Source organism: Elaeis guineensis, chromosome 1, assembly GCF_000442705.2.
Source record: "Elaeis guineensis isolate ETL-2024a chromosome 1, EG11, whole genome shotgun sequence".
Taxonomy (NCBI): domain Eukaryota; kingdom Viridiplantae; phylum Streptophyta; class Magnoliopsida; order Arecales; family Arecaceae; genus Elaeis; species Elaeis guineensis.
The window spans coordinates 180,471,773-180,543,132 of record NC_025993.2 but is presented as its reverse complement, the minus strand read 5'-3'; the positions used below and the strand labels follow the sequence as shown (position 1 = coordinate 180,543,132).

Sequence of the window (71,360 nt, the reverse complement as noted above, 5' to 3'; positions counted from 1 at the left end):
TCATCTGGCTTTGGTTCAAGGGTTGAAATGCCTGCTGCAACTAAGCCTGAAATCTTATCAAATATCTGTGAGCTGCTTTGCTTTTGTGTAATTCATCATTCCTACAGGATAAAGTGAGTTCAATGCTGATCCTCAATTGATATGTTGGTTAATTATTATTATTATTATTATTTTATAGTGTAAACATGCTTGCTTTTCTACCTTTGAAGGTGCAGCTTTCTTATGACTAATGCAATAGAGAAGGTCTTGTTTCTGACACGCAGAAGAGAAAAGTATCTGGTGGTGGCAGCTGTTCGCTTTATGCGCACTATAATCTCCCGTAATGTGAGTGGTTTAATTTGCCAACCAATAGGGGAACTGCAACATGCAAAATGATAAACATAGATAATATGTTTCTCCCATCAACACATTTTATGGATGCTGCATGAGAAAAACATTCCTAATTTTCTGTTATACTACTAGTTCACAAATGTTAAATTGCACCATCCAAGATGTTGATCTCTGGATCTAAAGTTATAAGAAATTTTAGATCATGTACTGAAAGTCTTAATGTGAGATATGTTACTTTTGTTTAGCATTGGATAACTTGTATGTGAACAAACTGAAGAAATGTTGGAGGTGGTATTTTAATATTGAAAAAAGCGATTTAAATAAAATGGAGTCATGCTAGAGGAATGATAAATGTATAGCGCGAGAAAAAGATGGAAAGATGTGGGTGAGGTATTACAGAGGGAAAAAATTATGAAAGATTTAATTGTAGTCTATACTGATCTCAACAGCTTGAGGTCAATAGAAAGATCAAAAAGGAAAAGAGGTATGGCCTAAAATAATATAGGAATGCCTGGATATCACTCATGATGAGGTATATTGGAGCTTTATTTGCAAATATTTGGATGGTTTTTCTACCCTGTATTTTCTGTGGCTCCAGAATTTTTACTTGGGAAATTCTCAGTTCTTGTGTGAATAGAAAAATTGCGTCTCTCTCTTGTAATAGAGTTTAATGAGGAGACCTCAGATTGAATTACTTTGCCTTTTAGTGCATTATATCATCAACAGAATATTGGTTAACTTATTCAAGTTTTTTTTGTTTTTGGTGCCAATTGTTCCTTCAGAAGTTTGAGCCACCTTAGACATGTTGATTATTATTTTGCAAGCCTATGTTCCTAAGCATCTTATTAATATGAAAGTTGTCCATTATGTAGTTGAACTCCTGTCTACAACAAGTATATAAAAGTCCATCGAAATTGGGGCTTTCATAAAGTTGTAGCAAGTAAAAGAAAGCATGGTTCTTGATTGTTAAACAAAAATGGTTGTCATTGTTTGCCTAGTTTTCCAGAGTCTTAAGTACTGGTTCATAATTTATTGTGGGACTTGACATGTCTTTTTATACTTCTGGGTTGTTAGGTTGCTATCCAAAGTTGTGGTTCCTGGCTTGCTAATTTATTATCACCATCTTCAAGACTCTTAGGAGGCGGTGGACATATTTGACTCCAAAAGAGATCTTTTTCATGCACTTGGCTGATCTGGTTTGTAGACCAAGTGATATTGAGAAAATTGGGGTCGGAAAATTAGTCTATGTCAAACAAGTGGTTAAGGTTGTTGGGGAACCCAGCTATCAATGTTCGAAACAATCTGTTTACCATTCAAATGAGCTCTCATTGGCTCTTTTCTAAGCAGCAGGTTCAGTAAAATGGCTATATAAGTCTTGTACCTCAGAACTTAGGGGTGGAGACGAGTTGAGCTGCTCACGAGCTACTTGAACTCGACTCGAGTCCAAGCTCGACTCAACTTGGCTACTGTTAAGCTCGATTAGCTCGAATAGTTTTTTGAGTCGAGCTCAAAAGCTCGTGCGACTATCCAAATTTATTTATATTTTTAATAATATTATTTTTATTTATAATATATGTTTTATTAGTAGGCTAAAGCTTGAATTCAAGCTCAAACTTGAGCTTGAGTATGGCTCGATTGATATTCCAATTGAGTCGAGTCGATCTTGAATATTGCTCTTTTTTTGTTTTTTAATGGAGCCAATGTCGAACTTGGGATATGAAGGTTCGATCTCGAGTCGATTTTCAAGCCCGAGTATTTTTGAATCGGGTCGAACTCGAGCTTCTAGCTACACGACTTGGCTTTTGGCTTGATTGCATCCCCAAATTCAGAACTTAAGGATGATTGCATTTAAAGATATGTCTTTAGGTACCAGACCGCATATAGCTCAGAATAGAGTACTTGGTGCAATATTAGTGCACCAGGTTTACTCATAGACTTAGCCAAGATAGGGCAATTACCTTGACCTGCTAGGTTGGTTGAATTTATCAATTCATGGGATGGCCAAATGGCCTGTTGGATCTACTCATACTATCTACTTGACCTTTGCCGTCTATTTGGTACAAAGGATGGATTGGAGGAAGGATGGGTAAGGGAGGAAGGATGCATAAGGGAGAGGATGGATGGATCTTCGAACCATGGATGAGAATAATTCACTTCTCTATTTGGTATAAGAGGATAGATGATATTTATACAATATTTTTACTAGATTACTCTTTGATTAATAAAATTGTTATTATAGTAGCACTTATTTATACTAAAGAAGTAAGATAATTACAAACTTATAATTTTTATAATTTATAATTATATAAAAATAAAAATATTAATTTAATTTAATTTCAAGAAAAGAAGTAGAGCTTGACCAAGATCAAGAACAAGTATTAATGTTCGTAGGGGGTCTAATTGTAGTTATTTGTTGATGCCATGCCCAGTCACTGCATGGGATGGCTCGCTGCATCTTTCAATTCGCAATCAATTATTTATGAATTAATTATATATGAATTAATTTATTTTTATATATTAATTAGATAAATATAACTAACTAGTTAATTTATTATTTAATTTAATTAATTAATTGATTTTATATAAATAGTTAACTGAAAAATAATGAATATAAATAGAAAAATAGAAGAAGCATTAGGGTTTTATCATAAAAATAATTAGGGTAGCTTTGTCAATGTAGAAACTCACCCCTTGCATATTTCATCCATCTTTGCATTCTTCCAATTTCAGAAGATGCAAATTGATGGGCTAGGATGGATGGCAATCCCTTATTTTCATCCATGTTTCCTAAAATTTTTTGAACCAAACAGTGGATAGGCCCATCCATCCTCCCACTCATAACCCCAACCAAACATAGGGTTAGTGCTGATGTAGTGTTGGATGACCCTTCTTTAAAGCCTAATAGGGTTGGAATCATGTACAAGCCTTATTTACCAAAAAGCAAAATGAATAGGTAAGAAATCACATTAATTACTTACTGTAAAAGTTACCACTTATTTAGAGTCTATAATGCAGAATTAGATATGATGCCTTTTGAATCTAGATTGATTAATAAATGCCATTTCTAGGTTATTGCGTAGCCCAGAATACATTTAATAGGTTGATTAGTACTTTAGTATTTCTAAAAAGTGCTATGAAGCTGCATATGCTCATGTGATCACTTGATGGCACCTCATTCCCTATATATGCTTACTGCTTGCGAGGCGCATATGCTGCCTGTTTGGCAGTATGCTGTCACATATGTGAGCTGCTTGACATTATGCTATTTTGTTTGCAGCATGCTTAGCATTATGCTGCTGCATACTTTTTCCCCCTCTTATATGAGCTTATGCGAGTGGTGCGGGTTTATTCGGTTGGTTTGTGGATGCAGGTTGCAAATAAGGTTGATGCAGGTCTTATTATAATGTTGTCGCTCTTAGGTATAGAATGCTAAGTAGTAACTGTTAGTGTTATTTCTTATTAATTTTGCCACTGCATTGTTGTTGTTATTTGTATTTTTATGTATTTCAATTTTTAATATTGAAAATTATCAATAGCATATGCCTCACATTATGCATGTACCTACACAGTTCCTGGACCACCTGCAAACCATGGATGTCAACTGCCGTGTCCGTGACCCAGGAACATGCAGAAAAGATATGCATCCATAAGTTTAGCTCCAATTAACATCCCAAAACAGAAACTTAGCACATACATTACTATTGATGAGATGACATAGAATCAATTATCTTCCCAATATAAATTTGAAATGTGGTTTTTAAATGTTGATATTTTAACCTTGATAAAATTATGATTCTTTGTTTCCCCAAATTGAGTGTTGCGGCACAAGCTTTGATGTATCATTCCATGCTAAGCCAGCTTTCTTGAACTTAACATTATGAGTAGTTTTTCTGAGCATTATCTAGTTACCGCAGAAATATGCTTTTTCTAATTGATTTTGATTCTTTTTTATCGAATCACTTAAGCATAGAGAAGCTTTGCTATGAAAACAATTCATCAATAAGAAAAATCTAGACCAAGGCATAATTAACATACTGATCCCAGACATGGGTATAACTATTGTTGTAAATCTAAAGTTTCAACATGATATATTTCTCTAGTTATCTTCTCATTGGCATATCTTGTGTGTTTTTTGGGAAGTTTTGTTTTCACCTTAAAAGAAATTGCAGTTCTCTGTAGAAAACATTGCCTTCTTCCCATATCATTTAGAAGCTTTGCAAATCCATGGAAACTTTGAAGGGTTTCTATTTGGTCGCATGAACTTAAAGGGTACAAAAATTGGCTGACAAGTCTTCGAGATTTTGTGGTAAGCTCCTTGGCACAGTTGTATTGACCTAATATTTGACTTTAATTTGGACAGTTGACATGAGATCTAAATAAAGCTGCATGTAAAATTCAGACTCTGATGGATCATTCCTTGATCCAAAAAGGTGACCAATAAGGTTTAATAGTCAAATGGACAGATTTCTCAATTATGAACCTCGGTTGACAGAATAGGGATCTGGTGCAAGTGCGGGGAAGGAGATATTTCAGAAACAATTATAGTAAGGAAGCACTAGGAAGTGGGTGTGGATTCAACATTGTGGGAAGATTCTGAAGCGAGTGCATTACCTGGTATTAGAAGATTCTGGCTGCTATGCAATGAACAGCAAATCAGCTTTCAACAACTTCAAGTTTCGCTTTGTTACTTTTGTTACATATATAGTTAATAACATGATGAATCTCTTACAGTGGTCACTATCATTCATTGTTTCAAACTTAGGACTTGCGATCTGTTCTCTGATTTCATAGATTTGCTTTTAGCTTGTAATCTCTGCTTGTGTGTTAGTTATACTGATTATTTATTAAAAGCGATGTACAAGTACGTTATTCGATATGGTTCTTATTATGTTATTCTTATATGTAATCTATTTGTAAACTTAGTCCATTGGTGGTGGTGTTTACCTCTGTTTACTGCTGGAGAAAAATAACACGAACTGGTTCTGATTTCCAGGATGAGCATCTTCTTCGCCATGTTGTGAAAAACAATCTTTTGAAACCAGTCATTGATGCTTTTATTGAGAATGGTAATCGCTATAACATGCTGCATTCAAGTGTTTTAGAACTTCTGGAGTACATTCGTAAGGTATTCAATTTTCAATTCTCTTCTATTGGATATGAGGATTTTGTTTACATTTGATGTCTCAGCTGTCCTAAATTTGTGCAGGAGAATCTGAAAAGTCTAATCGTATATATAGTTGATTTTTTCTGGAACCAGCTACAGAAGTTTGAGCATTTAGGGTCTATTCAGGCTTTTAAACTAAAATATGAACAGGTAAAATATTTGTTTCTATATGATTTTATGCATTATTTTCTGTTGAGGATTTGATCTGACACTATCTTGCATATGTTATTTGTATAAGTCAAAAAAATGCCTCTTGATTTTTGAGCATATGTACCCCTGCAAATGTGCCCAATTTCATATCTATCCCTGAAAAGTTCAACTTAAATATTTACCCCCAGGTCAAGTTCTCTTTGCACATTTGCCCTTGCCGTTACTCTCTATTAGACAACATAGTTAAACTGCTGTTGAAGCATTATTAAATTTATGAAATGACATTTTTACGCTTGTAGAACCTGCTCTAAAAATTATAATTAGATTCTGTTTAAGAGCTGAATTGAACCACTAACTATCACATTAAAATGCTGTTTAAGAGCTGAATTGAACCGCTAACCATCAAGTAAAACAATTTGGTTATGATTTAACATGATGATTCATTTTACTTATGCTGATTAAATTTATTTCCACTTCCACTAGCTTGTAATATTTGAATAGTCAATTTTTCTTTCTTGACAGAAAATTGAGTAAATGGTATTAGTTCTATCAGTTCTACATATTTTCTATATCATATACTAAAATTTCTTCCTATATTAATATTTTCATTAAATTTTTACGAAAAATTACATGATTAGGATTATTTTATATTTATTCTACTATAAAAAGTAGTATAGAAAATAGATCCATCTAATCTAAAAAGGTAATAATTAAAGAAAAAAGTTATTAATAACTATTAGACCTTTTCATGGGCTGGGTGGCCCGCTCAAGCTTGAAGCCTATTGGACAGGTTTGGACCAAGATTTTAGGCCTGCTGAGCTGGCAAGCCTGAAAAATAACCCCATTTAATAAACGGACTGTGCTTAGGCTTGGAAATTAAAGCCCGGCCAAGACCGTCTTGTTTCGAACTTCTTTCATTTTCTTTTGTTGTTTGTTTTTGTCTGATGTGTTTATAAGCTTAATTGATAATTGTTGTTGATATGCAAACTTGATGGGATCATGGACTTATTGTAGGTTGCTGGCAATGCTTAATTATTCATGTTTAGCTTTTTTTTTTTAAAAGCATTTTAAAGATTTTTGGCATTTTAAAAAAATAAAAAGAAATGGTAGGAAGCCCGAGTAAAGGCCGGCCTTGGGCCCGAGAACTAGGCCTAAAAGCCAGGTTGGATTGGGCTCGGGCCAATGTAAATTACGTTGACCTTTTAGCAAAGCTTGGCCCATGAACAGGTCTAATGGGTGTGCATGTTCTTTTCTCTTTGACAGAAAAATAAAGGATAAATATATTCCATCTTGTTTTCTGGATACTTGCAAAATTTTAATACTTCGAAAAACTAAACATATCAATTTTATCTCGAAATAACTAAAACATATCAATTTAAATCGTACTAAATAGTGAAGTTTTGAAATATTCAAAAGAATAAAATGAAGTATATTTATGTTTTCGAGCAAAAAGAATAATACATAGCCATTGATAAATTTTCATGTTAATTATTGGTTTAATGGCAAGTGGATCTATATTCTACACCAATTGCTCATATAAAATAATGATAAATCATATATTTTAAAAAAATTGTGAAAAATATGTGTAGAACAAGTCGAACTAATTATTATATTTTACATATTTTTAAAAAAAATCCAAGTTTGAAAATATCCAAAAGAATAAATGAAGTGTGTTTGTCATTTTTGGTCCAAAAGAAAAAAAAAAAAAGCATTCTTATGTTAAAAGCTAGTAGAAATAATTCATTCAATCAATACAAGAAAAAGTCATCATTATGTTAATTTGTTGTCAAATGTTGTCTTGGTGGTTAAGAAATATGAGTTTTACTTATTAGTTAGTGGTTTGATTCAGCTTTTAAACAATATGTTAATTTTAATTTTTGGAGCCAATTTTCATTTCGTAAATTCAATAACACTTTATTGGCAGTTTAATGGTGCCATCTAATGAAGTGCGACGGGGATATAAATGAAAAAAATTGGTCTAGGAGTAATTATGCAAATTGCGACTTTGCAGGGGTAAATACACAATGGGGCATTTTCACCAGGGTCAGAAACCGCTTTTAAGCTACAGCTTACATTTGTGCTTGGGATATCTTGTAGATGTAATTTTGGATTATAGCACTTGTTGAAGTTTTGTCAATTGATTACTTGACAGTCCATGGAGAATTGTGACACAAAGAACACTGCTGCAATGGCAGAACCCAGAAAAAGGATCGATGAACGGGCTCTTGAAAAAGAAGAAGAAGAATACTTCAATGAGGACAGGTTTGTTACATAGCTTCAAGCGTGCTTGATTAATGATTATTTAGTAAATTTAAATTTAAAATATTCTTTTGCTTTGTGTGCAGTGATGAAGAAGACTCTGCCTCCCAGTTACCAAACATACGGAGACAAAATACACGAACTAGTCTGCCTAATGGGACCAATGTCAGCTACTCATCTATTAGGTATTTACCAACACTTCTTTTTTTCAAAATTTGAGCATATCTGCCATAAAAAATTGATTTGTTGAGCGTGTGTATGCAATGCAAGTTGCCACATGACCTATTTTGACAATGTAACTTATATTTTTGACGTTTTGTGATGGTTAATAAAAATACTCCCATAGTAATCAATTACCATTGAACATGTAACTATCCCAACAGGTCGTCAATACATCTATGCTATCAGTTTGAGTAGGTTGATTTCATGGAGAATTTGGACAGTTTCCTTTAGAACCTACTTTTTCCTGTAGATGAATGCATCTTCTATTGATGCATCATGCATAGCATTTTCTTCATTTTGTAGGCCTGTTTCTGGTGGACTTGTTGACTATGAAGATGACGATGATGATGATGACTATAATCCACCACCTAGGAAGCCTGCATCTTCGACAGAAAGTGATGAACCCTTTACTGAGACTAAACGCAAGTCACCTGCTACAGCCGATAGAAAAGAGGAGGTTCATGAGCTTACAAAGAAGCAAAAGCTGGATCAACATGTGAATGGTGGTAAGATTGACAGTGGTGTTGCTGCTTGTTCAACTGGCAGGGCCAGTGAAAGGGAACCCTCACCTCCTGCTGCTTCACACACTACAGATGCAAATGGTGATTTGGATGAACACCATACTGATATTGAAACTACTGGTCCCGAAAGTCATAATGGTCTGCAGGACGCTATGGATACCAGACAGGCAGGTGGAGATGATTGTCCATCATTACCCATCAGCAATTCATCGCCTGAGAGGGTTATGAATGGAAAGAATGTTACTGATTCAGAACCGTCTCCAGTGCGATAATGTCATAGTTTCACTTATTTATTGATCTTAGTTTATTCTGTGGGTGAGAAATGAAGAGAAGGTAAAACTCAATGGATTTCCTCTTGTTTTTGAGAGGAGGATGAGATATGATCATGAAAATGCTCAAACCATGATTGAGGGGGGGAATAGCACGGGAGCCTGTCAACTTCAAGCGTGATTCCATCCTGGGTTGTAATCGGGTAATATTATTGACAGCAAGGAGCCCTCGAATCAGAAAATGGCAAACAACCTGCTCTTGGCTGTGCTGCACAAATATGACTTTTGCTGTTTCGCTTGTAAAACGCTTATTAAGTCTATACATCTTTATTTGTGGGCTATGACAGGAGCACCAATATGTGCTTATTTTTCTCCAAAAATTTTGTGAGGATGTTTAAGTTGATGATATTATAGTAGAACTGTAGGTTGGTTACAATAGATGTGAGTATCTCAATTCAAAAGGTAATGTAATTCATTCTTCGATTAAGACTAGATATAATTTCTGCAGAGATGTTTTCTCATAACATGGTTCTGACTTGATATCAAGTCAATAAATTGAACTTGAGCGTATGTTCATTATCACTTTTGTAATTATGCATCATCATAAACAAGCTTTTGATACCGTCTAATGAGAAGTATTAGATTGTTTGAGAACATATCAGGATGCTGGGGTCCTTTCTTTTTTTTTTTTTTTTTTAGCTGAAAAAAAAAGTTCTCATTTTTTTTAGATCTTCCGCCAGTGCAGTGCTTATGAGCCTACAACTTTCTGTCACGCATGCTCTGTAATTTTGATTATATTGTGCCTGATGATTTGTCCTGGCAACGGAGAGGCCATGTATGCTTGCAGATATTAAGAGATGGACTGTTTCTTGTGTATCTGAAATCTGCAGCTTCCGTTGATCCATTTCTTTGTGGACAAGCGACAAAATTAGGTAGTGCACCGTAACTCTTGGTCAAGTCGTCTTTGCATGTGTACCATATTACGATGCATCCATCAAGGCAAGGAAGAAAATCTTCTTACTTCACAAGCTTGTTAGCATTCTCCTTTGACAAACTGAGATGTTAGGATTCCCTCTATGCTACTGATATAACCTGGCTGTTAATTTAGATGGGTAATGAAAAACATCAAGAATCTGCTGATGAGGTGCCCAATGATATCGTTGTGCGTTCCAAAGCTTTAACAGGAAGCAGTTCGAGCAGGTGGACAGAAAACATTGTTGGAGCTGTGTTTCCTTCCTATCAGCTCGTGACGCCGCATGTTAAGATTATTTCATCATATTCTCCTACCAACCTTAGATTTCCACCAAATCTAGGTTTACTGGTGATTGTAGGTGTGTTTCTGTACTGCTCTAGCCGGACTTTCTTCACTGTTAGGGGCAGGCTTTTTTTTTTTTTTTTTTTTGTCTTTTTTTTTTTGTAGCGAAAAAATCTCATCCTTCGAGTATGAATATATCCAATAAAATCATAAAACAAAATATTACGTAACCTAAAAGGAATAAAAAAGACTGGTCGGTCCACAAAACCTCGTCTAAATGCGCCGCCGCATAGGATCTAGTCCGCAGTAGTATTTGTGTCATACCCAAGATTTAAAAAAAAAGAGAGGAAAAAAAAAAAGAAAGAAAGAATGGACCAGCATGTGCTGGAAACTCACCATGGGAGGGAAAACGCGCGAAAGAACTGCCGAAGGAGTTCTTCCCTGATTCAAACTCCTAAAACCCTTAGGACTAGAGGTTAATTCGAACTCTAAATTCCTGTCATTAGAGGTCTATTTAAAGGCCTCAATCTCTTGGGATTTTCCACACAAAAATTGCCCTCAAAATTCTCTGATTTCTTCTCGGTTACCGCAGTTCATCCTTGCTTTGGCCATCAATAATCCGAATAATCTTCACCAAAAAGCAGGCAAATCCCTCCCATATCTCCTTCTTAATCTTTTGTAAGTCTTAAGCATGAGTTTTGCCAAATTTTTCTGCCGGAAATCCCTTGAAATTTCTGTTTTCTGAGCTCCCTGTTCTTTCCTTTTTGTCTTTGGTTTTTGTCGCCGGTCCCCGTCGCCGGTTGCCGAACATGGGTCGCCGGTCCCTGCTATGCCCTGCTCCTCTGGCTGCAAACCTTGCCGACGGGAAGGAAGCCACCTTGGCTTCGGGAACAAGGGGAGGAAGACCTCCCCTGTTCCGTGAAAGTAGAAGGGAAGAGGACCGCGCGGGTCCTCTGTTTTCCCGTGAAGGAAAAAAGAAAAAAAAAAAAAAAAGGCGAGAAAGGAAGAAGAAAATAAAAAAAAAAAAAGAGAGAGAATCTCTCTCCTGCTCTAGGTTTGGACCCTATTTTCTCTTTCTAGAATATTCAATTCTCTTTATTTTCTCTTTTTAAAATTTTCTCTCTTTTTTTTTTAGTTTGATGAAACTAGAAATCCCCTTCTATGATTAGTCCAAAAATCTAATCCATGAGACAGCCAATTTTCGGACCAATCTCAAGTGAAGTTTTAATTTGAAGTTTATTTTGATTTAGTTGTGAAATAAAAAATAATATAAAAAATATAATTTTAAATTATAGATTTTGAAGAATCTTCTCAGGATTAATCTATTCGTTCGTTCATATTATGCAGAGATAAATAATGAATCATCTTCTCGAGATATTTTATATTTATTTAAAAATAAATAATTATTTTTTAAATTATGTTTATAATTATGTTGATTTATAAAATTATGTTTTGGATGAAAAATGATTCTGAAATACTATAGTTTATTGATTATGCATATGTTCAGTGAAAATTATAATATGTTATGATACAAAAATATTTTGATATGGATTGAATTTATACTCTTAGCCTAATTATATTTCAGTGGGCCCCATCAATGAGGATTATATATTGATAATCATGGACTTTGTCAATGGATGTTGGTGCAAAAATCTGCTTGCGCCGGAGAAGCTGGAGTTGGAGAAGCCGCGGTCGCCGCCGGGACCTGCAAAGGAAGTCTAAACTGGAGGTGGGGTTGCTCCGGCAAGACCCTCCGACGCTCAAGTCAGTTCTCTGCCTCAACAAGAATGGAGTGCTCGAACGGAGAATTTAGCAGAGTTTTGAGATAAGAAATGAGCTTATAGAATAACGTATCTGGGTCTCCCTTTTTATAGGCGGGGGAGGTAATGGATCGATGGCGACGTTTGTAATCGTCAGGTAGTGGGCCGCCCACAGTCAAGAGGAATTTACTGCGAAGAGTAGTGGAGCGGAGTCGTGGCTATCGCCGTAGCTCGCCACGTGGAATCTGTTACAGGCAGTGGAGTCACGCGGCGCCCGCCGCAGGGAGTGGAGCAGAATCATGGCCGTTGATACAGCCTGTCAGAGAATAATGGAGTCGCGTAGGGTCTGCCGCAATGAGTGGAGCAGAATCATGGCCGTTGATACAGCCCGTCAGAGAATAATGGAGTCGCGTAGGGTCTGCCGCAATGAGTGGAGCAGAATCATGGCCGTTGATACAGCCTGGGAATGTAGATCCATCGGCCGAAGCTCGGCAGTGGCCGGGGCTGGTGACGGAGTTCGGCTCCCGTAGGAGTCCGGACGAAGTCTGTCTTGCAGCCGTAGGGGTCGAGGATGAAGCCCGGCTCTCGTAGGAGTCCGGGCGGAGTCTTCCTGCAATTTAAAGTTAAAGGCGGAGTCCGCTCCCGTAGGAGTCCGGACAAGGCTTACCAGCGGTTGATGTTGAGGACGGAGCCCGACTCCCGTAGGAGTTCGGGCGGAGTCTACCTGCTGTTGAAGTCGTTGGCGGAATCCGGCTCCCGTAGGAGTCCGGACAAAGTCTGTCTGCAGCCGTTGGAGTCGAGGATGAAACCTGGCTCCCGTAGGAGTCCGGGCGGAGTCTTCCTGCAATTTAAAGTTAAAGGCGGAGTCCGGCTCCCGTAGGAGTCCGGACAAGGCTTACTAGCGGTTGATGTTGAGGACGGAGCCCGACTCCCGTAGGAGTTCGGGCGGAGTCTACCTGTAGTCGATGTCGGCGGCGGAGCCCGGCTCCCGTAGGAGTCCGGGCGGAGTCCACTTGAGGTCGGAGTTGTCGGCGGAGCCCGGCTCCCGTAGGAGTCCGGGCGGAGTTGTCTTGAGGTCGGAGTTGTTGGCGGAGCCCGGCTCTCGTAGGAGTTCGGGTGGAGTTGTCTTGAGGTCGGAGTTGTCGGCGGAGCCCGGCTCCCGTAGGAGTCCGGGCGGAGTTGTCATGTAGTCGATTCCGCTGAGGACTTCGGCTGTGGGTATTTTATACCCAACACCAGTCCCCCTACTTTCGAGTTTGAATTTCAATCGAGGGAAGTATAGAGAGAGACGGGCACAGCCGAAGTCGTCCCTTCGAATCCTGCGCTCCGCCGCCCCCAGATATTTTGGCATTAAATGTGCGCACGTCAGAGCCCATTTTTCGGTGAAGGTGACCTGAAGAGTCTTTTCGGAACCTCCGTCGGAACGCGATCCCAAGCGTCGTGCTACGGAAATTTGTGAGCGGTCAACCCTCGATAGCGATGAGGGGGACATGCGGGACACGTGGCACGCACCAGTTGGCCCAGGAACACCCGCCGCCATAACTGCGCTAGGATCCGTCGGCTATTTAAACCCCTTAATCTCCCTTCGTGGCTTCATTCTGCCGATAGGATGGTGCCTTTCTTTTGCCTGAGAGCTTAGCTACTCAGCTACTCCCCTCGCACCAGTCCTTGCCTTCTTCAGCTCCCCAATTCTTCTCCAAGGGTTTCCATGCCATGTCCTCTACCTCGGAAGCCATTCTTGAAGGGATGTTTAGGGCTTGGAGGAAGGAGAGGAGGAGAACGGCGGCCGGTGCGAATCTCCGTCGCTTTAAACGGGGCTCAAGGAAGAATTCCTTCAACAACAGGGGTTTAATAACTGGGGCAGCCGGTGAAGTTATTCTGCCCGAGAATTTCGGAGCAGCAAGGCGGGGTGATACCGGTTAAGAGGGTAGAGCTGTCGTCACAAGCTATGGCGGGATCCTTGATACCGTCGGGGCCGAGGGACCAGAAGCGGTCGGCGTTGACGGTGGGGCAGTGGAACTTGTTGTGGGGACGGTGGAAGTAGCGCATGCCGACCTTGCCGGAGCATTTTGGGTGGCGGCTGTCGTGGAACATTCGGAGATGGAGTGTATCTCTGGCATCACCGCTGCATCCAAGGTGACTCCGGTTCTTCTTGAAACAGGTCTTCGTCACTGTCGCCGTTGCCCTTACCGCCCCCGGGGATCTATCCCACCCTTTTCCCCCTAGGGTCGGGATTTCGGAGATGGAGCGAAGCGAGGTGGGGCGAGAGCTGATAGGTCCGTTACACACACTGGAGAACGCGGTTGAGAAGGACAGAGACGGGAAGAGGAGTTTGCAGCTCGGAGCGGCCTTCGGTATACCCCTTCCAAGCCGTGCTCGCGAGGCTTGCGATGATGTATATCTTTTTCTTGACCCACCGGGTCCTGTAACGTATATCTTGTTAAATGAAAAGAAGATTTGGTTACCTTGTCTGCATCTTGCATTGAATAGTTGTCTGTCGAACTTCTTCATTTTTCTTTCCTCTTTCTTCCTTCTTTTCTTCTTTTCTTTTTCACGTCGTCCCAAGGTCATCGATGACCTCTTTTATTCGCGTAGGGTTGTTATTTGCCGAGCTCCTTTTTGACTTTTACGCTGTTCGAAGATACCCAGTTGTTATTCCGTTAACGGCTGCAGGTTCGCTCGGGCCATTTGGGCCCGGGGTCCTTCCTGGGGCTTGAATTCGGGGATCCGAGCTCCCGTTGCCCTCGTGCGCTGTTTGCTTTCCGATCATCGCTGTTGCGATCCATTGCCTTCCTTTTTTGCTTGGAGTTTTTCTCCGCTGAAGTCGAGGCTAAGTTCGGCTCCCGTGGGAGCCCGAACGGAGAATCCCTCTTGAAGTTGGAGTTGTGGGCGAAGTCCGGCTCTCGTAGGAGTCAGGGCGAAGTCTTCCTGCAATCAAGATTAAAGGCGAAGTCCGGATCCCGTAGGAGTCCGGACAAGGCCTATCGGCAGTTGCTGTTGTCAGCGGAGCCTGGCTCCCGTAGGAGTCCGGGCGGGGTTGTCCTGTAGCTGATGTCGGCGATGGAGCCCGGCTCCCGTAGGAGTCCGGGTGAAGTTTTTCTGGGCGTCGTGGACGGAACCCGGCTCCCGTAGGAGCCCGGGCGAAGTTTTTTTTTTTTTTTTGGCGTCGTTGACGGAACCCGGCTCCCGTAGGAGTCCGGGCCTTTCCCTTTATTTGAGCCAGGGCGAGGTTCTCCTTCTGTTCCTGGCTGGGCTGCGAGGGCGCGTTAGGGCGCTGTAAGGCCTCTTCCCCCATCCGGTCTAAAAGAACCGGGCTTTTGACTTTGCTCATGTCAGGACGAGGTTCTCCTCCTGTTCTTGACATGGCTGTGGGGGCGTATATGGACGTTGTAAGGCCTCTCCCCCCATCCGGTCTAAAAGAACCGGGCCTTCGACTTTGCTCAAGTTAGGGCGAGGTTCTCCTCCTGTCCCTAACAGGGCTGTGGGGGCACATATGGGCGTTGTAAGGCCTCTCCCCCCATCCGGTCTAAAAGAATCGGGCCTTCGACTTTGCTCATGTCAGGACGAGGTTCTCCTCCTGTTTCTGACATGGCTGTGGGGGCACATTAGGGCGTTGTAAGGCCTCTCCCCCCATCCGGTCTAAAAGAACCGGGCCTTTGACTTTGCTCATGTCAGGACAAGGTTCTCCTCCTGTTCCTGACATGGCTGTGGGGGCACATTAGGGCGTTGTAAGGCCTCTCCCCCATCCGGTCTAAAAGAACCGGGCCTTTGACTTTGCTCATGTCAGGACGAGGTTCTCCTCCTGTTCCTGACATGGCTTTGTTTTTGGAGGGATCATATCCAGTCATAATAAATCCACGCCAGGTGGGAAGGGCACGTTAGGTAGAAAGGAAAGTAGATTCAAGGTGAAATCGTAAGTGATACATTTACAGTTTTTTCGCTCCTCCTTGAGGCCCTCCGGTGATGGAGTCGATGGTCCCGATGGGAGGTCGGTCCCCGGGTTGCTCCTCCCTTCTCTGCGGTTCAGGCTGTGGGAGGGCTCTTGGCCGGTCTCCTCTACCCTCAGGCCTGCGGCGGATGAATTTATCGAGTCGACCTCGCCGAATGAGCTCCTCGATCTCGTCCTGGAGCTGGATGCATTCCTCTGTGTCATGGCCGTGGTCGCGGTGGTAGAGGCAGAACTTGTTGGGGTTGCGCTTCCCGGGGTGTGTGCGCATCCTCTCCGGCCTAGGGAGCTGCTCCCTGACCTCCATTAATACCTGGGCCTTCGAGGCGTTCAGGGGGGCGTAGTTGCAAAATCTCCCTGGTGGGGAGCCCCGTCGAACCCCGCGGTCCGGGCTTCTCTGCCTGCGTGCCCGGGGTGGAGTATGGGCGCGCTTATGTCCAGGAGGGGATCGGAAACGCGGCCGGGCTTCCTTTGGCTTTTTCTCAACTGCGGGCTTACTCGAATCTCCCGCTCGCCGCTCCCTTGCTGTCTCTTCGTCCTTCATTTTGAAGGCTTCTTCCGCTCGGGCGTATCCTTCAGCCCGAGCCAGTAAATCGGCAAAATCCCTGGGGTACTTCTTCTCCAGGGAGAACAAAAGATCATTCTTCTGAAGGCCACCTTTCAGGGCGGCCATGGCAACTGATTGGTCCAAGTTCCGGACCTCCAACGCCGCGATGTTAAAGCGGTTGACGTAGGCCCGTATGGACTCCCCTTCCCTCTGCTTGATGTTGATGAGGGACTTCGAACCCTTCCGGGGGCGCCGGCTGCTGACAAAATGGGCAACAAATTGGTGGCTCATTTGATCGAAGAAAAAGATGGTACCCGGCTTCAAAGCCGAGTACCAGTTCCTCGCTGCTCCCTTCAAAGTAGACGGGAAAGCCCGGCATAAGATGGCATCAGGAGCACCGTGAAGCAGCATCATCGTCCGGAAGGCCTCCAGATGATCAACCGGGTCCGAAGTCCCGTCGTAGCTTTCGAACTGGGGAAGCTTGAAGTTTGAGGGGATCGGTTCCTGCATGATCATTTGAGAGAAGGGAGGGTCAGTACAAATATCCTCACCATGAGCGGGGGGCGCGTGGCGGAGTTCTTCAATCCGCCGGTTCATCTCCTGGAGCCTCCGGTCCAGAAAATCCTCTCGACTTCGAGTCTCGAGGGTCCTCTGGCAGAGCGGGGGCAGGGATCTTCCAGGGGTGGAGTCGTGGTCCGATTGAGGGCTCTCTACTCTTGGATTTGTTTTTCCAGGAAGGACGGGGCGGCTGGCCCAGGTGGCCCGCCCCGCCGTCGGGTTCTGACATTCCGGAGATGCCCTTTCGGGTGCGCCGACGCCTGTGGTTGCTGCTGCTGCATTGCTTGCACAGCTTCGATGAGGCCTCTGACCTGCTGTGCCAGCAAGTCAAATTGCTCTGCGCCGACCGCCGCCACCGGAGGAGGAGGAGGAGGCTGGGAAGCAGGAGGGGAGGCCGGAGCCTGAGATCTGGTCGCGGAGGCCGTGGACCGTCGTGTGGATGCCTTGTGCGGAGGCATCGAGTGTGGATCTCGCGGGGAAAATTAGGAGTGGGTGTCGGAGAGACGATCGGAGGCGGCTCCGTTGAACACTCCTTTAAGAACAAGGGTACTGCGAGGGTTCAGCCCTTCCTCTAGCGCCAATCCTGTTGGTGCAAAAATCTGCTTGCACCGGAGAAGCTGGAGTTGGGGAAGCCGCGGTCGCCGTCGGGACCTGCAAAGAAAGTCTAAACCGGAGGTGGGGTTGCTCCGGCAAGACCCTCCGACGCTCAAGTCAGTTCTCTGCCTCAACAAGAATGGAGTGCTCGAACGGAGAATTTAGCAGAGTTTTGAGATAAGAAATGAGCTTATAGAATAACGTATCTGGGTCCCCCTTTTTATAGGCGGGGGAGGTAGTGGATCGATGGCGACGTTTGTAACCGCCAGGTAGTGGGCCGCCCACAGTCAAGAGAAATTACTGTGAAGAGTAGTGGAGCGGAGTCGTGGCTATCGTCGTAGCTCGCCACGTGGAATCTGTTACAGACAGTGGAGCAGAATCATGGTCGTTGATACAGCCTGTCAGAGAATAATAGAGTCGCGTAGGATCTGCCGCAATGAGTGGAGTAGAATCATGGCCGTTGATACAGCCTGTCAGAGAATAATGGAGTCACGTAGGGTCTGCCGCAATGAGTGGAGCAGAATCATGGCCGTTGATACAGCCTGGGAATGTAGATCCATCGGCCGAAGCTCGGCAGTGGCCGGGGCTGGTGACGGAGTTCGGCTCCTGTAGGAGTCCGGACGAAGTCTATCTTGCAGCCGTAGGGGTCGAGGATGAAGCCCGGCTCTCGTAGGAGTCCGGGCAGAGTCTTCCTGCAATTTAAAGTTAAAGGCGGAGTCCGGCTCCCGTAGGAGTCCGGACAAGGCTTACCAGCGGTTGATGTTAAGGACGGAGCCCGACTCCCGTAGGAGTTCGGGCGGAGTCTAGCTGCTGTTGAAGTCGTTGGCGGAATCCGGCTCCCGTAGGAGTCCGGACAAAGTCTGTCTGCAACCGTTGGAGTCGAGGATGAAGCCCGGCTCCCGTAGGAGTCCGGGCGGAGTCTTCCTGCAATTTAAAGTTAAAGGCGGAGTCTGGCTCCCGTAGGAGTCCGGACAAGGCTTACCAGCGGTTGATGTTGAGGACGGAGCCCGACTCCCGTAGGAGTTCGGGCGGAGTCTACTTGTAGTCGATGTCGGCGGCGGAGCCCGGCTCCCGTAGGAGTCCGGGCGGAGTCCACTTGAGGTCGGAGTTGTCGGCGGAGCCCGACTCCCGTAGGAGTCCGGGCGGAGTTGTCTTGAGGTCGGAGTTGTCGGCGGAGCCCGGCTCCCGTAGGAGTCCGGGCGGAGTTGTCTTGAGGTCAGAGTTGTCGGCGGAGCCCGGCTCCCGTAGGAGTCCGGCGGAGTTGTCATGTAGTCGATTCCGCTGAGGACTTCGACTGTGGGTATTTTATACCTAACAATGAAGATTATACGTTGGTATTCAGTGGATCCTGTCAGTGGGGATTGTGTGCTGGTATTTAGTAGACTTTGTCAGTGGAGGTTATGCGTTGGTGTTCAGTAGACCCCGTCAATGGAGGTTAAACATTGGCGTAGTCGAGGCTATTGAGTTATGAATGTTTTGATTTGAATTGAATTTATGATTATATATGAATATTTGAAAAGATTGGATTTGTATTGAATTAGCATAAAATATATTGTTATTTTATTCATAGTATTATTTTTAAATATTAAATATCTGAAATGTCTAGTTGAGATATTCGTTACTCATTGGGCTATTAAGCTTATCACTTCTTTCTTTTATTTTTTAAATTCAAATAATTGATTACGAGCATGGGCATTAATTTTGGGAGAGTTTTTAGAGACGAGACATGGCACTATCAGCTTCATTAAACTTAGATTTATTTTTGTGAAAATCTTATTTGATGTAAGATATTTGATTTAATTATTTAAATTAAAATTGAATAATAATTATTTGAGTTTTATACTGTTGTGATGTATTGATATCGTGATGAGATATCTTGCATGCTTATGAGGAGAGTTTCTTATGAGCATGTGGTGGTTGTCATGATCTTTGACTCGCAATCTTGAATTGAGAGCGTAACAATTTGTCTCCTAATACACCTGCCTGACTCTCAATGAAGCACGCCCCTCTAAGGCAATTCAGATGTCGTGCAGCATCAGATGGACTAACTAGTCTACCCTCCATCTTTTGTTCACGAGATGCTGATAAGTTACATCTACATTTTTCAAACCAGAGGGCGTGACACTATAACAAAAAAGATCTCTATCAGTAATAAAAACTATTTTCTCTTCATCTTCAGATGTCATCCAGATTTGATTGTAATCGAAAAAGGCATCCATCAAAGTGAGGAGCTCATGATCCGACATGGCATCAACCAGCTGATCAATCTTTGGTAGTGGATAGCTATCCTTTGGGCAGGCCTTATTCAGGTCGGTGAAGTCGATGCAGATGCAGATGCGTTATTGTCTATTTGCCTTCTTTACCATGACCACATTCGCAATCCACTCGAGATAAGTTGTCTCCTTAATTAAGACTGTCTGGAGTAACTTGTCTGCCTCCTCAGTTATCATCCTCTGCAGTTCGGACGCAAAACTCAGCTTCTTCAGCTTAATTGGACAATGCCGTAAGTTCACATTTAGTCGGTGCATCATTATCGAGGGATCAATCCCTGGCATATCAGCTGGCGTCTAAGCGAAGACATCCGTGTTCTCCTACAAAAAGGAGGTTAGCTGATCTCTCATTACCTAATCCAAACTTGATTCGATCTAGACGGTGTGCTCTGAATTTCCATCCGCTAAGGGGATGGATATGAGCTCCTCGACCGGTGTCCCATGCTCTTTAGCTAACTCATCATAGGTGTCCAGTCCTTTGACGGGGTAGGACTTGGGTGGTTTACCTCCTCGGAGGATGATGTTGTAGCAATAGCACGTCAAGTCTTGATCTTCGCGGACTTCTCCGATGCCCTCTGCCATTGGAAACTTCATCTTCAAGTGATAGGTGGACACTACAGCTCAAAGTGCGTTAAGGTCTGGTCATCCGAGAATTGCATTATATGCTGAAGGTGCTCAGACAATCAAGAAGTCGACCTAGGCAATGGATTGAAGAGGAAAACGATCAGCTTGTACCGACAAGGTAATGACTCCTACCGGGATGGTGTCTCCGATAAATCCGATGAATGGGGAGTCTATTCTTCCCAACCGATCAGCAGACAATCCCATTTTTACAAAAGTATCATAAAATAAAATGTTGGCAGAACTTTCATTATCTATCAAGATGCGGCGTACATCATAGTTTTCAATATTAAGGGTTACAACCACCGCATTGTTGTGTGAAAACTAAACTCCTTGGGCATCTTCCTCAATGAAGGTTATGAGTTCTTCAATCTACCTCCTCTTCGCTGCTTCCCCTTCTCCGTCGACCCTGCTGCTGCTTTATCTCCTAGCGATGGTGTTGATGATGCTGATCGAGGGTCGATCTTTTTGCTGCTCAACCCGCGATTGTCCTGCTGGCTGGGGCAATCTCTGTCGGTCTTCCTGTTGCTCCCTCCGACGTCAGATGGATCGATTGAGGCGGCCACACCTGATAAGGTCCTCAATTTTTTCCAGAGCTGAATATAGTCATCCGCATCGTGATCGTGATCTCGATGATACGGACAATACTTGTTTGGGTCCCTCCGAGTCAGATACGTTCGCAGCCTCTTTGCCTTGGGAGCTACCTTCCGATCTCCATTCTCCATAAGCACCTGAGTCCTTGGTGCATTTAGTAGGATGTAATTGTTGTACTTCATCGACGGTGATGGGGTGCACCGATTCCTCCTCTAAGGGCTTTTGGACTGATGGTTACGTGGGGCTCCATCCTTCTAGCAGCAAGTGGGCGATCGTGAGCACCGGTGCGTCTTCTCCTCCTTCACAAGCGAGCGCTCCTTGTTCAGCATCTCTCTTCCTCTCCCCATAAGGGATCTAGTGGGGGCCTCATCCTCCGTGAAGGCCTCTTCTATGCAAACGTATTTCTTTGTCCTAGCCAGCATGTTGAGAAAGTTTCAAGGATAAGTCTTCACTAGTGACTCTTTAAGTCATTCTTTTGCACTCCGCTCATCATTGCAGACATCACGACCGACTGGTCCAGATCGCGAACCTCAAGTGCAGCCACATTAAAGTGGCTGACAAATGATCGGATGGTCTCTCCCTCCCTTTACTTGATGGTGTGAAGGTAGTCTGATCGCTTCTGCTGCCGTCAGCTACTGATAAAATAGCCAACAAAAGATCAGCTCAGTTGTTTGAAGGAGTGGATTGAAGTTGGCTTCAAACTAGAATACTAGTGTCTAACCACCCCCTTTAGGATGGAGAGAAATGCTCGACACAGGATTGCATCAGTTACTCCTTGAAGGAGCATCACTGCCTTGAAGCTCTCCAAATAATCGATGGGATCCGCCATCCTTTCGTAGCTCTCTAGTTACGGAACCTTGAAATGACGAGGTAGGGGCTCCTCTATGAACTGAGAGTCGAAAGGTGGGTCATTGCTAAACCCATCATACAGTGCTGGTTCTTGATGGCAGATTGCCTCGATCCACCGATTCAAGTCTCGGAGATACTGCTCGACATTGACATCTCGAGCTGTATAGGCTCCTGACTGCTGGGGGATCACCGATCGGAGGTTGAGTCGTGGCTTGATTGAGGACTTGGAGATTGCCGCTATTGGGGTTCTGGGTTTCTAAGGCGGCTCTGGTGGGTTGGCCTCCTCTCAGGACTTCGAGGAGCAACCTACGGCTGATCAGATAATGGTGCCGCCACCTGCGGCGCCAGATTTGGTTGCGAGGCTGCAAATGGTGGAACTAGAGTGGCCTGATGGGGCGACGGTGCTATCGATGGGGGGTGCCGGGGCGGTCTGGATCGACTGGATGATGGCCGTCAGGATTTGATCCTGCTGAAAAAGCAGGTTGAACTGTTTCGCCATCGCCACCACCGACTATGGAGGTGGAGGGTTTTTCGCCCCACTAACGGAGCCACATGGTTAACCTGGCTCTCCTCTGGCTGTACGGAGGTGTTGGTGCGGTGGGACAACATTCTTCTAGGTGCCATGGGTGCTCTGCTTTGATCTACGTTCCTCCAAGTAGGGACGGCCCTTTTCTCTAGCATCAATCTGTTAGTGCGAGATTTTGATCGGTGTTGGAGGAGCTAGAGCGAACGGTCGAGATCAGTCTCCCAGGGGCGAGACCTACAAAAAAAATTCTGACCGAAGGTTGCTCTGATGAAAACCCTCCAACGCTCAAGTCAGTATCTCTTTCAATAGAAGGAGGAGCGTGAGAAGCAGAGTGATGGCATTTTTTGGGATCTTCTTTTGATGAATACTTAATTTATGATGCTAGAGGCACTAAATATTGTAATCATTAATATTATTTTATTAAAAATTTAATGCTATCTAGTCTTTTTTGCAGGTAATTGGAAGTTTGGGTTGATACGATTTAATTTAGACTCAAATTGATTCAGATTTGAGTAAACCAAGTAATCGACTCTTATTTCAGTGTGAACGCAACTTAAAGATCAAGGATCAAGAAGCAACCTCTCCAATAAAAAGCTCAGATTAAAAGATAAATGAAACTAAGTGTGAACACAACTTATTGATCAACGGAGAAGAATCAATATGAAGATCCAAGAGTCCTTATTCACACTCTCATTTTTCTTTTCATGAAACCCTAGCTTCCTCACTCTATAAATAGAACCCTAAGGCCTCCCTCTTTTTCAATTAAGCCAACGCCTAAGTTTTCTTCAAGCTTCTCTCTTTCTCTCTCCCTCTTTCTCTTCTTCATAAGTCTAGGAGAGGTACTAACCCTAACACAACATATTCCTCCATAGATCTCTTTTTCACATCCCAACAAATCTAGGAGAGGTTCTAATCCTAGTGCCGCTACCCTTTCTCTTTTACATATCCACTTCCGTCAACCTTTCTTCCTTGAAGTTTCTGTACCAAGCCTTCCAGCCATCCTGTCGCTGTCTGCACGGAGAAAGATGAAGGATTCAAGGAGACACATCCACCATTAGGCACAGCAAGAAAATCAACTTGGTTTAGTTGTCTTGTATCGTAATTTTATTTTTTTCTTTATGTATGCTTCTTTATTAGATTAATAAAAAGTAATTTTATTTTTCATACTTCTTTTTTAAATTTTTTTTATAATTTATTATTTTTTCATTTGTATTTTCAAAATAATCAACTAAGATTCCTACGGATATGATCCCGACTCACCCTATCTACATAGTAGTGAGTAGGGTTAATTTTGGTGTGCTACGATATGCATCAAATTTTGGCACCATTACCAAAAATTTTGAAGCGATTGTTTTGAAAAAAAATTTAAAATAAAAAAAAAATCTATAAAATAAAAAAATATATTTTACTATTTTTAAATTTTTATTTCTTACTTTAGATTGCTTGATTGCCTTTTATATATTTTTTTTCAAAATTTCTGTCTCATATTACTCTTCGTATATGGTAGATTTACTATTTTATATTTAGATTTCTTTATTTGCATATATAGAACTATTTTTTACTTCCTATAACCTAGCAATTTATTACTTTCTATAGATTAGAATAATTTACTATTTTATATAATTAGTGATTTTCTACTTTATAAGTATATTAGATTCTTAGTCTTTTATTTGGATTACATAGTTATCTTTTATTCTTAATTGTGAGATTACCTTATTTGCATAGTTAAGTAGTTACCTTATTTATTATTGCCTATTATTCCTAGTGATTTACTGCTTTCTATAGCTTAGAATAATTTATTATCTTAAAAATAGATTTGATTTATTACTTTATTTGTAGAATACCTACTTGCCTTTTAATCTTAGTATAATTTACTTTTTATTTAGTTAGATTCACTTGATCTTCTAATATCTAATTAACCTAATTTAAAAACTTACTTTTTATTTCTTCTTGCTAAAAGATAACATAATATAAAAAGAATACAATGATAATACATAACACTTGACTAATATAAATAAATCAATTAAATTTTAAAATCCACTTAACATGATTGGACATCTTTTCCTTTTGCATTGCATATTTTCATTAAAAAAAATCTTAAGGGCAAAATCCTAATCAACATAAGGTGAGGATTTCATCACCCTTCCTTGGTCCACAAATCACCACCTTGCAATTACATTAACCTAAACTTCTAATTTAAAATCGATTAGACGTTGATCCTTAAGGATCCTCGAGCTTAATAGGACAAGGAACCCTAAAAGTTAGATCAGATTCAGGTTAGTCAGTTTAACTGGTGTCTAGAAAAGTGGTTCAGAGATTACGTCCTGAAGGAAGGTGGTTTATTAATTGGTTCCGTTCGCTAATCTGGCCAACACAGTTGGTGTCTAAGAAAAGCAACAGGGAGACTCCCACCAACCTTATACTTATCTGGCCAGTTGAGTGGCTAGTCTGCTACTTAGAGTGCTTGAAGGTGATCTTGACAGTTAGGAGCTGTCTAGATCTAGGATAACCCATAGATAAGATTGATTGAACCACTAAATTATTGACTAAAAATATCAAATCTAATTAATTCTTCTCTATCTTCTTAGCATTAGAACTCCTTAGGTTCTCTTCTTTATAATTCTTTTTCCTCCTCCTACTCTCCTCTTCTCTTTCAAAAAAAAAAATTGTTGAAATTAAAGCTCGACGAGATCTTTTGGGTGCATGCTAGGACGTCGATCATTACAACCTGATTTACATCCATTAAATCTAGAGCTAGAAAAAATGATTCGAATAAACCAAATCAAAATCATGGATCCAAAACAAGAGACTGATCCACCACGATAATTGAGAGAGTATTTTACTCCCTCATCTTACACTTACTCGTCATGTATCCAGCCTCCTCCTGTGGAGGTGGCACAATACGAAATCAAGTCCGGCATTATTCAAATGCTTTCATCATTCTATGGACTGATGAATAAGGATCCATATAAACAGTTGGACGAATTTCTTGAGATATGCTCTACAGTAAAAATCCAAAACTTTTTCGATGATGCCCTCAGGTTGAAACTATTCTCTTTTTCACTTAAGGACAAAGTCAAGCATTGGTTAAACTCCCTAGATTCCATAATCATTTCAACTTGGGACCATCTTTAGAGAGAATTTCTCAAGAAATACTTTTCAATTGAAAAAATGAATCAAATTAGAAAAGCCATCACTAGTTTTTTCCAATTGGATGGTGAACTTTTTCATGAAATATGGGAAAGATTAAGAAATCTTATTCATAAATACCCCCACCACGCTGTCCCCAAATGGCAACTTGATCAGTATTTCTACGATGGTCTATCGGAGAAACACCGATAAATGATTGATGCATTGTGTGGTGGGATATTCATGCTAAAGAATGAGGACGAAACTTGACAGCTCTTTGAAACACTTAGTGAGAACTCCCTACATCACATGTCTGCCACCTCTAGAGAACAACCCATGTCTCAACAGAAAAGAGGTGGAATCTATCAGATTGGAAATGTTATGGATATCTACAGTAAGGTAGATGAGTTATCCCAAAAATTAGACCATCTTCTGAATACCGGACACTCTTCGATTCTACCTAATCCAGTGCAAGATGTTTGTGTAATGTGTGCAAGCCTGACTCATTTTGTTAGTGAATGTCCAACCGCACCTCAATTTTCTGAATTTGTGCATAAGCAGGTCCAATAAGCTCAAGCCCAACAAGCTCGTAGATCAGAAAATGATCCATATTCGAACACTTATAACTCCGACTGGAGAAACCATCCAATTTTTTTCTGGAGATCACAGCCAGTGGTTAGCTCTACTGTACTTAGACCAAATTATCAGGATCCGACATATAGGCATGGACCATACCATCAGTTTCAAAATACTCCTCAACTATCTATCACTAGTTATAGCTCAGCTTTTGAGGATAAGGTTCTAAAAGTGCTAGAACGATTATAAGTCAACACCTAGACCCTTAACTCCCACACACAATCTATTGTTAAGCTAGAGACCCAAATAGGTCAACTAGCAACCGCAGTCAGTAGGAGAGAAGGAGAAAAATTACCTAGTCAATCTGAGAGCAATCCGAGAAGATAATTCATGGTTGAGAGCTCCAATACTCCAGATACCTTTTCTGAACATGCCAAATCAATCATGACTCTCAAAAGTGGGAAGGTCGTTGAATACACGAGTAAAATCAATGAGACCGACCCTAGACCTCTGACTAAGCCCAAATCATCTTAGAGCAAGGAGGACACAAAAGTAGAAAAGGGACCAACTACACCGAAATCACCTTACTTTCCTAAAGCTCCATTTTCGAGTGTCCTAAAAGCCCCCACTCTTGTGGATAAGAAAGGAGGAAGACTTGATGAGATGTTGAAATTATTTAAGCAAGTCCAAATTAATCTCCTCCTTCTAGATACAATCAAACAGGTCCCAGCTTACGTAAAATTTTTGAAGAAATTATACATCCAGAAACGTAAATCTCGATCACAACTCTCGAAGAAAGTATGCCTCACCGAACAAGCTAGCTCTGTATTCCAGCACGTTACCCCTCCAAAGCTTAAAGATCCATGTACCCCTACCATTTCTTACATTATAGAAGACCTTCACATCGAATAAGCTCTTCTAGATCTAGGGGCGAGTGTGAACCTTTTATCTAGTTCGATTTATGAATTTTTTGGATTCAGAGAATTGAAACCCACATCGGTCACTCTACAGTTAGCTGATAGATCAATTAAGATACCACGTGAGATGATCAAGGATATTTTGGTCAAGGTAGATGAGTTCTATTTTTCAGTTGATTTTTTAGTCCTTGATATGGAACTGAGTGACAATCCAAGGTAAATTCTCATTATCTTAGGCAGACCCTTCCTAGCTACGGCAAATGCGTACATCAATTGTAGGACAGGAGTTATGGATGTATCATTTGGGAATAAGAAACTGAGATTAAATGTGTTTAGTGCATCCCAGGGACCATCAATGGATAGTTACTTCGAGATAGATATATTCGAGGATATTATAGAGGAAGCAACATCAATGATTTTTGCACATTGTTGGGTATAAAATACCCACAGCCGAAGTCCTCAGCAGGATCAGCTCCAGGAGGACTCCCCCCGGACTCCTATGGGAACCGGGCTCCGATCGCAACATCAACTCCAAAAGGACTCCGATCGGACTCCTACGGGAGTCGGGCTCCGTCCTCAACATCAACTGCCGGTAAGCCTTGTCCGGACTCCTACGGGAGCCGGACTTCGCCTTTGACTTTAATTGCAGGAAGACTCTGCCCGGACTCCTACGGGAGCCGGGCTTCGTCCTCGACTCCAACGGCTGCAGACAGACTTCGTCCGGACTCCTACGGGAGCCGGACTCCACCGACAACTTCAACCGCAAGTAGACTCCGCCCGAACTCCTACGGGAGCCGGGCTCCGTCCTCAACATCAACTGCCGGTATGCCTTGTCCGAACTCCTATGGGAGCCGGACTTCGCCTTTGACTTTAATTGCAGGAAGACTCCGCCCGGACTCCTACGGGAGCCGGGTACCATCTTTTTCTTCGATCAAATGAGCCACCAATTTGTGGCCCATTTTGTCAGCAGCCGGCGCCCCCGGAAGGGTTTGGAGTCCCTCATCAACATCAAGCAAAGGGAAGGGGAGTCCATTCGGGCCTACATCAACCGCTTCAACATCGCGACGCTGGAGGTCCGAAACTTGGACCAATCAGTCGCAATGGCCGCCCTGAAGGGTGGCCTTCAGGAGAATGATCTTTTGTTCTCCCTGGAGAAGAAGTATCCCAGAAATTTTGCTGATTTGCTGGTCCGGGCCGAAGGATACGTCCGAGCGGAAGAAGCCTTCAAAATGAAGGATGAAGAGACGGCGAGGGAGCGGCAAGCGGGAGACTCGAGTAAGCCCGCAATTGAAAAAAGGCCAAAAGAAGCCCGGCTGCGTTCTCGATCCCCTCCTGGGCATAAGCGCGCCCATACTCCACCCCGGACGCGTAGGCAGAGAAGCCCGGATCGCGGGGTTCGGCGGGTTCCCCACCAGGGAGATTCCGCAACTACGCCCCCCTCAACGCCTCGAAGGCCCAGGTATTGATGGAGGTCAGGGAGCAGCTCCCTAGGCCGGAGAGGATGCGCACACACCCCGGAAAGCGCAACCCCAACAAGTTCTGCCTCTACCACCGCGACCACGGCCACGACACAGAGGAATGCATCCAACTCCAGGACGAGATCGAGGAGCTCATTCGGCGAGGTCGACTCGACAGGTTCATCCGACGCAGGCCTGAGGGTAGAGGAGATCAGCCAAGGGCCCTTCCGCAGCCTGAACCGTCAAGAAGGGAGGAGCAACCCGGGGACCGGCCTCCCATCGGGACCATCGACTCCATCACCGGAGGGCCTCAAGGAGGAGCGGACCACCCGCGACCGTGAAACTCGGAAAATCTGTAAATGTATCACTTACGATTTCACCTTGAATCTAAATTTCTTTCTACTTGACGTACTCTTCCCATCTGGCGTGGATTTATTACGACTGGATATGACCTCTCCAAACGCTTGAAACAAAGTTATGTTAGGAACGGGGGAGAACCCCGTCCTAACATACCTAAAATGAAAGTCCGACTATCTCAAAATCGGATTGGGGGAGAGGCCTTACAACGTCCTAATGTGCCCCCACAGTCATGTCAGGGACAGGAGGAGAACCTCGTCCTGACATGAGCAAAGTCGAAGGCCCGGTTCTTTTAGACCGGATGGGGGAGAGGCCTTACAGCGCCCTAATGTGCCCCCACAGCCATGTCAGGAACAGGAGGAGAACCTCGTCCTGACATGAGCAAAGTCAAAGGCCCGGTTCTTTTAGACCGGATGGGGAGAGAGGCCTTACAGCGCCCTAATGTGCCCCCACAGCCATGTCAGGAACAGGAGGAGAACCTCGTCCTGACATGAGCAAAGTCAAAGGCCCGGTTCTTTTAGACCGGATGGGGGGAGAGGCCTTACAACGCCCTAATGTGCCCCCACAGCCATGTCAGGAACAGGAGGAGAACCTCGTCCTGACATGAACAAAGTCAAAAGCCCGATTCTTTTAGACCGGATGGGGGGAGAGGCCTTACAGCGCCCTAATGTGCCCCCACAGCCATGTCAGGAACAGGAGGAGAACCTCATCCTGACATGAGCAAAGTCCAAGGCCCGGTTCTTTTAGACCGGATGGGGGGAGAGGCCTTACAGTGCCCTAACGCGCCCCCACAGCCAAGCCGGGAACGGGAGGAGAACCTCGCCCTGGCTCGAGCAAAGTGGAAGGCCCGGACTCCTACGGGAGCCGGGCTCTGTCCACGACGCCAAGGAAGACTCCAACCAGACTTTTACGGGAGCCGGGCTCCATCCACGACGCCAAGGAAGACTCCACCCGGACTCCTACGGGAGCCGGACTCCGTACACGACGCCAAGAAAGACCCCACCCGGACTCCTACAGGAGCCGGGCTCCACCCACGACTTCTGCAGCAAGGGCTGATGGTGGCGAAACCCGACCGCCCAACAAGATCGGATGAAAGGAAAAAGCCCCTCAACGGCACCTCCTCGCTTCTATGCAACCCCGCGAAAAGCGGGGGGAGGGCCCTCACTCTGAGAAGAGGAAGAAAATTAAAAAGGAAGGATGACGAACTACGACGGGAACAGATGAAGGATGAACCGCACCAAAAGACCTAAAGGACTTCGTCCCAACTGAAACGGGGAGTTCCTACCGAACACCCCCGGCCTCTGAAAAGACTTTCGACACCGGTTAGGAAGACAACGACATCCCCGAAGTAATGCGGAGCCCGGACGGCCAAGCTCGGACTTACGGCCATGTACGACGAGAAAGGCGAGCCAACGCATCGACGACCGGGCGCCCCCCAACGACGTCTACATCAGACAGGTCAAACGATAAGAAAAGTTTGGCAATTTAGTGCAACGCACGGACGAGATAACACAAAACACCCTTTTCATTCCATTTTCGATATACACGCTACAAAGCCCAGAAGGCCAAGGAAAGAAAGGCAAAACGACAAAAAGGAAAGTAAATACATGAAAAGACAGAAAGATGAAAAGAGCTCTAAGGAGGCCCTGCTCCCACCGACCTAGAATTATCTACTCCATCCCTTAACCAGGACAGCCTTAGATTCTCAATTTCTTCTTCTAGCTCTTTCCTTTTCTGCAGCGCATCCTGGAGCGCCCGATGAAGTCGCTGGCTCTCGACCTCCGCCTCTCGACGCCTCTTCCTCAAGACCTCGGATTCCGCCTCCGCGTCCGCGACGGCCCGCTGCTCGTATGCCAGTTGGATCTTCAGTTGTTGCAGCTCAGCTGTCTTTTCCCCGAGGGAGACAGAAATTTCCTCAACGGTGCCTCTTAGGGCTTGAAGCTCATCAGAATCTCGGACGGAAGTAAGCTGTGCCCTGCTAGCCAGCTGCCTCTGGAGACGGACGACTTCGTCGGCCGCCGCCCTGAATCTCTCTTTATATTCTTCCACCTGCCTGCGCCAGCTAGCCCGATGCACGTCGTGGCTCACCTCGGCATCCTGAAGCTGCTGCTGAAGGTCGGAGACCTTCTTCGACCACTCCTGGTCACCGTCGACCCGGGCCAAGAGCCGGGATGAATTTTCTTCCAGCTGGCCGATCTTCCCCTTCGCAGCTGACAGTTCCACCTTGAGGGCGCTGATCCTGACGGCCTGGGCCCAAATTCGATCGCTGGCACTCTTCTTGCATTCCTCGAGTTCCTTCGCGAAGTCCGCCTTCCTCCGGCTATACTCCATGATCCCCTTCACGTGGAGATTTCGAAAGTGGGTGGCCTCAGCGGTGGCTTCAGAATGACCTTCTCTCAATCTGCGGAGCTCGCCTTCCATCTTCTTTAACTTCTTTGTCAGGTGAAGGACTTCCTTCTTCAGCCGCTGGATCATCGATTTCAGCGGGACCCCCAGGGGCAGGGGGAGTGCTTCTGCAGGACACTGCCATCGGAAGGCAAAAGCGTCAAAGCACGACTCATTACAGGAAGAAGAACAGAGAGAAGGAGGGGGGGAGGAGAAGCCGTCCGCAACAAAAAATTCAACTTTATTGATTGGATGATTTTTGAAGACAAACAGAAAAGAAAAATTACGACGAAATAAAGGTACAAGATCGGAGGTCTCAGACCTCGGGGGCGGGGGTTGGAGAACTCGGCGTCCCCGGCAAGGGGGCTGCGACAGCAGTGGCGGCTGGCGAGGGACCGGTCTCGTCTTCAGACTCCTCGCCTAGGAAGCTGAGGTCGAGCTCTAAAATTTTCTGGCCACCTTCTCTTGGCAGAGCTCGAACCCCCTTATGAACGCTTCCTGGCCAAATTGGACCTTCAGGTCCCTTATCTCCGTGGAGGCCTTGAATTCCTCTACCGCAAGGACTCTGGCCTCCACGACCATAACCGAAATTTGCTCGGCCAAGTTGGCGACCTCGGCCTCGCCTTTCTCGCCGATTCCTCCAAGGTCTGCCTCTCCTCCTCCCGGGCTCGTTTCTCTCTTTCCAGGGCCTCCTGGAGGGCGACTACTTCGGCCGTCTTTGCTTGGAGGCGAGCAACCTTGGCCTGACGGCGTTCCTCCACCTGGAGGATGTCCCTCCTCGCACGGTTCACCGCCTCAATATAGGCAAGGAGCTGGTGCCCAATCTGCAAGGGCAGTTAGGAAATTAGAACAAAGACCGAATAGCCATGTAAATGAAGATTCGCTTACCTCAAGGAAGGACCCCAAAGAGTCCCAGGCCCGCTGCTCAGGATCGGCGTGGTCGATCCTCTCAACGACGTCAGGCAGAATGCAACCGTCGATCAACCGCCTGATCAAGTCCTTATCATTGAAGGATTCTCCGACCCCTCTTCAGAGCAGAGGGACTCATCCACAGCAGTTCGGCGGCTACTCGCCCTGCGGGCCACTGATTTTCTTCTTTTCCTCTCGGCTATGGGCGCCTCCGTGGAGCGGACCCCCGAAATGGGGGCCCCAGTCGGCGGACTCCTCGAGGAGGCCCGGGGAGCCGTTGGCTCGGCATCCGAGGGAATGTCGATGGTCGGGGCCACCTGGATGGGTGCAGCTAAGCTCGACTCCTCCGCCCTGGCCCTCTTCGCCGATCCGGAGGTCGCAGCACCCTTTCTCTTGTGGGCCCTAAGGCCCCTGGCAAGCATCCGCGCTGCTTCGACGTCCATTCCTAAAAAAAAAAAAAGAAGAAAAAGAGAAAAAGAGAGAGGGAAAAGGAAAGAAGAAAAAGAAGCAAACCAATCAATCAAGAGTCAAAAAAAAAAGAGAAGAAAGGGGAAGAAAGAAAGAAACAGAGGGAAAAAAGAGAGAGAAGGAAGAAGAGGTAAAAAGAGAAAGGAAAAGGAGAAAGGCATGAAAAGAGAAGATAAGGTAAAAGATGAATACTCGCTGGATCCTGGGGGCTCAGGCCGATGTTGAAAAGAAATTGCTCCCTCAGAAGATTGGGAAGGGAAGGAGCGGAGTAAGCTAGAAGCTTTCGGGCAGTCTGGAGGTCATCCTCCCCCAGGCTGGGGGCCCGACGGACAGAATCCCTCAGAGAGCCCCAAGGGGGCAGGCCCAGTCTCAAGGTCGGGCAGTGGACGAAGAGATATTTCTCCTTCCAATTGTGGATTGAAGAAGGGGCGCCTTTCAGCAACCCCTTCTTGCCGAACTGGGGGAAGAAGTACCACCAGTCCTTCGTCGAAGGATGGCGCTTGAAAGTATAGAAGTGCCTAAACAGGGAGAGGGACGGTTGGACCTCGACTACGTGGCAAAGGGAGAGAAATCCTATCAAAAACCTAAAAGAATTCGGGACCACGGAAGCCAAGGAGATGTCTAAGAAGCGGAAGAGGGCAACAACAAAGGAAGGAAGCGGAAGCCGGAGTCTGGCACGGAACGTTTCCTGGTACAGACAAAAACGACCAGATGGGAGAGTGCTGGCCCGGTCAGAAGGGCCAGGCAGCTCCAGGTCATACTCCGGAGGAACTCCATACTGAACCCTTATCAGAAGGAGTTCCTCCGAGGTCAGGAAACATGGAATGGCGTTCGGTGCAAAAATCGGGCGGAGCCCAGCCCCAGACGCAGGTTCGTCTACAGAGCAGGGGACCTGGGGGTTTGAGGCGGAAGAGCTCCCGGAACTGCAGGGAGCGGAAGAGCCGGACGACATTTCGGGTAGTTTCGAAGGAGGGCTCTAAAGGTCCCTAAGAAGACGGACAGGATGGGGGACGAGAGGCCACAGGAAACTAACTCGGAGGGATGCAAAAAATAATGACAGAGAAGAAGTCCCTAGGCGGTGGGAAGAAGGTTGAAGGTGCTGGAACTAACCTATATCGCTCTGAGGGACCAGAGGGACGAAGACAGGGACGATTTGGAAGACACCTACGGCTCGAGAAGATGCCCACTGAAACAGGGCTCTCGAAGAGAAGGCAGACACTGATAGAAACTCTGGAACGGAATAGGGCACCTAAAGGTGGGAGGACGGGTTTAAATAGACCCTGGGATCCGGCGCCATAATGATCACGAATCCCCCCAAGCCAGTCCACACCCGGCACGTGTCCCACTCCCCCCGGCAGGCGGCTAAAAGTGGCTGATGGATCAGCAGGGCCATTATGGCACCGTACCTGGGCCAGTGTACCGGCAAGAATTTCGAAGGATCCCTTCGTATCGCCCCGATCCGAAAAGACTCCAGCACGCGCACATTTAATGCCAAAATATCTGGGGGCGGCAGTGCGCAGGATTCGAGGGGACGGTTTCGGCTGTGCCCATCTCTCTGTACTTTCTTCGTTCGAAATTCAAACTCGGAAGTAGGGGGACTGGTGTTGGGTATAAAATATCCACAGCCGAAGTTCTCAGCAGAATCAGCTCCAGGAGGACTCCTCCCGGACTCCTACGGAAACGGGCTCCAATCGCAACATCAACTCCAGGAGGACTCCGACCGGACTCCTATGGGAGCCGGGCTCTGTCCTCAACATCAACTGCCGGTAAGCCTTGTCCGGACTCCTACGGGAGCCGGACTTCGCCTTTGACTTTAATTGCAGGAAGACTCCGCCCGAACTCCTATGGGAGTCGGGCTTCGTCCTCGACTCCAACGGCTGCAGACAGACTTCGTCCGGACTCCTACGGGAGCCGGACTCCGCCGACAACTTCAACCGCAAGTAGACTCCGCCCGAACTCCTACGGGAGCCGGGCTCCATATTCAACATCAACTGCCGGTAAGCCTTGTCCGGACTCCTACGGGAGCCGGACTTCGCCTTTGACTTTAATTGCAGGAAGACTCCGCCCGGACTCCTACGGGAGCCGGGCTTCATCCTCGACTCCAACGGCTGCAGACAGACTTCGTCCAAACTCCTACTGGAGCCGGACTCCGCCGACAACTTCAACCGCAAGTAGACTCCGCCCGAACTCCTACGGGAGCCGGGCTCCGTCCTCAACATCAACTGCCGGTAAGCCTTGTCCGGACTCCTACGGGAGCCGGACTTCACCTTTGACTTTAATTGCAGGAAGACTCCGCCCGGACTCCTACGGGAGCCGGGCTTCATCCTCGACTCCAACGGCTGCAGACAGACTTCGTCCGGACTCCTACGGGAGTCGGACTCCGCCGATAACTTCAACCGCAAGTAGACTCCGCCCGAACTCCTACGGGAGCCGGGCTCCGTCCTCCACAACAACTGTCGGTAAGTCTTGTCCGGACTCCTACGGGATCCGGACTTCGCCTTTGACTTTAATTGCAGGAAGACTCCGCCCGGACTCCTACAGGAGCCGGGCTTCATCCTCGACTCCAACAGCTGCAGACAGACTTCGACCGGACTCCTACGGGAGCCGGAATCCACCGACAACTTCAACCACAAGTAGACTCCGCCCGAACTCCTACGGGAGCCGGGCTCCGTCCTCAACATCAACTGCCGGTAAGCCTTGTCCGGACTCCTACGGGAGCCGGACTTCGCCTTTGACTTTAATTGCAGGAAAACTCCGCCCGGACTCCTACGGGAGCCGGGCTTCATCCTCGACTCCAACGGCTGCAGACAGACTTCGTCCGGACTCCTACGGGAGCCGGACTCCACCGACAACTTCAACCGCAAGTAGACTCCGCTCGAACTCCTACGGGAGCCGGGCTCCGTCCTCAACATCAACTGCCGGTAAGCCTTGTCCGGACTCCTATGGGAGCCGGACTTCGCCTTTGACTTTAATTGCAGGAAGACTCCGCCCGGACTCCTACGGGAGCCGGGCTTCGTCCTCGACTCCAACGGCTGCAGACAGACTTCGTCCGGACTCCTACGGGAGCCAGACTCCGCCGACAACTTCAACCGCAAGTAGACTCCGCCCGGACTCCTACGGGAGCCGGACTTCGCACCTGATTTCGATTGCAGGGGACTCCGCCCAGACTCCTACGGGAGCCGGGCTCCGCCCGCGACTTCAACTCCGAGAGGACTCCGCCCGGACTCCCACGGGAGCCGGAATCCGCCCACGACTCCAACCTCAAGGGGGACTCCGCCCGGACTCCCACGGGAGCCGGGCTCCGTCGCCAACTTCGACTGCCGGTAAGATCCGTCCGGACTTCTACGGGAGCCGAACTTCGCACCTGACTTTAATTGCAGGGTACTCCGCCCGGACTCCTACGGGAGCCGGGCTCCGCCCGTGACTTCAACTCTGAGAGGACTCCGCCCGGACTCCCACGGGAGCCGGGCTCCGCCCACGACTCCAACCTCAAGGGGGACTCCGCCCGGACTCCCACGGGAGCCGGGCTCCGTCGCCAACTTTGACTGCCGGTAAGATCCGTCTGGACTCCTACGGGAGCCGGACTTCGCACCTGATTTTGATTGCAGGGGACTCCGCCCGACTCCTACGGGAGCCGGCTCCGCCCGCGACTTCAACTCCGAGAGGACTCCGCCCGGACTCCCACGGGAGCCAGGCTCCGCCCACGACTCCAACCGCAAGGAGGACTCCGCCCGGACTCCTACGGGAGCCAGACTCCGTCATCAGCTCCGACCACTGCCGAACTTCAGCCGACGGATCTGCACTCTCAGGCAGGCCACAATAACGGCCACGATCCTGCTCCACTTCTGCGGTGGATTTCGCGCAGCTCCATCACTCCCTGACAGGTCGCAGTAACGGTCACAGCACTGCTCCACTTCCAACGACGGATCTCGCGCAGCTCCACTACTCCCTGGCAGGCCACAATAACGGCCACGATCCTGCTCCACTTCCTGCGACGGATACCGCACGATTCTCCCATCCGCTGGCAAGTCGCGACAACAGACGCCGCTCCACTCCCCGCGGCAGACTCCACGTGGCACACCCCGGTGATAGCCACGGGTCCGCTCCACTACTCTTCGCAGCAAACTCCGCCTGACTCTGGACAGTCCACTGCCAGACGGTTACAGATGTCGCTATCAGGCTACTGCCTCCTCCGCCTATAAAAAGGGGCTTCAGATATGTTATTCAATAAGCTCTCATCTTTCATCTAAAAACTCTGCTAAATTCTCCGTTCGAGCACTCCATTCTTGTTGAGGCAGAGAACTGACTTGAGCGTCGGAGGGTCTTGCCGGAGCAACCCCACCTTCGGTTTAGACTTCCTTTGCAGGTCCCGGCGGCGACCGCGACTTCCTCGACTCCAGCTTCTCCGGCGCAAGCGGATTTTTGCACCAACACACATGATTTTTGAGACACCCATTTGACGTACTTTGGAGCGGATGACTGTGATATGGAGGAGGTAGTGAAGAAGTAAATATTTTAGTTGATACATCAAGTGATGAAACTACTCTCCATTAGACAATCAAGTATGAGCCATTGCCTGCATTAGTCAATACACCCACAGCCCCATCATTAGAATCACCACCTGCACTAGAATTAAAGCCACTTTCGGCAACACTCAAGTATGCATTTCTAAGACCTAATGACACCCTTTCGGTGATCATTGCATCAAACTTGACTCCGGATCAAGAAGCACAATTGGTTGGTGTTCTGAAGGAAAATAAAGAGACTATCGGCTGGTCCATTGCTGATCTAAAAAGAATTGATCCTTTCATCTGTATGCACCATATTCATTGCGAGACAGATGCCAAACCCCATCAAAACATGCAGAGGAGACTGAACCCAAATATACGAAAAGTAGTGAAGAAAGAGGTGGTAAAATGGTTAGACACTGGAATCATCTACCCAATATCCGATAGTAAATAGGTCAACCCTACTCAAGTAGTACCTAAAAAAGCAGGTATTACTGTGATGGAGAATGAAGAAGGTGAATTGTTTCCCACTCGCACACTATCTGGTTGGCGAGTGTGCATTAACTATAGAAAACTCAATGCTGTTACTAGAAAGGATCATTTTTCATTATCCTTCATCGATCAAATCCTAGAACGGCTAGCAGGTCAATATTTTTTTTGTTTCCTAGATGGTTATTCAGGGTACAATCAGATATCTATATTTTTGGATGACCAAGAGAAGACCACCTTCATTTGCCCCTACAGCACTTTCGCTTTTCGACGTATGCCGTTCGGACTCTGCAATGCACTTGCTACATTTAAATGATGTATTTTGGCCATTTTTTTGGATATGATGGATAAATATCTCGAAGTATTTATGGATGATTTCTCCGTATTTGGAATCACTTTTGAAGATTGTCTTCATAATCTTTTCAAAGTCCTTAAGCGCTGCACGGAGATAAATTTGGTTTTAAGTTGGAAAAAGAGCCATTTCATGGTTCGGGAAGGAATCGTATTAAGACATATTATTTTTGAAAGAAGAATTGAGATAGATAAAGTGAAAATTGAGATCATCTCAAAACTACCACCCCCCACTTCGGTTCGACAAATACGATCTTTCTTAGATCACACTGGATTTTACAGACACTTTATTAAAAATTTTAGCAAAATATCAAGATCCTTGTGCAATCTACTGGCCAAAGATATACCATTTGTCTTTAATGAAGAATGTCTACAAGCTTTCTACACGTTACGAACAGCCCTGACAACAGCATCTATAATAAAACCTCCTGATTGATCCTTCCCATTTGAAATTATGTGTGACACTTTCGATTTTGCAATATGGGCCATCTTAGGTCAAAGAATCAATATGGAGCCACATGTGATCTATTATGCTAGCAAAACTCTATCCGATGCTCAATTGAACTATACTACGACAGAAAAAGATCTACTAGCGGTGGTATTTGCCTTTGATAAATTTTATTCATATTTGTTAGGGTCTAAGGTTCTAGTATATTTTGATCACGCGGCTTTGAAACATCTGCTATCAAAAAAAGATACTAAGCCACGATTGATCAGATGGATCCTTCTGCTTCAAAAATTTGATCTAAAAATTCGAGACAAGAAGGGATCCAAAAATATGATCGCTGATCACATTTTTAGAATCTTAGTTGATCATATGATGGGTATAGATGAAGTCAAGAAAAAATTTTCTGACGAACAACTTTTTGAAATATCCTCTGACCAAATCTCATGGTTTGCTCACATCATTAACTACTTGACAACATGACAAATTCCTTTCCATTAGACAAAACAGGAGAAGGATCGATACTTCTCACAGGTCAAACATTATTGTTGGGAGGAATCCGAATTGTTCAAATAATGTCCTGACCAAGTGATTCGACGCTGTGTCTCTGAGGGTGAGTATCAACGTATACTTACCTTTTGTCACTCTCATGCATGCGGAGGATATTTTAGTGGAAAGAAAATAGCCGCAAAAATATTACAAAGTAAATTTTACTGGCCGACATTATTTAAGGATGTACACAAATTTTGCCTTGAGTGCTTGCACTGTCAGCAAACAGAAAATATTTCTAGAAAAAATATAATGCTCCTATCTCCCATCTTAGTCGTGAAAGTTTTTGATGTTTAGAGAATCGATTTTATGGGCTCCTTTCCTCCATCCTATGGATATGAATATATTTTGGTTGCGGTAGATTACGTATCTAAATGGGTTGAGGCTATGGCAACCAAAATGAATAATCACAAGGTGGTAATCAAATTCATCCAACAAAATATCTTAAGTCGATTTGGTTGTCCAAGAGCCATTATTAGTGATGGAGGTACACATTTCATGAATAGACACTTTGAAAGTTTAATGAAAAAATATGGAATTACTCACAAAGTTGCCACACCATATCACTCCCAAACTAGTGGCCAAGTGGAAGTCTCCAACAGGGAGATCAAACGAATTCTTGAGAAGACGGTTAGGCCTGATCGAAAAGATTGATCTGGATGATTAGACGATGCATTATGGGCCTACCGTACTGCATACAGGACCCCGATAGGAATATCTCCTTACCAACTCATTTTTGAAAAAGCCTGCCATCTGCCGGTAGAGCTAGAATATCACATATTTTGGGCCATAAAGTAATTTAATTTTGACATAAAAAATATGAGTAGTAATAGGAAACTACAATTGAATGAATTAGAAGAGCTACGCAATGAAGCATATGAGAGTTCACGAATTTATAAGGCTCGAACTAAGGCTTAACATAATAAATATATTTTATGAAAAATATTCGAACATAATCAAAAAATATGACTTTATAATTCGAGGTTGCGACTATTCCCCGAAAAACTCCGTTCACATTGGGATGGACCATATATCGTAACTCAGTTGTTCCCTCATAGAGCAATTGAAATCAAAGATCCTAAATAGAAAAATACTTTCAAAGTAAATGACCAACGATTGAAATATTATGTGGATGAAATTAGAGATGATGAACAAGTTGACTCAATTGAATTACAGGATCCAGTTTACAATTAAACTTTGGCTTGGTCTGGGTGAAGATCTTAAACTTAGCATTTGTTGGGAGGCAACTTAATATTTTATTTTTCAGCTATCCAGTTTTTTTTATTTTATAAAAAATTTTAAAAAAGATAATTAGCCAAGTTGGGGGGAGCACCATGATCAATGGAGTCAAGAATATACTAGCCCAGCAATGAACGACATCTTAATCAACATTACACACATCGAACTCAGGTGGTGTTCTTCTTTGTTACACTCTATTTTTGCTTTGTTATGATTCTCTTCTTCCATTGGGGATAATAAAAATTAAGTTGGGAGGGAGAATAACTAATAAGTCCTCGAGTATGGTCAGAAATAATTAATTTTGCGCATCTAAATTTTGTCTCAATTTGAAGTTAACTAGGCACTCTAATCAATAAATGATTAATGATCTAGATAATTTTAGAGATATTGAGAAAAAAATTATTAAGGATACCCAATTAATGAAAAAATTTAGACCAGACTAAATTTTGAAGTGATTCTAGAACCTTTTTTCCACCATCTCAATAAAGAATCTGCTTTATGGAGATATGGGTAGAAAGGTCGAGATATACAAAAAAAAATTATTATATAAAAAAAAGAAAGAGAGATAAAATAAAAAAAAATATTTTTAACATTTCTTACTAAGTAATCGGGCTCCTTCGCCTAAGTAAGCATTATTGTTCGCGTCAAAAAGTGAGAATGTAAAGAAATTCTTGTATAGTCAGTTTTAACTCATAGCTTTTTTGACTTGAGTTAGTAAGCCTGAGGGGTGCCTTACACCTAATGCTCTAAAGCCAACTGGTTTGGGAGTCATTGGCTTAAAGCTCGCTATAAGAGTCAGTTAAAAAGCTTAAGGGGTTAGGACATTGCACTGACTATACATGTAAATATTTTTTTTAAAAAAAAAAATAAAGGGACTAAATTGTAAGAAGACAATAAACCCTGCTCACATTAAGTTTGAGGACTTAAAGAGTAGAGTGGGAAGTCGGTGAAAGAAGACCTCTAAAAATTTTATGGCTAATACTTAACAATTAATTGGATCGAATTGATAATCCAATGAAGTACCTCTTTGATGATCTAGCCGGATATCAACTATAGTTAGGAATGTCTAGGATAACATTCAATTCAAGAACAATTTGGTGTACAATACTAATGTATCTATTTTACTCGAGGATGAGTAAAGTTCAAATTGGGGGTATGATGAATACTTAATTTAGGACGCTAGAGGTACTAAATATTATAATCATTAATTTTATTTTATTAAAAATTTAATGCTATCTAGTCTATTTTATAGATAATTGAGAGTTTGAGTTTATACGATTCAATTTGGACTCAAATTGGTTCAGATTTGAGTGAACCAAGTAATCAGCTCTTATTTCAGTGTGAACGCAACTTAAAGATCAAGGGTTAAGAAGCAACCTCTCTAATCAAAGGCCCAGATTAAAAGATAAATGGAACTAAGTATGAACACGACTTATTGATCAACGGAAGAGAATCAATATGAAGATCCAAGGGTCTTTATTCACACTCCCATCTCTCTTTTCATGAAACTCTAGCCTCCTCACTCTATAAATAGAACCCCAAGGCCTCCCTCTTTTTCAATTAAGCCAACGTCTAAGTTCTCTTCAAGCTTCTCTCTTTCTCTCTCCCTCTTTCTCTTCTTCATAATTCTAGGGGAGGTACTAACCCTAGCACAACATATTCCTCCATAGGTCCCTTTTCCATATCCCATCAAATTTAGGAGAGGTTCTAATCCTAGTGTCGCTACTCTTTCTCTGTTATATATCCACTTCCATCAACCTTTCTTCCTGGGAGTTCCTGTACCAAGCCTTCCAGCCATCCTATCACTGTCTGCATGGAGGAAGACGAAGGATTCAAGGAGACACATCCACCATCGGGCGCAGCAAGAAGATCAACTTGGTTTAGTTATCTTGTATCGTAATTTTATTTCTTTTCTTTATGTATGCTTCTATCTTAGATTAATGAAAAGTAATTTTATTTTTCATGCTTCTTTCTTAGTTTTTTTTTATAATTTTTTTTTTTATATTTTTAAAATAATCAACTAAGATCCCTGCGGATACGATCCCGACTCACCCTATCTACATAGTAGTGAGTAGGGTTAATTTTGGTATGCGACGACATGCATCACTTTTTTCGCATCTTCTTATAGATAGAGTCTGGAGGTTGTTAGGCTTGAGCCTATAGGCTATCAAGATAGGCTGTCTACGGTTCGCCCACTAACTAGATTGTTAGTCATGAGTGTTCTATTGCCATGTGGTTATATTCCAGAAGTTTGACAAGATATTCTGTCCGTCACGTTCTGAAAGTTTGTTAGGATATTTTGTTTGATAGCTTAGATGATCCAATTGGTCAATTCATTTAAATCGACCAAGTTGATCTGAGGCCTTAGCATCGACACTCAAGGGGCCATCAGCAACGATCAATCGATGGAGGGGCGTCGACAGCCATTGAGAGAGCTATTAGGCGAGTCGTTGTTGGTGAATTGGGCCGAAGAAGAGTCGAATGTTACGAATAGAGTTGAAAGTCAGGCTGATCGCTAAGTATGAGGTTTGTTCGCGGTCGATACTTATCCAGTCGGAGGCTGCTGGCTATGAACATATCCCCAATCGGTCCACATCGTTCACAGACAGTCCTGAAAGTCGGTACTAGCGGATAAGCCACTAGGGGGCCACCGACGATTTCAAATAAGACTTGTCAAATTATACCGACGAATCTCCGACGTCAATTTCCACTTAGCCAATGTGATCCAAAGGTTAGCCATGGCTTAACTTGGGTAAAGGCCAATCATGAGTCGGCCATGTCTTCACACTACTAGGAATTGGGTCCGATCATTTTGAACTATGGGCTTCTTCATATTTTTGACCTATACGAATTTTTCCCCAACAACAGGAATGGCCCATTATCCCTCAACTTATAAGTAGCATCACCAAACCCTTTCACCTTAGGTTGGCTACGCATGGCATTAACAAAATAAGCATGGTCATAATCTTTATATAATTGGAGAGAAAGTTGTTAGGATCTGATGTCTCGAGATTTGATCCATATTGAGCCCACAACGAGATTCACGATGAAAAATGAAGTCCAACGAAATCAAGATCACTCCAAACGGAGCTCGGACGGAGAAGATACGAGCTTTTGAAGTCGGCATGAGATCCGAGGCGACGGAGGACCCGCGCTGCAGGGCACCGCCTAGTGCGTGGCCCGACCCAGGTGTGAGCACAGGATGCGGCCCGGGCCCAGGCGCCCGATGTGGGCGCGGCCCAGGCCCAGGCACCGCTGGGGCCTGGTTTTCCCGATCCACCATGGACCAGATGGTCCACGGCCGGGTCTGTGGACCACGTGTGCGTTTCTCACGTATTTCGCATGGTCTACGATACTATTTCATGGACCGACATGTGATCGGAGGGCATGGGTGGCTTGCGGTCTTGATCCAACGGCTTGGGAGTTATTTGGATTAGTTTAAGACTCTTAATCGTAATCTAATTGGGTTTTTAACCTATAAATAGGCCTGATGCTCAGGAGAGAAGGGAGTGTGGTGGCTTGTTTTGGCTTTGTACGGTCACAGAAACCAGAGAACAGGACCATGAAGAAGAGAGAGAGCCATATGCTGTAGAGAGAAGGAATAAGGCTCCTTGATAGCGGACAGTGGTCACTTCAGGGGTTCAGGGGGTCTTCCAAGAGAGAGAGCTTTTGTGAGGAGAACTTTTTATGATGGAGAAATTGGGTGTACGAAGGTTGAGGGTGAGATCTCTTATAAAAAAATTTTTCATAGTGAAGTTTGCATGCCCCGTGGAGGTGAGCCCTTTTGTGGCTGATCCACATATTTTGATTATTTTTGTTTTATTTCTTCTTTCTTTCTGCTGCATCGCGCAGTACTGAAAAAATCTTGAGAGGTAGTGTACTGGCTAGACATCCACCCAACAAGTGGTATCAGAGCGAGATGGTAGAAGGACGTAGATTACAGTGGTGGTGAGCAAGACTGAAGATGGAGAAGATAGGATCAATCAAGATGGAGATCAACAAATTTGATGGTAAGAGCAATTTCTCCTTGTGGCAGGCAAGGATGAAGGACGTGCTCATCCAATAGGGGTTAATCGATACTCTCTTGTGCGAGGAGAAGCCAACCATCATGGAGGTGCGGGATTGAAAATGGCTACAGATGCAGGCAGTGAGTACCATCTGCATATACCTGACGGATGAGGTGGTGATCCATGTGTTGAGCGAGACTTTTCCGACGGTGCTGTGGTTGAAGCTCGAAGAATTGTACATAGCGAAGTCTCTCACCAACACTCTTTTTCTCTGGAGGCAGTTTTACCATCTGCGAATGACTGAGGGACAGAACGCGCAGGAGCATCTCAGCCACTTCCAGAAGATCCTCACCGACCTCCTCAGCGTTGGTGAGAATGTTGAGGAGAAGATCAAGGTGCTGATTTTGCTAGCATCGCTTTTTCCTTCGTACGAGTCTTAGGTGACTACTCTTCTAGTGGAGAAGAGCACCATCAAGATGGACGAGATCACCGCAGCGATACTCCAGAACGAGCTTCTCAGGAGGGAGAACTCGGCTTCGAGCTCAGGTGGCGGTAGCTCAGCTTTGGTGGCTTCTGAAGGAGCAGAAGGCGATAGACAGAGCGACAGGAGATCGCGACGAGGGCGGTCTAAGTCCAGGAGGGACTTGAGCAAAGTCAGGTGTTACCGATGTGAGGAGTTGGGGCAGCTAGCCAGAGATTTCCCTCAACTTAAAAATCAAATAGTAGCTGCTGTAGCAACGGCCGACAGCGATTCAAATGGAGATGTTCTGGAGATATCTGACGAGGTATCTACTTCTTTCCAGCAGTGGATATTGAATTTTGCATGCACCCATCATGTATATTGCAGAGAGAAGCAGTTTGACTTCCTAGAGAACAGTTAGGGCACTGTATATCTGCCAGATGGATCGAGCTGTGCAATCAGAGACATTGGGACAGTCAGCTGGAGGACACATGATGGTGCGGTGAAGAGATTAGAAAAGATCCGATACATACCCGATTTCAGAAGAAATCTTATCTCACTTAGCAGACTGGATTCGAGAGGCTACAGGATGGTAGCTGGTGGAGGAATCCTGAGGGTGCTACACGGTGATAGGATTATGCTGGAGGAAAAGAAGGAGAGCAGAGGATATTATTACCTGACGGGGAGCCTAGTGCGAAGTGGAGCTTCGGGAGTCAGGTGGAGCCCAGAGCGAGGTGGAGCTCCAGGTGGAGGTGGATCGGATACGAGACAGGAGACTCGAGAGGACGAGAGGCGACGTCATAAGGTAAGATTTCTATTACCGCAGGATGATGCTCCGAGCAGGTCTCAGGTCAGGAGGAGCACAACATACGATAGAGATGGGATCGAGCGGCCTGACTTGACTCTCATGTTTGTCCATCCATGATCAGTAGGTGATTGCCCCAAGGCATGGGGGCGAGGAGATCCAGAAGCTCTTGAAGTTAGGAGGAGACCGAATATCGAGTCAGGATAGAGATTGTTAGGATTTGATGCCTCGAGATTCGATCCATATTAAGCCCACAGCGAAGTTTGCGATGAAAAATGAAGTCCAACGAGATCAAGATCACCCCAAACAAAGCTCGAACGGAGAAGATACGAGCTTTTGAAGTCGGCACAAGATCCGAGATGGTGGAGAACCACCGACGGAGCGGTGGCAGCGCGGCGAGGCACCGCCCAGCGCGCGGCAGCGTGCGGGCCAGGCGCACAGGGCACGGCTCGGCGCGGGCGTGTGACCCGGCTCAAGCGCACGCGTGGGACTCCACCCGGGCCCAGGTGCCCGGCGCGGGCCGGCCCAGGCCCAAGCGCCGCTGGGGCCTGATTTTCTTGGTCCACCATGGACCGAGCGGTCCACGATCGGGTCTGTAGACCACGTGGGCGTTTCTCATACGTTTCGCATGGTCCACGATACTATTTCGTGGACCGACGCGTGATCGGAGGGTATGAGTGGCTTGCGGTCTTGATTCAACGGCTTGGGAGTTATTTGGATTGGTTTAGGACTCTTAATCGTGATCTAATTGGGTTTTTAGCCTATAAATAGGCCTGATGCTCAACAGAGAAGGGAGTGTGGTGGCTCATTTTGGCTTCGTACGGTCGTGGAAATCAGAGAATAGGAACCGTGAAGAAGAGAGAGAGCCGTACGCTGTAGAGAGAAGGAGCAGGACTTCTGGATAACGGACAGCAGTCACTTCAGGAGTTTAGGAGGGTCTTCCAAGAGAAAGAGCTTTTATGAGGAAAAATTTTCTGTGAGGAAGAAATTGAGTGTATGAGAGTTGAGGGTGAGATCTCCTTTTATAATTTTTTTTTCATAGTGAAGTTTGCATACCTCGTGGAGGGAAGTCCTTTTGTGGCTGATCCACATATTTTGATTATTTTTATTTTTTTTCTACTGTATTGTGTAGTACCGAAAAGATTTTAAAAGATGGTGTCCTGGTCAGACATCCGCTCAATAAAAATATGGTGGATGCATGCTTGCAATATTATTAGGTAGTATGATTTCGTTGGAGACATGGATGTGGTGTCCTTTTGTGAAGGATTTTGGTGGATGATTGCGATCTTTGTGCATTTGGGGATGAAAATTTAGTTGATGATTATGGCAAGGCATCAAGCAAGAGTTGTTCACCCATAAGTTTTGAGGAAATGCTACAATATGTACAGGATTAGGAGCATGAGATTACATGTAAAATATCAAGTAATTTTGGTGGATATTTACTCATGAATAGAAGCAATGTAGCTAGTAAGTAGAAACACAGTACAAATTCTACAATTTATAATTTAATTTGCTGGACTTGATTTCAATATTCTAAAATATATAGGATGAACTTTTCGCTTAATTTACCTGGTCTGTTCTTTCTGGGTCGGATCGGGCCGAGCCGTAGAGTAGTGCCACATACGGCCGGGCCGGCCCAGTCCATGCCAGGGCCGACCTTGGCGTTATAAATTATAATATTAGAGAAAAAGGGGCGAGGTCGGAGGCCGCCCCATCTCGATCAGAAGAGAAAAAAAGTTAGGGTTTGTGCTGCTCTTCCCATCTCCCAGGTGAATCTGTGCATCCGATCTCTCAATCAGGATTAGGTATCTGTATCGCTTCCATGTAGATTGGTATTTCTATGTTTCTTGGTGAAATCACTAGAATTTTTCCTTGATCAATTCGTCATCTCGGATCTTGGTGAGAAGGAAGGAGAGGTTTGGTGTTAGGGATGTGAGTTCGTGGCTTCAAAGAAGATTTCTTTTCAAAAAAATGTTCTTAATTAGCCTCATCATACGTTATTGTTGTCTTCTCGGGATCCAGATTGTGCCGTTCCTCTTGCTGTTTATGAATTTTATTGGTAATCGGCGAATCGTTTGATTACGGGATCCTGGCTTTTTGAAAAAAAAAAAGAGGGGGGGGGGGGGGTGTGAGAAGTTAGGGTTTTGGGACTATATTAGGCATTGTTTTGGGTTTTCTCCTGATTATCGATCAGCCAAATTTTTTAGGTCTGGTCCTTTGTTGGAAGGAATTGATTTAGGAATTTAGGACGTTTCTTTTTCTTGGGAATAATGTCTTACCTTCTTTAATAACTGCTATTGTTGTTTTAATTGTTTTGCGACGGAGCTGTGCTAGATGATTTTCTCAAAATGAAGTTCTTTTCTTGGGGTTGAAGGGCATGGGTCTTTTTGGATGAGTGTTTGGTTACAAAATCGATGTAGGTGTTTTGCATCTCATTTGAAAAAAACTGCATGTCAAATATTAGGATTTTGAGCTTTTCATCAAGCTATATTTTGGGTGTTCTCCTTCGTTTTGCCAAACGGCTAAAGAAAAAATTGTTTATTCAGGAGAAGAAGTTGGTGTTAATTTTCCTCAACTGAATGATAAATAACCTGTGATTTGGTTTTGCTTGCACCAGGTCCATAATAGGAGGTTTGAATTTTAATATGGATTATCTTCCTGGGTTTTTTGGATTAGTATTTTTAATTTGTTTAGTTGATCGACCTTTCTTATGAGTTATCAAGAATATTGGGTTTTTCGCTTGCTATTATGTTCATTTTTCAGAGAACAAACTTTTGGTCTTAGCTTCTTCGTGGTTTTTCTATCAAAAGCTTAGGTATTCTTTGACAATCTTCTGGTTGAAAGCTTTAAACACCAACGGTTGTAAGTTTTTTTTTTTTTTGTTCATCCAAAAAAAGTTTCTTCAATGTAAGTCTTCTATGGTATCGAATATTCATCTTATTTTTCTCCTTGCTATTCACATTACATGAGGAGTTGAATTTTTAAGTTGAGGATGTGCTTTAAATGATGGTTCACATCAAGTCCTTTCAGATTTTAGATACTTCAAAGAGTCATGGAAATAATGTCTCTAAAGCCATGAACATGATTATTTGCCATGCAGGTGGCTTCTGGCCTTTCAAGAAAATAGCTAGGCAGGTATGTCGAGCAAGAAGGAAGAGAAAGGACAGGCTGCAGCCGAGCGAATCAAGGCTGCAGCACTTTCAGCTGCAAAGGGTCTCAGCCGTGCTCAAGCTGAGCGGGCAGCGGCAGCAGCTGCACGAAATGTAAATGCTTATGGGCAGAAGGAAGAAGGGCCAAGCAGATGGCAGGAAAGGAAAGAAGCAAAGCGGCAGATGTATCTTATGAGTACAGAGAAAGCTGTGAAATTGGGAGAGAGGAAGGATCTAAAGGCATCAGTTTCTTCTGCTGGTGGCGCAGCTGCTCAATGTCAGAAGTGTTTCCAGTCTGGTCATTGGACATACGAGTGCAAGAACGAACGGGTCTACATGTCACGGCCCTCGAGGACGCAGCAGCTCAAGAACCCAAAGTTGAAGATGAAGCTCTCAGTCTCCTATGAATTAGACAGCCCTGATATTGGGAAGGAGCTGCAGGATGAAAGGGGCCAGAAGAAAGACAAGGGTGAAGGGAGCAGGACAAAGAGCAAGAGGAAACACCGATCAGGAAGTGATTCAGAGGAGGACAGCAGTGAGGCTTCTGTTTTTGAGACAGATAGTGAGTCTTCAGTGACCGAATCCGACTACTCTTCCGCTGAGAGTAGTTCGAGCTACAGTTCATCAGATTCAGAGGAGCGCAGGAGGAGGAGGAGGAGGAGGAAGCAAGAGAAGAAAAGGCACCGGGGATACAGCTCATCCTCTGATTCTTCTGAATCAGAGTCAGCTTCTGATAGTGATTCAGATGACAAGTACAGGAGGAAGAGTAGAAGGCACAGCCGGAGGCGCTAGTCTGGTTCAGAAGTATGTTTGCTAATTACAATCCATAATATTTTAAATACTACTATGGGGTGTTGTGTGCTGACTAATTTGGGCCCTTAGTAGCTGGTTTATAGGTCCAAAAGTAAGCAGTTGGTATCATAATATGTTCTCTTAACACTATGCATGCTTTCAGTTTGAGGGTCTTTGAAGTTAATCTTTCGCTACCTGCTTATTTCTGGTTCAGTTTGGTTTGGCAATTGTTGGTGCTGCTCCTCAAAATGTTAGTTTCAAGCTTCTTATCTCTGTGATTGTTTAAAAAATTAGACCAGACAGATTTGTACTCATCAAGCATCTTGATGGAAAATCTTGCACCAGTCTGGATAATTTTGGTAGGGACAAACACTCCTTATTTTCTTGATGTAGATTAAAGTCTAATTTACTTGTTAATGCTTGTAATAGCACTTCTTTGGATGGGTTCCAGTGGATTATAGGTTAGACAAGTTGCCCTGCATAATAAGTTACCGTACCTTTTTTGGTGGTTTTGGTTTTTTAACAGAACAGTGTTGCGGCATTTCAATCTTGGTCTCTCTTTTTTTTCCTTTGTTTTTTAAGTGTAGAGAATCGACTCAAGGGTCCGCAAGTGGCCTAAAGTGTGTGAGAAAGTTTTCGTGATGGTTCTCGTACTACCGTTTGACCCCACGTTGTCGCAAATTATGACCCTAGCTGGAAGATTCTCCATGTTATTTTATTATCAGCCAGAGATATCATCTTTATTGGGAGCATGTCAGCTTTTTGTATGGGGGAGCTGGATCCCATTCCAAATACTGAAACTAAAGAACGTCTAGGAAGAAGATTTCATTTTTCATCCCTCATCGGTACTGTTGAAAGCTAGAGGAGAAGGCGACAACAGCAGCCTTGAGCACCATGAAGCTTTGCCGTGAGTGGTAACTGGTAAGCACATATATCCTAACTGCGGACAGTGTATAACCGTTCTTATAAATTCCGAGACTTCACTTTTCCCCCTGATTGGACAGCAACAACATGCTCTACCCAAAGGAAGACAGGGAGCAGAAGATCCCGTTACCGTTAGACAATAGTTCATACCTTTTCTTTAATTGTTTTTTGAGTTTTTACTTTCTTTATATCTTAAAACCATGCAACAGTATTAATTAAGGTCCCTTGAAAAAAATGAGATCAATGGTAAACTACCTCATAATAAATAATTTGACTTGATCAAAGCAACTGGGAACTTGATGATCATACAAATACTGAATCTAGGATATCATGTTTATAATTGGATTGGACCGATGAGTAAATAATGCATTGACACGCTGTTCTAAGTAGTAACATTTTTATTCTTTTTTTCTTTCTTCCCTTGGGATAAGCTGATTGACCTTTGCCCACCAAAATTTCAGGAATGTTGCTTGATTCCAATTTAATCACGCTGAATGTGAGGTATTAAATGAAAACTTGTCAAATAATTTGTCTTCTGACATCCAAACATTTCAGAAATTGTTTTTTAGGAGGGCTAAAATACCCTTGCTTCTTTTCTGAACCAACTGGCAACTTAAGGAGCTACAAATGATCATCTAAAGCCATTTTCCAGTAATTATTGTAAGAGTTACCGTTGCTTCCTTCCGCCGACAACGTGATTGGAACCCCTTGGAGTGATAGCTAATTCGATGATGTTAAGCTTTTTAACTATCGTGTTTGTGCCACGAACAAATTCATTGGTATGCAATTCTGAGATGTTTTAGATGTGCAATAACATCAAAAATTGCTTTGGGCACTTCACTATCAGAAAATTATCATAAGCGATTCCAATTATGCAAACAAAATAAATAGATTATAAACAATACAGATGTCGCTCTCCATGCATGCTGCCTTGATATTTCAAACAAAACTCTGTTTTTCACCAGTCGAACTACAACAGAAAGAGACTTCTCTACATGTTTCAACCGATTCACATGGAAGTAGGCTTTATGGCATTTTCTTCTAGGAATATGTAGTTTGAAGAGGTCATGAGCTTCTTTATCAACAGTACCGCAGATTCGTATCTTCCCTCACTGTTGCCATGCAAAAGATCAAACCAGAATGCTAGAAATCACCATGCTATATACAAACTAAACTTGAATGAGTTATGGGAGTGCGGCAGATGGGGCATTCCATTCCATAATGCAGTTCCTGCAGGTTAATCGTAAACTACAAATCAATGAACATACCAAGTACCAACAATCTGACATGAATCAAAATACTTAGAATGATCATGGTCATTGTATAGCTAACATCTGAAAATAGGATTATGGCTGTATGAGGTCAAGTGGTCCACATGCAAAGTAATTCCTGATGCATTATACATATAAATAAGATGCCTATCTGATGTGAAATTCTGTAATGATTATGCATGATCATTAAAATAATAATCAACTAAAAGGATGTGTACAGTATGTATAGTAAAGAAATGCACGTAAATTATTATAATCAAGAATCGCTGACTCGAAATCAGATCCTGTGCCAGCTAGCTGGTGGTATGAGTCGGTACATCCCCAAACCAGACCTTACCGATCCAAACTAACACAGAAACGAGGGATGGACGGAGAAGGAAAAGAGAGAGAAATAGAGAGGGAAGGGAGGGAAAGAAAGGGAGACCTCTCGGGCTCTGCGATCCTTTGTGAGAGAATGAGAGTAGAGAGAAATAAAGAGAGAGGGAAAGAGAGAGAAAAGGAGGGAGAAGAAGACGGCTGCGGCTGCCACGGGTTCAAAACAGAGACGAAGCCCCTGTTTCATCATATTTTTTTAGAAAAGTCGATACATAGTAAAGCCGGCAATGGTTTCGCTCCAGCTTCAAACCCGCGGTGGCTACAGGCTACTTTGAGCCATTCGACGGCCCTCCAGCAGCCTCCACACCATCTTTCCCTCCCTCCTTTTTTCTTCCTTTCTCTCTCTCTCTATATCTCTCTCTTTCTCTCCTTTCTCGTATCTCGCGAAGGACCATGGAGCCTCGAAGGCCCTCCGGCGAGCCACCACATGCCTTTTCCTTTTCTTCCCTCACATTCTCTCTCTTTCTTCCTCTCTTTCCTTCTCTCTCGCTTTGTTTTTGCTGGTGTTCGGAATCAAATGTCCAAACTCCGAACCGCACCGATTAGCCGCTGATATAATTTGGGACACCCCAAACCGTCCAAATCAGGCTGGTTCAGCGAAACATGATTGTAATTATGCATATAACTAGTACCAAAGAAAATATATAAAAGATGTCCCTGTGTGTCTCATATTAATTATCTTTAGGTATAGTAGGTTATACCAGCAGAAGACATGACAGCATGGCGTGGCTGTAGGATGCTGGCGAGTACTGAGACAAAGTACATTTGCTGATGCCACCGGAACCTTGGGGCTGAAACCAGAAAATAAGGCATTCAGTCATTGGCTTTGTTTTCTATTATTTGATGCCCTTTATGCCATCAGATGCATAAATTATGTTGAAAAGAAAAATTACTGACAAACTTTTTGTAGTACTTAGAGGATCTAAACCACATGTCAAAATATATGTGGATGATCATCTGGGTTATGGCCCAAAGGATGGTTAAATTTTTGCTATTCTGAGTTCCAGTCTGCAAGAAATGGCTACCAAAAAGAAAAACATGCATGCCCGCACACGTGCGCACGCGCGCGCACACACACACACAAATAAAATAAAATAAAATAAGATAAAATTGGCTGGAGAAAACACTACCTCTGGTACAGCCAAGGAATCAGCAGCCCACCTGCCTTTATCAGGGTTATAATTAGTAACTGGATTGCCATCTTCATTTAAAACAGGCAAGCCTTGACCTGCAGACCATGAATATGGAGAAAAGGCAGCAATAAGCTATCACATAAAATCAACAGGAAAAAAAAGGTAATAAGCTTGACCTTCCTATTTTTTTTCTGTTTATTGATTGTTTTAGTATGCTTCAACCAACATTGATATAATACTAGGCTTTTGATATCCCATAGAGCATGAAGAATGGAGTGTTCATTACAGGAGAAATAAGCACTTGATAGTTTTGAGGAAATGAAGAATTAGCAGTTATTGAGGGCTTAATAACCAAAAGAAAAAATAGTTCATAGATTTCTCACAGAAAAAAACATAGTTTAACGGAACCTACAAGTGAACCCAAACTCTAGGACGCTTACTTCACTATTGCAGAAAAAATGAAAATGGCTTTAGTCTATTCCAGTTCTAGCCCTCAATCCTCCAAATTTTCCAGCTGTCGCATGAGACCCTTGATAAACCTGCCATGCTTAAGAAGGCCTCTAAATCTCTTTCCATATTTCTGCTAGACAATATTAATTAAATGATGTTTTCTTAAGCAATATTCTGATCCACATGACCACATTCTCCCCAGTACTTACCATTATTGGCACCAAGTACATTCTCTATTCCTCGATGCAAAGATGAAACCACATCTTTTAGGCATTATATTGATTTTCTAAACATCAATTAAATTAAATTGTTGTAAATACTCAACACACCAGGCTGGTTCCCCTTTCAATTTATTATACTCACAAATGTAGACACTTGAGCAGAATATGTAAATAGTGTTCACAACGGTATAACCTGTAGAAGACTGGTGGCTCCCAGGTGATGTCTGATGAACAGAACTAATTATTGAAGATAAATTACTTCTATGCAGTCCTTCAGCACCAAGTATACAAAGCTGGATCAAAAGGAACACACCCAAGATTTGGTATCTGCAGAGGCAAGGTGACAAAATAATGTGATATATGCAACTTATCCAGTAACCAGTAGCATTTGTTCAAAAATTCCACCTGTATGATATAAGGAGATTCACAAGGAAAAGAAACAATTTGCCTACTTTAAACTAACACAGTGGATAACAAATCAAAAACCAAGCAAGGACTTCTAATGCCCAACAAAGGCCAACTAGTCTTTAAGCTCACAAACTTTTTTCCAGACTGCCAATGTTCCTGTATGGTAAAAGATATGATGCAGAAAATTATGTCTTAATACCGAGGCCTTTGATTTAACGACTTTCCAATAAATACATAACGGATGCCTGCTGCACATTTTGATATATGATAATACAACCCTGCAATACAATGCACTTATATAATCAACCATGTGAAAATTGTTCTCCATTAAACATATGATAAGAACAGATATTAGACTAAAAATCAGACAAACACATCAAGTGCTATTTTATTGAAAGAACTTTATGTTCATAAAAACTGAAAATAATTAGGCGGAGTAATTGTATATCACCTTCAAAGTAAAAGAACATAAGGTTGGTGCAGAGAGCCAACTGCAAAATCTCACGGGCATATGGAAGAACCTGGATAACATCAAAGCTCAAGAACTAAGCTTATGGTAGAATACTTAAGTGAATCTACAGCCATAGTTAAACAAAAATGGAAAGCTACAAAAATAAAGTTAAAAAATAAAATTTAGTCAAATACCGTAGGCCATTTCTGAATGGCTTGCAACCACAAACCATCGAGCCTTTCTCTGAACTTTGACAGAGCAGATATAGGTACACTTGTCGAAGTTGAGCTCTCAGCAGCATCAGAAGATTGGACTTGGTTCCTTCTAGGATGGTCACTTCCATACAGCTCCCCAAACTGAGAGTCAGCAAGGATAATACCACGAGCAGCCATCTTTGAACTGCTACACAGTAATGCATTAGTTGAAAAAATATTTTCCAGAAAGCTTGACAGCACCAAGGACCCCATACTCACAGTAAAGTACAATCCAGAAAGCTTAACAGCATCAAGGATGCCATACTCATTACAGTAAAGTACAATGGACATTTAAAACTACGTAATATGAGAACAGCAAACCTGATTCTCTCTGCAAGATAAGGAATTATGGTCTCGTATACAATGAAAAGGGCACGTCTTGCAGGTGTTGGTGGAAGCCCATGAGAACTTGCAAACTCAATGACCCAATTATTTCAGAATACAAATAACATCAAAAACAGAATCCTTAGAGGGATCTTTTTGTTAAAGCAACAGCTGATTTCTTTTTTTTTTCAACACCTACTGTTGTGTTAAGTAGATGGTAAATATTTTACAATATTACAATGAGCTCCGTTTGGTATTTGTATAATAATGTGCAAGAATAAACCTTTCTAACCTAGGTACAATGGAAACCAAAAGTTGATTTGACCCAAAAAAAAAAAACTAAATTTTTATCGTAACTTATTTAAACCCTTCACATACACATTAAGTCTGATCCAGTACCTAAATAATCCGAATTATAATCAAACAAGTATAAGAAAAAAACTTAAAATAAGCTTTGCAGTCTCTTAATAATATCCATCTTGTTGATCCTATTTTGCACCTTCATGGTCTTAGACATTGATGCTTTTTCGACACAAAGGACCGAAGGTGATAAGTACAGTAATGTAATATAAAAAGCATTAAAATCTTTGATAATTATTCTTTGTTATTTAGAATTTGATACTTGTTTTAGGAATTATACTTCAATCTACAAAAATCCTCTATAATTGCAGTTAACAAGTCCAAGACGAAGCACAAGCCCACTTTATGCGGATGCGGAAGGAACGCGCATGCAGTGCAGGGTTCGAAATGGCGCACGGTTTGAGCACACCGCGCGGAAGGTGTGGGGATGTGGAGTAGACGCATGCTAAATGCGGATCATGCAAGATTAAAGGCCAAAGAGATTTTGAGAGAAGAGTTGAAGAGGAAAATTGAGAAGAGATTTTTAGAGAAGAGTTGATGAAGAGATTTTGGTTGAGAAGAGATTTTGAAAACAGATTTTAGGAGTATTAAAAGAGAGCATTTAAGAGGTGGACCCATGGTACATTTAATGAAAGGATGGTTTGGGCTTTTAAACGAAGGGGTTTTGGAGTGGCCTCTCAGGAAATGGTGCGGCAACAGTTGAAGCCAGCATTCACGCGGGCTGGGTGCTGAGGGGCAAACGCGGAAAAAGAAGCGTGCGTAACGCGCGTGCTGGGGAGAAAACAAAGATGCGGGCGCAATGCAGTAAGCGGCCCAAAGCAGCGACGCGGAAGAGTTTCACGGGTGTGCGATGCGGAAAGAAAGAAAAGGGAGTGGTGCGACGCGGAAAGAAAGAAAAGGGAGTGGCTCACAGGAAAAAAAAAATGGAGACGCGGTAGGATCTGTAGGTGCGATCTTTTATGCGGTACACGGGAGCCTGAGACGCGGATGCCTGGTGACGGAACAGAAGAGGCGGTTTTAAAAGAAAATAAATACCTACCTTCTTTCTTTTAATCCCACGTCTAGAAAATATAAAAATTTTCTTCCTCCTAATACCTATAAATAAAATCTAATACCTCCACTCTTAGACATCTCTGTCTCCACACCATAGCTCTTGTAGAAGTCTGTATGACAGATGAGAATACCCACCTTTTAGATTCTTTAGCCATCTTATTCCCACTTTCTTCCACCTTTCTAACACACAAAAAAGAAAGTCAGTCGAAAGAAGGTGCGAGAATCAAAAGGAGATCTCTACAGAGGAAGGCTGTAAGAAGAGGTCCTAATTTAATTTTTTCTCTCTTTTTTGTTTTAATTTCTGTTTTGAATCTAACTCCAAGCCCTGTTAATGGCTTAGGAGTTAGGAATAGATTGTAGTACAGAATTTAAATTCTAACAATAAAATTTTATTTTAATTTTTTATTTAATTGTCGCTTATGCTAATTAATTTCTGTAATGTTAAATTTAGCACATAGGATAGTTTCATTTCCTTACAATTTTTTTTTATTTTTGCAATTACTTTTCAGCACTAGTATTTTTTATTTTGATATTTACATGGATGGTTTTTATTTTTTAAAGAGAATTCTCCTTCAATGAATCTCAACTTTTCATCCTCTCTTGATCAATCTTGATGGGTTATAGTTGAGTTAAATCCCTTTATAGCCCATGCTTGAATCAATGATCAAAGATAGGTGGCTAAAGTAGAGATTCATCATAATCATACTTTTTTTTTGTATAACAAGGGTTTGATAGATCATAATTAGGTTAAATTCTTTCATGATCTATACTTATTCCAGTACAAGGAAAGGTTAGTAATTTAATTAGTGCATGGGAACAAACTTGATTGGCTATTGTTTCTTAGCTATTCATGACCTATGCTTGGTTGAGTCATGTACTAAGAAGAAAAGTTGAATACAAAAGAGAAACCAATCAAGTAGATACCTAAATCAAGGGTCTAATGGATTCAAAAAAAAAAAAATCCTAGATCTCTTAGATACTTATTCCCACATTTCTTTCCTTTTCTGCATCTTTAGTTCTTAATATAAACCATCACCTTCTCTTCAAAGCTCACCTGAGCAACAATCTAACACAAACACAAAAGCACCCAATTTCTCGTGAGATCGATCCGTACTCGCTGGACGTACTACATTGCACGCCGTATGCTTGCAGTTACTTTTAAGACACATCAAGTTTTTGGCGCCATTGCCGGAGAATTGGCGTGTTTTTAATGTGTCTAAATTTTTGCTCTTCATGCTTTTTAATTTTTAGCGTTTCTTATCTGTCTTCTTTATCTTGCTTTATATTAAGTTGGTGAGTGCTGGAAGTCAAGTACGTGTTCTAACATTTTTCTTTTGCATATTTACTAGATTTTATTTGCTATTAATTTTTTTTAATTAAAATTTATTTATTTTTATTGCTTTGTTGCATTGCATATTCATAAAATACTTTAAGGGCACAACCCATTAACTAAGATAAGATGAGGATTTGATCATCCTTTCTTAGCCCACAAATCACTTCCTTGCATCTGCATAACCTAACCCTAATTCATAAAATCAATTAGACGTCAACCCTAGGGACATCCAAACTCATTAGGACAAGAGAACTCAAGAGTTGGACTGGATTCAAGTTGGTTGGCCTGTCGGTGTCTAGAAAAGTGGTTCAGAAACTACGTTCCGAAGAAAGATGATTATTTAATTAGATCCATTGCGAAAGCACAGAGAGCCTCCCACCAATTTTACACTTATCTAGCCGATTTGGTGAGCCAATTTCGAACTTGGAGTGCTCGAAGGCAACCTTGATAGTTAGGAGCTATCTAAAGTTAGGAAAATCATAGTTAAGATTTTTTCTCTTCTCTTCTCTTGATTGAGAACTTGCTTTAAAAAAAAATAAAAAATAAAAATAAAAAAAAATCATCAAAATAAAAAAAAAATATAAAAAACAAAGTGAATTCTCCACTTCCCTTGTGGAGAAGAATATCGAGTCAACTGGTTAGAATTGATTCGATTCATGTGTCAAGCCCTAAAGTTGCTAAAATGGAAGAAACCAATCAGTCCCAAATCCTTAAGGATTTATGTTACCCAATTAGGTCCATCCAACCTTCTTACATCAGGTTGCCCCAACCTACTGCAAATAACTTCGAAATTAAACCTCAGATTATTAATATGCTTCCAAAGTTCACTGAAACACAGGATGCATATATATTCATTAAGAAATTCGAAGAGGTTTGTGCAACTATGAAGCTGCAACAACTTTCTAAGAACGAGATCAAACTGAGACTAATCAATTTCACCCTTAAGGATAACGCCAAAAAATGGCCATACAGCCTTCCAAACCAATCTGTTACGACCTAGGAGGGTTTTGTACTAGTGTTCTTAAAGAAATTCTTCCCCCATCATAAGACAGAATTAAAAATGAGATTAACCAATTCTACCAACTAGCTAGTGAATCATTTTGAAAATACTTCAACCGTTTTAAGAATCTCTTAATCCAATGCCCACACCACAAAATAAAGACTTGGTGGTTGTGTCAAATCGTGTATGAGGGGTTAGATTCAAAATCTAGAACCATACTAGAGTCTATGTGCCAGGGTCAATTCATGTATAAAGAACCCAACGAGGCTTGACAATTCCTAGAAGACCTGGCTGAAAAAAAATTACAATGAAAAATGACTAGAGAGCCAAGAAGATCCACACCCTCAAGAGGTGGAATGCATCAAATGCCGACATCCCTGACTGCAAAGGCCAAAATTGCAACTTTAACCCATAGGTTAGAGGCTTTAGAACTTCAAAGACCAACCAGTGTAAACCAAGTGTCTACATCCATGTGCAACGGGTGCAGTGCACCAGACCATATCCTTGAAGAATATTCTCTCCTAATGAACCCAATGGAGAATGGGCGTGCACAAGTAAATGCTACATATCAAAACCCAATGAACAATCCTTATGCACCCACATATAATCCAGGTTGGAGGAATCATCTAAACTTTTCATGGTCACAGAGTCCGAATGTAGGTGGTTCTAGCTTCAACCAGCCAAATCCAAGGCTTAACCCTACAATAAACAACCCACCATGCTTCATTAATAATGAAAAAAAATAAATTATCTAAAAAAGAGTCTAGAAGTCCTGACGAAATCAACTGCTGACACCAATGCCATCCTGAATAACTTTATGCAGACCACGGACCAACTTTTAAATGCCAATGCTCAAGCCATTACCCGATTGAAAATGCAAATAGGTCCGCTAGCCTCTATCATGAAAGAGAGAGAGAGAGAGAGGTAGGTTGCCTAGCCAATCTGAACCCAATTCAAGAGCCCAGAATGGTCCACGACCCCAACATGAAAACCAAGTCAACCAAATGAATGCAACTCACACCCTAAGATCAGGAAAACAAGTGGACAATAAGGTGGGTATGCTTGAGAGTCAAGAAAACTCATCATTTGAGTCATCTCCTGAACAACCCATCCATCAGAACCAGTCTAAGGAGCCTAAGTCATCAGCACTCGATGATTCATCAAACTCGCTCGCAAGACCCACCAAGCCGATACCTCCTTTTCTGAATCGACTAAGGTCCAATAAACAATCGGAACACTTGGATAAAATGCTAGCGGTGTTTAAACAAGTCCAAGTAAATATCCCTCTATTAGACATGATCTAGCAAGTCCCGACCTATGCCAAAGTTCTAAAGGACCTATACACCAAGAAAAGTACAACCAATTTACTCAAAAAAGCCTTTTTGGCAACAAGTGTGAGTTCCTATCTATCGAGTCAAGTGCCGATTAAGTACAAACATCCAGGATCTCCTACAATTTCATGCACTATCGAAGAGATCAATATTGACAAGGCTCTATTAGACTTAGGGGCTAGCATAAATATACTACCATACTCTATGCATAAGCAATTAGGGTTGGGAGAACTGAAACCTACAGGGATTATCTTGCAACTAGCAGATCAATCTTCTAGGGTCCCTAAAGGAGTGGTAGAGGACATATTAATTAAGGTTGATAATTTCATCTTTCCTGTAGATTTTGTCATTTTAGAGATTGAACCCGTTCCAAACCCAAAGGGTCATATCCCGATTATTTTAGGGAGACCATTTCTAGCGATTGCCAATGCCATAATCAAATGCCGAAATGGACTCATGAAGCTCTCGTTTGGGAATATGACCATTGAACTGAATGTTTTTAACCTAGAACAGGAATTGGACCAACCCAATGAAGAAAACTGGATCCAAAAAGATATCTACGAACGCAATGATCTAAGCCATGAGGACATCAAAATTAATCTCGAGTTGAACCAAGAATTTGAAAATAAAATTTGGACAATTGTTAATCACAAAATTATTCGATTAGAACTAGAATCACCAATCGAATCAATTATTGAAGAAACACCACGACTGGATCTGAAGACACTACTCCCTGAACACCTAAAGTATAAATATCTAGGTCTATCAAAAACTCTACCAGTAACTGTTAAAGTAGACCTAGGTCCAATCTAGGAGATGTTAGATCTATTAAGAGAGATTCATGGTTATGTGGAAGAAGACCATCTCTCTGGAATTGGTGGTAAAAAATCAGATGAATTTTTTAACCCGCTATATGACCCGGGCTAAGATAACATATGAAGATCAAAGTTTAGTCTAGCTGAAGATTATAAACATAATGCTTGTTGGGAAGCAACCCAATTTCTTAGGAGTAGTCTTAATAAAAGTTTGATTGAAAACATTAAACTTGACACTTCTGAAAAGTAACTCAGATTCTTGCTTTTTAATTTCTCTTTTCAGTTTATTTAGGTCTTACTTCAATGAGGACTATGTTGAATAAGTTGGGAGAGGGAGAGCGAAATATGCATCCTCAAAAACATCTGAAGATCCCTGCTGAATCAAGAACACATTGAATCAGGTGTATCCTTTTCTGTTTTTTTTATCTATTGCATCTTTTATTTTTCTTACTCCATTGAGGATAATGTAGAATAAGTTGAGGGGTGAAGAATAAACTTTAAACTTTACTTTGAACCTTTGAACTCATAAATATGTTGATGCACATATACCCAACGATGCTTCGAACTTGAGTAACATTAGACATTTTAACAGCATTTGATCCACATGTTAGATAAGTTGTGGAGTATCGAGAGATTGTATGTTAATAAAATGCAATAGAGGATTGAGTCTAAAATAAAAATTAATTTTTGAGCATTTCTAACCTCTCCTATTAATATCTAAAGAGAATCGACCTCTTATGGGTATGAGTAAGATATGTTGATGCATACAGTTCCTTCTGTATATTATAAAAAAATAAAAAATAAAAATAATAAAATAATAAAAAAAATTTAAACATTTGTTTTCCACCAAATAACTAGATCTCGTTGTCCAAGTAAGCAATGATATTCGCATCAAAAAGTGAGCAATGTGAACAAAAAAATTGTTATACGGCCAAGTTTCGATCCGTAATCTATTTGACTCGAGTCAGTAAGCTCGAGAGGTGTCTTACACCTAATGCCCTAAAGTCAACTGGTTTGAAAGTCATTGACCTAACACTCGCTACAAGAGTTAAATAGAAAGCTTAAGTGGTTAAGGCATTGCATGGACTATATTTTATAATAAATAAAAAAATAAATAAATGAAGGAATGGATGTGCGAATACAAAACCATTAGCCCACCTTAGAGTTAGATGATCTAAGGATAAAAATAGTAGGTCAAGAAAAAGCTTTGAAGAATTTTATGCTCTTTACTCAACCATTCTATCGGATAACCTTAATATCCCAATGACATGCTTTGATAATTTTCTAGATGGATATCATTTACTTCTAAAATTGTTTAAACGAAAACTCATGTCGAAAGAAGTCAGTATTGGATATCGATATTTCTTTTACTCGAAGATGAATAAAATTCAAGTTGGAGGGTGTGACAAGTACAATAATATAACAATAAAAAATATTAAAATTTTTAATAATTATTTTTTATTATTTAGAATTTGATGCTTTTTATGATTGTTTTAGAAATTGTACTCCAATCTACAAAAGCCCTCTATAATTATAATTAACAAGTCTAAGACGAAGCACAAGCCCACTTTATGCGGATGCAGAAGGAACGCGCATGCGGTGCATGGTTTAGAATGGCGCACGATTTAAGCACACCATGCGGAAGGCGTGGGGATGTGGAGTAAACGCATGCTGGATGCGGATCATGCAAGATTAAAAGCCAAAGAGATTTTGAAACAAGAGTTGAAGAGGAGAATTGAGAAGAAATTTTGAGAGAAGAGTTGAAGAGGAGATTTTGGTTGAGAAGAGATTTTGAAAAGAGATTTTGGAAGTATTAAAACAGAGCATTTAAGAGGTGGGCCCATGGTGCATTGAATGAAATGATGGTTTGGGCTTTTAAACGAAGGGTTTTGGAGTGGTCTCCCAAGAAATGGCACAGCAACAGTTGAAGCCAGCATTCATGCGGGCTGGGTGCTAAAGGGCAAACGCAGAAATAGAAGCACGCATAACACGCATGCTGGGGAGAAAACAAAGATGCGGGCGCAACGCGGTAAGCGCCCCAAAGCAGTGACGTGGAAGAGTTTCATGAGTGTGCGATGCAGAAAGAAAGAAAAGGGAGCAGCTCGCGGGAAAAGAAATGGAGTGCGGCAAGATCTGTAGGTGCAATCCTTCACGCAGTACACGAGAGCCTGAGACACGGATGCCTAGCGACAGAGCAGAAGAGGCAGTTTTAAGAGAAAATAAATACATACCTTCTTTTTTTTTAGTCCCACATCTAGAAACTATAAAAATCTCCTCCCTCCTAACATCTATAAATAAAGACTAATGTCTCCACTCTTAGATATCTCTCTCTCCACACTACAGCTCTTGTAGAGACCCACATGACAGACGAAAATACCCATCTTTTAGGTACTTTAGTCACCTTGTTCTCACTTTTTTCCATCCTTCCAACACACGAAAAGGAGAGTCAGCCAGGAAGATGCGAGAATCAGAAGGAGATCTCTGCAGAGGAAGACTGTAAAAAGAGGTCTTAATTTAATTTTTTTTCTACTTTTTGTTTTAATTTCTATTTTGAATCTTACTCCAAGCTCTGTTAATGGCTTAGGAATTAGAAATAGATTGTAGTACAGAGTTTAAATTCCAGTAATAAAATCTTATTTTAATTTTTTATTTAATTGTCGCTTATACTAATTAATTTCTGCAATGTTTAATTTTAGCACATAAGATAGTTTCATTTCTTTGCAATTTTTTTATTTTTACAATTACTTTTCAGCACTAATATTTTTAATTTTGATATTTACATGAATGATTTTTATTTTTTTTAAAAAAATTCTCTTCCATGAATCTCAACATTTCTTCCTCTCTTGATCAATCTTGATGGATTATAGTTGAGATAAATCCCTTCATAGCCTGTGCTTCAATCAATGATCAAACATAAGTGGCTAAAGTAGATATTCATCATCATCACCCTTTTCTTTATACAACAAGGGTTTGATGGATCATAGTTAGGTTAAGCCCTTTCATGATCTATGCTTATTCCAATACAAAAAAAGGTTAGTAATTTAATTAGTACATGGGAACAAACTTGATAGGCTATTGTTTCTTAGCTATTCATAGCCTATGCTTGGTTGAGTCATATACTAAGAAGGGAGGATTAGTACAAAAGAGGAACCAACCAAATAGATACCTAAATCAAGGGTCTAGTAGATTCAAAAAAAAAAAAAAAAATCTAGATCTCTTAGATACTTATTCCTGCATTTCTTTCCCTTTCTACATCTTTAGTTCTTAATACAAACCATCACCTTCTCTTCAAAGCTCGTCTAAGCAACAATCTAACACAAACACAAAAGCACCCAATTCCTCGTGGGATCGACCCGTACTCGTTGGACGTGCTACATTGCACAGCGTGCGCTTGCAGTTACTTTTAAGACACATCAAAAGGCATCTCCAATCATCACAAATAACTTCAAAAAAAAATCAAGAGATAACATAATGTAAAAAGGTTTTTAAAATTTGAGGAACTATTATCATAAATTATTGTAATCAAATCTTAAATTTAGACACTTTGATATGATACTCATGTAACTTATCTGTTCATCATGATAACTATAGAGAACTCTTTCCCCAGATTGGAACAGTATTTTTCTTTGACAGAAAAATCAAATAGAAGTTTTGCATCTCCCTTCCTATACAAGAATCAGAGTTGTACCATTCTTCTAGTAATGCCTTGATGAAACTAAGAATATGGCCAGAGCAAGAACTAACCAAACAAATGAAGTCTGACCTGTAAACTTGACAACTCTTTTCAGATTATCTATTTAATGCACAAATCATGCTCTTGTAGAGTTTCATAAAGAGTTCTAACCCTCACAATAAGTAAAACCAACAACTCAAAAAAAAAAAAAAAAAAGAAAGAAAGAAAGAAAGAAACTCAACCATCCAACAAGACAAAATGATAAAGTTTTCTTTTTTAAAAAAAAAGTAGCTCTTAGTCTCATGCAGTAATTCCATCGAACTCAGTCAATCTATGTGACTACAATGGATTGGGAAACTCCTGAGCCTGCTGTTCAGCTACTTTAAAAGAAAATGCAACAATGTCTAGAACTTATTATACATCTTAGGCTTAGCTGAAATTAAATTTCAAAAATTGACTTTGGTTGCCACCTTTGAACCATATAAATTCTAGGAAATAATTCTAATAAAATTAACTCTAATCCAAAACATAAAGAACCTTCCTTGTACTCAAAGTGGCAGAATTCTAGAACCCCAATAAAAATATTTGTTCCTTCAAGTTGCCTGAGTCCAGTTGCCCTTACTATTTATCAATTAAAGGTGAACCTAGATAATTATGAAATTGATAGACTACTAAAAACAGACAGACGAACAGACACAGAGACACACTAAGGCCTTCAAGTGTAGAGAGTTTCTTTTATAAGGATACTTCTAAAAGAAAAAGGTAGACCAAGCATATAGTTGAGTTTAAAAGAATCCCAAATTTAAAATTTTACAACCAAGTGGAATTAGAACTAGAAATGATTTGTCCAGTTTCCTTGTCATAATGTAGTTAAAAAAAAAAAAAAAGGTTCCAATGATTATAGATAGCAGGAAGCTGGTCACAAACCTGAGATATATCACAATATTCTTCTCCTAGAGTTTGGTGCCCTGCACCTGTTATCAGTAGATAATAGTGTCTGGCCTAACAGCTTTATCTGCGATACATTAAGTAACGATAAAATATTAGCATCATGTAGAAAACAAAGAAATAAGAATGACAAGGGGGAAACAGAAGATTGATAAAACCAGGCAAAGACAAAAACATAAAGAACATATCACGATCAGCAAAAAAAAAAAAAAAAATCTATACACTTCAAGAAATTAATTTTCATTGGTTGAACGAAGTTTACAAAAGCAAGCACCAAGCCAGTACAAAATGGAAGACATTCATAAGTACTAATATGGGGACATTTTTTCTTTCAGCACAAGCTAGAAGGGTTACCATATTAAGAGCTTTAAAGCAACTCAACAACTTTTCAAGTGGTGTAGCTTGGCTGAGTGCAAAGCTCTTATCAATGCAACTAAACAAAATCAAAGACAAGAAGCTTTATGTAAGGTATGAGAAAGATAAAGACCCTGAGAAGGCCACAAAAAGATCAACAACTTGCTAGAGTAGTACTCTACAGAATTCTGAAAAATTTTGAAACTCTATGAAGTATTAGACAGGTGGAACAAACAAGAATTACAGGGTTGTAAAGCTTTATTATCTAGTGACTCCCCTAGAATAGCATAACTCTACATTATTCTTTTCATTGATGTGTCAAGAGGTTCAACACAGGATAAAGAGCTAATAATAAGAAGAATGGCCCCTCATATGGAATCATGAAATCTCAAGGTAAATAGCCAAACATTCATTGGAAAAGCATTGGAGAAGTACAAGAAACATCCACTCGGTTGTCACAATGCTGGTGAAAAGGCAATCTAGGCCTAATATCAGCAACATGAAGCAAGAGTCAATCAACAACTACGCATACCTTTGTAAACATAGCATGGGGTCGAAGCTTGATCAAACCTAGCTAGCAAAGCCAGCACAAACTGATGGACATAAGCTCAATGGCATTAAGTGAGCAAATTTACCTCATGAGTTAGAAGACCATATGCCAAAGTAGGAAGACTGGTGTCAACTTAACCGAGATAGCCATTATTATCAGTCGGGAATTTCTAAGTGTACAACTTGGAGAATGAGGATGGAGGTCATGGATGGCTGTCACTGTAGCTATAAGGAGGCAGCTGAACTGAAGTTAACAGTTGATTAGGACAATGTTCAGTTACCCAAAAGGATCTCCTGATAAATTTCTTGCAACAAGCAGCAATCGACCTAGGACATAGAGGTATGTTAACATTAAAGAAGATGATAAGCCTAAATGGCCTTACCATCCAGTTAGACCTCCAGATGAGCTGACAACATAAGCATTCATGACAATGCAACTACTCTTGCAGGTCCCAACTTGCTTTGGCAGCTTAATTTAAAAGACAATTCTGTAAAGCCATTCCCAGATGATTTCCAGGACATTCAACATATAACATTTCTTATTGCTACGAAATTATTTTATCTTGTTTAAATTCACAAACTTGAACCTGATATTATTTACTGCCCAGAATGGAGATTCTGTCCGCAATTCAACTGCTTGGATATGGTCACAAAAGATCCCAACCCTTCCAAATGGTTTCAATCAACATTGAATGGTCCAATTAACCCAAAAAAAAAAACCTTTTTGCCAGTAAAAATGTCATATTAGGGCAAGAAAATATTCAAACTTATCTAAGTAAAACAAAACAAAAAAATAAGATGGAAAAATGATCTATTACAATGTTCCTCAAATGGATTTTGCAGCATTTACTCGAACCTGTATTTGTCTTGCCTGGTCTTATATGCAATTAATTACTAAAATTATTGAATCCAATTTGTAAAAAAAAAAAAAGACAAAAATAGGGTATAATTCAGGAAACTAACCTCGCTCTGGTAAGCAACAGAATCCTGGTACCTATACAAGAAAGCAACTGGAGAGTTAAGCATCGATAACTCAGAAATTTAGGAAAGAAGATGTAAAATTGGAAACTTTGGGGTGGGATAAACTGACCAAAAAGGTGTCAGAAGGCATCACAACAGGCATCATGGACAAAGGCAGCATAGTGATTGTCCTTCTCTGTGGCCATCATGATCTCGGGCTGCACCGCGGCAGGGAACCGCCTCTCCACTGCTGGAGCCCGTGGCTGGGAGCTGGGGCCTGCCTCCCCACGGACACCACCTTCACTGGGTGCTGTCTTCATGGTCTCTGCCCCCTCGCATTTTGTGGGCTCTTTGGTTGGTCGCTGCTATTTGAGTCACTGACTCACCATCTACAAACGTGACCGTTGCAACTGATTTGCTCGATGGACCCAACTCAGATGCATATTTATCCTCTTCTTTGATTGTTTGACTAAATGAATGTCTCTTCCAGAAAAGCTATTAAGCAGTAGATGCACCTTTCATAAGACTCTGAGTGAACATACAGCATACTCAGATTAAACCGATTAATCCTCATCCATCAGACTTATAAATGTTTCCTAAAAAACACACAATTCGATCTTGAAAAACATTAATGCTGATGCACACATATTTTTCATCCCAACTTGTTCCCAGGTATTACTTTGCAAATTAATCCAAGGAAGCTTGAATATCATCATTCTCGCAATTATCTTGGAAATACTCCATGGGCAACATCATGATTGTGCTTCATAATGCCTTTACTGTTGAGTTTTTCACTTAGCTCGACTGGGTATACTGGACTAATAAACTTACTACAACTCCCTTTCCAAATCCCTATTAAAAGGCATCAATGCAATCACGATTTCATCCAGCACAGTCGCTTTCCACAACAAAAATACCGTCAGAAGCACAAGCAAGGCCCAAATACAGAAGCATGGTCACTCATGACATACTGTCAGAAGAAGAGGACCCTAATTGAAACCAAAAACAATAATAAAAATAATGCTCGTGTACAACTGGCAATGTAGCAACAAAAATACCCACTTTCCACAACAGAATCCAAGCAATTTGTGTGTTCAGCTAAAGAAGTTAATATACTAAATTAAGACGCAACAAAAACTTTAACTGTTAATTCATAAAAGGCTACCCATATAGACGATTCCACGGTGAACAAAAACTAGAGCCAAGCTCGCAACTCGTGAAGAGCATAACATTAGCATGACAACAAAACGAAGCGCAAAAAAAAAAGAAAAAAAAGAAAAGAAAGAAACCCTTTCCGAAAGATTCTTTCGCGGAATCAATTGAAGAAACAACCAAGTACGAATATAGGGCACCAGAAGAAACCGAGAATTTCAAGAAAAGGAAACGAAGTGAGACAAACAAGGCACCACTGACCTGCATGGAGTTCGGCGAATTGGAGATCTTCCCGTGCGCGGCGATCGCCGGACTCCGGCCGACGGGGCTTCTCGGACGGCAATTCGAGGGCGAAATCGTCGAATTCGTGGCGAGAGGCGAGGTTTTGGGGGGGGGGGGGGTTCTTGGAGCAGAAGGCAGAGGAAAAGGGCGTGGAGAAATAGAAAACCCTGGCCGCCATTAACGTCGCAGGGAAGCCCTCCCTTTCTCTCTTTTTCTCGTCAGCTATATATAGCTTCCGCAGACCGCACCCTTTCGCGACGCCGGTGCAAAAATACGACGGGAGGAGGGCAGTGTGGAGTGCCCTCCGAGAATTTGTGGACAAATACGAGTCTGACATTGGCGGTGGGTAGAGATGATCGTTAGTGGCCTTCTCCGAACGTAAAGAGCACGATCGATCGAATCCGTACCTTAGACTGGAGAACTCTACAACCATTGACACTACTAGCATCAGTACTATCACACTATAATGTCGATTACAAAAATAAATGGCATGCATCAGTTGCATCGAGAATAAAATGTATGCTACATGCGTGACCATACAATTTTTATTTTAATTATTTTTTTTGATATATATATATATAAACATCATAATTATTGATTTTTTTTATATAAAAAAAAAAAAAAAAAAAAGCTAGGAAGGGACAATCTGACGTATCCACCTTTTCTGAGCGTGACCACAGGGTTCCAATCCCTACTGAAGAATATTTGATACGAGACCGAATTTGGATGAATAGACGGTTCCCTCCCACCATAATTATTGATATTTAACCAACTTTTGATCATTAACGCTACATTCTTGAAGTTCAACAATTTATTGGACTCTAACATAGGGTGATACAAAGAGATGACACGAACTATTTAAGTAATTTTAGTTCTTTTCTAGACCTAATTTGACTGATCATAGATTACTAATATATGTTAATGAATCATATATTTTATATTTAAAAGCTAGTCTCTTCTATATCTTATCATGAGGTTGATTATGATTGTAGTCATCAAAGACTGAAAAAAAAATTTATATTTATTATTATACATGATATATTTTGAAAAAAAATAAATATATTAATATATATATATATATATCTCATTTTTATCAAATTGCTATAGATGAAATAAAATTTAATTTATACTTAAATCGTCAGAGATATTGAAAATTTATTGAGATGGTAAAACTCACTCTTTTTATCTTTTTTTTTAAATTCACAACAACATATGGGACTTGGGATTGAGCAATAAAGAGATAACATTTGTTTAGTTTTATCTTTGAATAAATATTCATCCAAATTTTGTGTTACTCATTCTTATTAGTCTTTACGAACTATTTTTATTGAATAAATATATTAGAGAATTATTTTTATTATTGATGCCTGAGTTTGAATTGTCACGAATATATATGAATGAAAAGACGGGCCTTGTATATCATATAGGTTTAAACCCTAATACTTTGTTTGGATTGAAGGATTCGAAGGGAAAAGAAAATGAAGGATTCTCTTTCCCTTGTTTGGATATTAATTTTTGAGGGAGGGAGAAGGAAAGGGAGAGGTACCCCTACGTTAAACTAGCTTTCTAATTCTTCTAATTTGAAAAAATTGAGAGAGAAAGGGACATAAGATATTTAAAGGACAAAAATGCCCATGGGTCTTTAAATAAAGCTAGGGTTTATTCTATGATTTTTTTTCATCGTTCCCTACCAAACTTTTTTCTTTCTCTCTTCTGCGCGAATCAGAGATCACGTTCATCACTTATTTTCTTATCTATCATCAACGAGGTCATGTAGAAGGTTAGTAGCTTGATTTTTTGCTTCCCTTTTTTTGCTCATCTTATCATTTTTTTGTCTACAAAAATGGTAATCTCATTGTTGTCTGTTATTTGTTGTCCTGCAATTGTCATTTCAACAAATATTGACTGTGCTTAATCATAGAGAAACCGTATGGCCATTCATGATTTTATGATTTTCCATCAGATTGCAACTTACAGTGGTTCATTTCACTTGCATTTTTCTTTATTTTGTTCTATGCTTTTGCATTTTTCTTAATTATTTTATGTATATTGTTCTATACTTTATTCTTTTTATTTTGTAACATGTAATGTTTTTTATGGTAGATGGATCCTCAAAAATTTCAAATGGCTATTGTCGAATTTAAATGAAAAGAAAATTGTAAAAGGATGGTTGCTCAACTAATATGTTTGGTCGCTCAACAGTTTGTTCTCAAAATACGATCATGTGACAAGCAAATTAGTAGTAGTTTCAACTTTGAAAGAGAAAGGATGTGCAAGAAAATATTGAGTAAGATTATTAAAAATAATCAAGG

The 71,360-nt window shown here is 42.3% G+C and overlaps 3 protein-coding genes and 1 non-coding gene across 17 annotated transcripts in view; 2 read left to right on the top strand and 2 right to left on the bottom strand.

Annotated features, from left to right (window-relative positions):
* Window positions 1–9,422, top strand: part of LOC105039929 (uncharacterized) — a 49,014-nt gene extending 39,592 nt beyond the window's left edge. For 3 of the 5 annotated variants that reach the window (XM_010916258.4, XM_029262967.2, XM_029262965.2), the window contains 7 exons: window positions 1–113; window positions 210–324; window positions 5,324–5,455; window positions 5,537–5,644; window positions 7,797–7,906; window positions 7,990–8,088; window positions 8,429–9,422. The exon at window positions 1–113 is cut by the window's left edge and continues 105 nt beyond it. In XM_010916258.4, the coding sequence (XP_010914560.1) occupies window positions 1–113; window positions 210–324; window positions 5,324–5,455; window positions 5,537–5,644; window positions 7,797–7,906; window positions 7,990–8,088; window positions 8,429–8,918 (1,167 nt within the window). In that variant the 3' untranslated portion in view covers window positions 8,919–9,422. Of the gene's footprint in view, window positions 114–209; window positions 325–5,323; window positions 5,456–5,536; window positions 5,645–7,568; window positions 7,688–7,796; window positions 7,907–7,989; window positions 8,089–8,428 lie in introns of those variants that run through there. The other 2 variants (XM_029262966.2, XR_012137803.1) reach the window with 2 other exon arrangements.
* A 16,191-nt stretch (window positions 9,423–25,613) lies between these two features.
* Window positions 25,614–25,719, bottom strand: LOC114914589 (small nucleolar RNA R71). Its single transcript, XR_003802071.2, has one exon. It is a non-coding gene; the product is annotated as a small nucleolar RNA R71 (small nucleolar RNA).
* Window positions 25,720–47,145: 21,426 nt separating this feature from the next.
* Window positions 47,146–49,640, top strand: LOC105039928 (uncharacterized). 2 transcript variants are annotated; one of them, XM_010916252.4, is made up of 2 exons: window positions 47,146–47,255; window positions 48,587–49,640. In XM_010916252.4, the coding sequence occupies exon 2, from the start codon at window positions 48,624–48,626 to the stop codon at window positions 49,425–49,427; it is 804 nt and encodes a 267-aa protein (XP_010914554.1). In that variant the 5' UTR covers window positions 47,146–47,255; window positions 48,587–48,623; the 3' UTR covers window positions 49,428–49,640. The 2 variants fall into 2 exon arrangements, with proteins under 2 accessions (XP_010914554.1, XP_010914555.1); XM_010916253.4 differs by having other exon boundaries at window positions 47,170–47,291.
* A 1,523-nt stretch (window positions 49,641–51,163) lies between these two features.
* Window positions 51,164–69,496, bottom strand: LOC105039927 (peroxisome biogenesis factor 10-like). Of its 9 annotated transcripts, none has more exons than XM_073250589.1 (14): window positions 69,028–69,496; window positions 68,114–68,603; window positions 67,745–67,919; window positions 67,618–67,648; window positions 65,731–65,777; window positions 55,236–55,330; window positions 54,855–55,059; window positions 54,661–54,730; window positions 54,409–54,487; window positions 53,995–54,128; window positions 53,128–53,225; window positions 52,699–52,788; window positions 51,555–51,581; window positions 51,164–51,448 (listed from the first exon to the last, which is right to left on the bottom strand). In XM_073250589.1, the coding sequence occupies exons 3-14, from the start codon at window positions 67,793–67,795 to the stop codon at window positions 51,206–51,208; spliced, it is 1,170 nt and encodes a 389-aa protein (XP_073106690.1). In that variant the 5' UTR covers window positions 67,796–67,919; window positions 68,114–68,603; window positions 69,028–69,496; the 3' UTR covers window positions 51,164–51,205. The 9 variants fall into 9 exon arrangements, with proteins under 9 accessions (XP_073106690.1, XP_073106691.1, XP_073106692.1 ...); XM_073250590.1 differs by having other exon boundaries at window positions 68,114–68,584; XM_073250591.1 differs by having other exon boundaries at window positions 68,114–68,142.
* Window positions 69,497–71,360: the final 1,864 nt, after the last annotated feature.

Bases quoted from the DNA above. Each gene is read 5' to 3' on its own strand.
- LOC105039928 (XM_010916252.4), top strand. From the start codon at position 48,624: ATGTCGAGCAAGAAGGAAGAGAAAGGACAGGCTGCAGCCGAGCGAATC.
- LOC105039927 (XM_073250589.1), bottom strand. From the start codon at position 67,795: ATGCTGCCTTTGTCCATGATGCCTGTTGTGATGCCTTCTGACACCTTT. The intron at 54,731-54,854 runs GTATTTGACTAA...GATGTTATCCAG, and splicing joins CCATTCAGAAATGGCCTACG to GTTCTTCCATATGCCCGTGA. The intron at 51,582-52,698 runs GTATAACCTACT...ATTAACCTGCAG, and splicing joins TGCTGTCATGTCTTCTGCTG to GAACTGCATTATGGAATGGA.